The sequence below is a fragment of the Chaetodon trifascialis genome, chromosome 12 (genome assembly GCF_039877785.1).
Source record: "Chaetodon trifascialis isolate fChaTrf1 chromosome 12, fChaTrf1.hap1, whole genome shotgun sequence".
Taxonomy (NCBI): domain Eukaryota; kingdom Metazoa; phylum Chordata; class Actinopteri; order Chaetodontiformes; family Chaetodontidae; genus Chaetodon; species Chaetodon trifascialis.
In genome coordinates, this window is record NC_092067.1 from 14,036,935 (window position 1) to 14,108,808 (window position 71,874).

Here is a 71,874-nt window from a genome sequence, read left to right on the forward strand (position 1 = left end):
GGACGCAGGAAAAACTCATTAGGTTCCCCCTCACCTCCCTCAGTTGTGGTTGAGCTACAGCAGGTTAAGTGTCACTCAGAAATTAGCGTTCTCCTGGTAGAGCAGTGGACGCCACATCAGCTGCTACCATTTTTGTAACTACATTAAACAAACCCTCTGAAGGCCTCAATGATGCATGCAATCTTAATTTTTATTACAGCAATTTATTATACACTCCCCGAGCTTATGACAGCCCCGACTGTCATTAACAGATTAATTATAATTTCCCCCTGCGCTCAGAGTTAAAGAGAAACGTGAACACATACAGGCGGCCCTTAAAAACAATGAGGGTTGTGTAGCGGTGTTTCATCATTCCAGTGGCTTTACCCTTCACCCTTCCTGAAAGTAAATGAAATGAGGGAACCAGGGGTCTGCTCCTGGGGTCCTCCCTGCAGCCACTGCACATAACAAAGTGCTCAAACACAACTTATGCACTTCAGAGAGGAGAATCTCCTCCCACTTCATCAAGTGCCAGGAAACTCTAAGAGGACGAGCGCGAAAGCTGCCTTTTGCTTCCACATCTTTTTGTGCCATTGCCCAGAAAACATGGCGGCTGTATTGAGTACAGTGCCAGTTTCCATAAAGGGACAAACCAATACTCTCTTCAAAAGGCAAGTTGCTTTTTCAAGTAACTCCCTACAATCTGCTGCCTCTCAGCTACACAACAGCCCAGTTGTTTCCCACCAAGGCCGCATCATGCAGAACATATTAGCTTGCATTAAGTTATTATTCATAACTTTAAGTGTGCTCACAAGTCTCAAAAGCGAAACAACCGACAAAATCACTTCTCATTACGCCTCGTTATAGAATCAGCTCCACTTTAGAGAAGAGAGGGAGACACTCACAAATCTATAACTGCATTCCCACTCATCAACAGTCACAGCGACTCTTGTGATGCTTCTTGTTTTGTGAAGATTGCTGCACTTCAAAACCTCTGATATATTACAAAAATAATATTAAAAGAATGAATCGCTTGTTTGTTGTTAGAGGTCAAAAAAACACAACTCGACTGGTCTGATTTTAACTAAATCAAACCTCTCATATACAAACCTCTTTCAACTTGCTTACAAGATACTGAACATAAACAGGATAAATTTATTATGATTACTCTAAAAATGTAACCTGGCAACATCATGTAAGCAACTGGTGACAAAGACCACTGTTTGCATGGAAAATATATCTTTGTGATCGTAGCTGTAAATGTTGAAATCTCCATCACATATTTCCATTTTTTAGCAATAGTATCAGGGTGGCCTTAAACACGTACATCACACTAACCTCTGCAAGGGCTGGAACTGCTTTTCTTCAGTGAGGCGTCTGATGATGATGATGATGATGATGATGATGATGATGATGATGATGATGATGCTTCTCAGAGTTAGTTTCCCAGGTTTGGGTCAGTCATTCTTGAGCACGGACACTTGCTATCACCCAGTTTCCAGGTTTTCCTTCATCTTCATGAATTATTCCAGACAAACAGACACTTTGGAACAAGTTTACTTTGTCTGGTGCTAGCAGCTCCACAGCAGCAGCTTTTTCTTCTTAGCTACTAGCTTACTCACCACAAAACAGGCCTGCATGACTGTCTCTGTCTGTGAAAGCTGCTCGTTGGGCAACCAAACTCCGCGGAGGAGCGCTAACTTTATCCAAGTGCATTTGTCCTCACAGCTCAGTTTAGCATGTCTGTAGCTGAGAGTTTGTTCCCACAAACTAATGTGAACACACCGGCTTGTCTTTCACTTAAAAAACATAATATGTTATCCACTTCTCTTGGAAAGTACGACACACCTCATCTACTTACTTTTCGTTGACATGCGCCATGATGCAGTGACGTGTTTCAACCGCGACGGTTGTGTGGCGTTCATGGACCGCTCGGAAAAACATGACAGCCTCCTATTGACGTTATTAGCGTTATCACTGAAAAGGTAATTGCGTTTTTGTATTTATAAATTACCTCGCAGGCTGGATCAAACGATCTCACGCGCCGTATACCCCTGATTTAAACTTTGCCAAATAAAGCCTAAAATGTCAGATGATTCAGGCAGAAACAAATGCAGAAAAACTGGATGGCAACATCTGGATAGTATGAAATGTAGCTAAAAAGTTTAACTGCTGCACTCATGATGTGTATGAAGTATGAACAAAGGGTACATGATACATACATGTTACAAGCACACAAAGGTGCTGAGAACCAGTTAGCAGTTAACATGAGGCAGTTATTCACTGACGGTCTGTTCCCTGCAAATTAAAGCAAGCACAGCGAGATATTGAGGTCAGGGTAAGTTTAGCTAATTTGTGTTAAAGGCTGTAAGGCAAGGCCATTAAAAGATAGTTGGGAGGAAGGTAATGGCCCAATATTAGACAAAGGTGGGGATTAAACTCATTAGATCACCCTTAATCATCTCTAATGACCTCACCTGTAATTTGCACCTCATAAAAGTTCTTTCACCTTAGAATTCATCATCTTGGGTTACAGTGGTAAGTTTAAGAACACAGTAAGAATGAGAGCAAGTGAGTGTTGGTCTGTAACAAATGTATAACAGGTAAAATAGCTGAATAGGTTCTTTCAAAACATTAAAATGTTATATATTATATTGTGGTCATGGAAAATACTCACTGTAAATGAACAAATGGGAGTTAAAAACATATCGCCATAATGTCATCATAGGTCAAATATGGCCAACATGTTAGAGATAAATTTGTATGTAGCACTCACCTTTCCAAAACTTTTTCCCCTGCATGCCACATGTTGAGAGACACCTGTCGGCTTTTGCTACTGTTGCACAGCACATGCAATTTCAGAGAGAGACTGAGACTGCACAGAGGTAGCTCTACAGGTAGTGAGACATGAACTGTGCTTGTCCCTGATTGTCAGTGGGCAGCACAGGTTAAAAGCACAGAAGGTCCCCACACACAAGTAATGTTTGCATAAAAAGTTAATGTTACCATGTAGGAGTGTCCTGCTGTTTACCATCAAAATATACTAGACATTAGACACTGTAGCTTTTATGTAGATGTCTTAGTCTTAGTCAAAGCCTGATGTTTGTAGTGTGCACAGGAAAAGCTTCACTTCTAACAAACTGTCAATACAGAATGCAAAACACTTTATCAACAGCACAGAATCATGACAAGAGACTTGTTTACGATTTTTCTCTGAAATGTTACAAGCTTAACAACATGATGCATATTCCAACCAAAGCCATAAATCTGCCACCGCTATCAACTGTCACCAAGTCACACACTGAAACTATAAATCTCATGTCAAACTGATCACCAGAGCACTGATCACAGAGCCTGATAAACTTTTGCAATATATATTAAACAACCAAAAACATAAAGTTACACAACCTGACTTACCTTGAAACAGGAGTTCCTTCGCATATTTCTGTGCAAAACCATCCAGCACCTCGTTATAATCCGGTACTCTGAGCAGATCACTGGACGCTGATGTCTATGCACACACTCTGAGCATTGAAATACAGTAACTCATGATAATTAACTAAAATCTTTTAAACTGTCTGTATCCATAACAACAACAATTAATATATCTACTAGTTGCTAATAAAGTAATGAACACCATGAACCTGCACCACACCATGAAATCACACAGGGAAAGTGTGGGTGAGGTCTTAGCTATCAGAGCTAGAGCTGCAGCTCATGTCGGTACAGTTGGTGCATTGGTTGGTTGGGACAAATAAAAAGTCCAGCTTTTGTGTGTTAAGTGTGTCACTCCATATGTCAAGATGAGGATGGCAAATGTTTGGAAAAACAATCTAATATCACTGTTTCTTGCATCTGCCTTTGGTGAGTGTCATTTTCTTATATGTCCTTAACCAAACAAGTCAAAGCGTTAGTTCTGACGTTCTTTTAAGACTGCAGATATTAAAAAGTTGGAACGATGACATTAGCGTAGTGTGTTTGTGGATATCAAGCTCCACTGCCATGCTGGTCTTTTTTTCCCTTCTGAGAGCTCACCAATTTATCGTTGTTTAAGTCGGTTAAGCTCATGAAGAGAATGGTAGATGCTCATCTATCTTAGAATATGGAAAGAGCAGGTGTAATTTCTTCAGAAAGACAGATAAAAGAAATGCACAATGGGAGATTTCAGTGAGTCACAGAAGCTGCTGGAACAGCGGCTCGCCTGAAGGTGAGGTCAGGGCTTTGGCTCAGTGTTGAATTAATGAAGTTAGTCTGTGCCAGTCTGTTCCAGGCTACTTTCTACATAAATTAAATCTTGCAATTGGTCCTCGACCCTCGGCTGCACATTTGAGCCACCGGGAGTGGTTGCTAAAGTCGCAAAGGATATTTGTAAAAATACATAATTCATTACATCCGCAATGCAACACTCCTAAAAACAAACATCCCTCGACTTTAAAAACATCATTAAATGCATCCAGCAGTATTTTCATAAGTAGTGATTGAGCTCTTATATGACTGTACTGTCTTAACTATTTGTTGCAGGGGGCTTAAATAAACAGTGTATGAAGCACTTTGTGAGTAATGCTAAGTACAATGTTTCATTTATGAGCTGCAAAACACAATAGTAAAGAGAGCCACATTTCATTAAATTTTAATTAAGACAAATGATCTGAGAGGGAGCACCATCTCTTGGGTGGCTCTCCCACATCATGTGACAACCAGCTGGACAAAGACCACCGGGGACAGAGAGAGGAGACACTGAGAGAAGGAGGAAATGATGGTGACCAGCGAATGCATGACAATAAATTTGTTATGAGTGACAGACATAGACCTCAAACTAAAACAGCAAAAACGGGGGCTGATGTTAATAGTTTTGTGTGAGGCAACATCCTGCTTGGCAGGTGGTGTGAGTTATGATGGGATGCCTGTAATGAGAAAAGGTTAGCAACATGTCATTAATGAGATTTCACAGTGCCAAATGGCATCCTGCGTTTCTGTTCTGTCGACACTGTAGTCACATTTTTTGTATTCATCATCAATTGCTTGAATAATAACGGTGAAAGACTTTTTGACCACTGGAACACAACGCTGACATATTACCACCTTTTAAGTTAATATTGTCAGAGTCCTGGGTTGTCATTTGTTATTTGTGATTGGTTGCCAAGCTTCAGCAGGGCGGGTCTTATTGAATATGAGCCTGTCAGAGTGCAGATGGCAGAAGGAGAGAAGATCTATGCATATATGAGAGAGTAGCAAGGAGCAACTTTTGTTGAGACCATGAAGAACAATGAGTGATAAGCGTCATCCTTGAGGTGTTTTGGCTTAGCCTCTTTCTCGGTCAGTTTGTTGTTTTTTGGTGCTCAAGAAATGTAATGTTAAACAGCATCATGAGACCAATCCCAACAAGTTCACGGGCTTTCTTGTGCAACCCTCGATCATATGTTGGCTCCCTAAATTGGCACTCAGTCATCATATCTGTGACAAGGTGTCGGTAAACAGATGCTTAGTTTACACACGCAGCAGATACGGAGCAACATTATTATTCATTTGTAGTCGAGTGTCTGTCCACTTGATGTGTGTAAATCCGGTGTTTACTCTCTTTTGAACTCTGGTTTGATCTCCACCAACTCCTGTGGGAAATATCTGGCTTTTTAGCAGCTAAATGTTCCACATTGTTTCGGAACAAGTCACTAACTTTGTCTGTCTTCTTTTTGGTATGAGGAATAAACAAAACCGTTGAGCTAAAACCAAGACGCCTTTCACATTACACATACTCGTTTGATCCATTGTTCACATAAAAATATTCATTATGAGTGCTTGAATGAAATGGTTTTTGCATCACTTTTTGCTGGTGGGGCTTTTTTACTCATATATAAGACGTCAGAAACGAACCCGGTTGGCCTCTCTGGGATTTTTCAGCAGGTCAGATTCAGAGTACATGGAGCGTGATATAGTTACGCTCAATGAGTCAAAATATTATGTGGTGTCGCTCTGTGCACAGATTCACTATGAAGGAGCAGCTCTGAACGTGAGCCACATTAGTAGAACATCGCATTCCTCCAACCCTTGACTAAAGAAGTCTGATGTCAGCACTTCCCAAGAAGAAAATCACGCCATTTATTTTCCTGTCAGTCAGACCTGACTCGAGTGCTGTCAGTCACCGTGAGCAAAAGAGCCATGAACACGCTGCTCTGCTACATACCATTAGGATTGGAAACAGTCACATTTTGGAGAGTTGTCAGCCAGGCTGTCAGCGACACATTTTTCACGAGGGGCCTTTTGGACATAATCCAATCCCAAATATCACAGCTGGAAGAATAAAGAGTTGGAAGAATTAACAGTAAATTAACCTACAACAACATCACTCTTGGAAGAACGTAGTTTAGCATTACTCCTACATTTTGTTTTTTATAGAAGCAGCACAGTTCACCTCAGCAAACATTTTCAGATGGAGAAGATGGTTATGTTATGTATGCAGTCATTAGAGGCACTGTAGAACAGAGGGAGATTGATGGACTCGTGCAGCCCTGTGCGGTCTGTGCTGCCTGGTTATACTAAGGCAGGCTCCTTACAGTGCTCTGCCCAGGGCTAGCGAGACTATTGGTCGAAGTTCAGATATAACTTCATTTTCTATGTGGATGAAATGCACCTTAAGGGCAGAGGCAGTGGGTGGAGGAGGGGAAGGGGTTGGGCAGAGACTGTGTTTCCAGCTCACACAGATGCTCGGTTAGAGTCAGAGGCTAGGGCATAAAAGAAATCCATTGTGGCTGTGGAGCCTGACTGCTGACAGAAATTAAATTGTGTCCATGGACTTTTCATATAACGACCCAAGGTCTATGTCAATAGTGCCAGAGTTTCAGTGGCATTACTGAGCAGGCAAAAAGCCTTTTTGTTTGCGCACCACATGTCAACCTTTCAGTTTATTGTATCTATCTCACACATGAGGAGTTTCTAATAAAGCAAAAACATCACAGTGTCTACTGTGAAACAACAGTTTTTAACAGGGAACAGGAGTTTTTGAGTGGATATGAAACAGTCTCAGTTTAATACTGATGCCTCTATATGACCTACATACAGTAAGCAAAGGAGACCCTCTACAAGTAGACTGGCTTCTTCTATATAATTATAATTAATGCCTGTCGCTGGGTCTGATTCTCGCACGAAATCAGACAAAACAGTTTAGACTGGACGAGCCTGTGTTTACATTGTCCCGGGAAGAAGTATGTTAGCCAGTTAAAAGAAAGCAGGAGGAGATTTGTCTGTAGTGAATTTTACTTTGACGCTGTGGTTATGGCTGATACTGGGTCAGAGGACTAAAAAAGAAAAGAAAAGAAAAGAAAAGAAAAGAAAAGAAAAGAAAAGAAAAGAAAAGAAAAGAAAAGAAAAGAAACAACAAACATAATAAATCTGTTTCATCATGATCTTATCCTCTTTGCTGTGCACCATTGTATGTTTTTGGAATATGTCTTTACAGACTGTGCAGTTAAATCTTGATTCAACAAGACAAGATAGTCACAAAATTCCCAGGTCATTCTTAGTCTCTACTCGATTGAATCTTTGGAGACAGACACAGTGCTCAAACAACTATCAGATTGACAGATTGATACATGAGGATACCGTACGTGTTGATAGTAGCAATCTGTATGAAACACAGGCCAGAGCAGCGAGGAGAAATTACTTATTTTTTTGATGCATGGATCCTGCCGTTGAGCCTAGTTCACGGAAAGTTCAGCTGAGCAGCAGGCTCTGTCGTGATCCATTTGAATGGATTCACTCTCCACTATCTCTCTGGCAGGCCAAGGGTAATGGATGAGGTGCAAGGTTCCACCAAAAAGCACATCTGCATCCACACGATAAAGTGTTTCACAAAGGAGAGGCAGCTTTCTTTGAACAAGGACCCTCTTGGAGTTTCCCCACACATGGTCCTCATAAACAGTTGGAGTGCAAGAGTAACCAAAATGCTACTCTTCTGAGGTAGACTGTTGAAAATGTAGGCAACTACAACTTTAAACAAAATATGCTATCTCTGTTTATGTATAATGAGATTATTTTCCCAGTGAGTTGTAGTGACAAACATAATTGCTGCCTGGATTATGTTTTTTTGAGTGAATGAAGCGTGGCAGTGGTGTGGATGATAGGTGTACAAAGCACTAACCTTAACAGTTAAATAATGCAGTACTCAGTACAAGCAGGTATTTATTTGGGTATTTTGGTGGAAAACATATTCAACATATTTTCAGTGAACATTTTTCTGAAGTATCAACTTTTTTGCGACTTGCCAGTTATGTTAACAACAATTCTTCATAATCTGCCATTAAATTTCCTTCAGAACATGTGTGCTGATGCAAGTCAGTTGTATATAATTGTCATTTTGTAGGAGAAAGGATTACTACCGCATACACATGTGTTCACAAATGACCACAGCACCATACGACATAACATCTGACCAAACATTTTGTAATGATGGTGTGACCATTGGTATAAACTGTTCTGAGTTTCCTCTTTGCCTTCGGTCCATTATTGAGCACATGACATTGTTACGGGCAGACAGTATTGTGTAATTGACTGGCTGGCCCTGAGGCAACTGGAGAAGTTAAGCATCTCTGTGGTCACACCTCAGTGCCTCACAGTTGGCAAGGCTGGGCTTGTAACAAATCACACTCCACTGACAGCCACGCTCGTCTTTCGCTGCTCGCATCCTGTGGAACTGCAGCAACAGCAACAAAAGGGCCTGGAAGCCAAGGACAGCGCATTTAAATATTACTCAGCATCAAAAATCTAGCCCAAGTCTATCTGCAAATAAGGGCCAAAAAGTTCCGATCGGAGAACTGTGAGCACATGGAGGAGGCTTTTACCCTGCCTGTAACCTTAGAAATGGCTGGGAAACCTCTGCTCCAGCAAATGGGAAGGTCTGGCGGGGGGAATGTCTTGTCTGGGCACTCCACAGACAGAGAACAGATGGGGACGTGCTCCGGTTGTTGGGCCAACAGGGCACTTGAACGGGCAGACTGCACATTTACATTTACGCCTCAGAACTGGAGACATTACGAGCTATTGCTTTATACCAAGTCACATGTCACTTCTAACGTATGCAGTCCAGAGCAATCGCAACAGATACACACAGATGTCAGTGCATGAATGTACAGGTTTCCTAATTCAACACAGAACAAATCATAGCTGACATGGTTGTAAAGACATGTGATGGTATTAATCGTTTCTTACAAAGCACATAAACTCAAAATTATCTATTTAAAATCAGTCATTCTGTGTGGGACAGACAAGAGGCAGGGAAGACACAAGCACAAACAATTGCCAACATCGTTCCTGGGGACACAAATGTATTCAGATTATGCCTGGTGGTCAGAGTGCATCCCAAAATCCTCTAGTTTGATTTTATCCCATCTATCATTATTCTCTTTGGCAAACACAATGCCATTTATTCCCAGAAGAATTATAGGGCAGCACTGCAGAAGACAAACAATTTACTGGCACTTTGCCTCACTGAACAGCACTGTCAGCCTGCCAGGAACCATCCATTTTAAACAATACATGTTTTGCTGCACATTTCTTGGACACAATAACTCACAGCATCCACAGAGCTATTCAAGTTAAGCCAACTACTTAAAATAATTGAAGCTATTCAGACACTGGAAATGTGTGCTCTCATTACACAGATTCCATTTTATGCTTAATGAAGTTAGATAAACAAATATCGCATTGATCAAATGAGCAGCCAGGATGTGGTGGAAAAACAGCATCACCTTCCACACCTCCATTCAATATATTGTGCTCTAAACTACCTCACCTTTAAAGAGGGAGAGCAGATAAGATTCTTCTTGGCAGGCTTCTCTGCATTAACTCCCTCTCCTACCAGAGTGTAAATTAAGAGGGGAGCTAGTGCAGCGTGCTGAAGCAGGAATGTGGGCCTGAGGCAGAGCAGAGCAGAGCAGCGGGATGCTCTAGGGGAACCTCAGGCCACATTATGCTGCAGCAGGGCCACAGAGCTCAGTGTCTGACAGCCCTGTGCCCTCAGCGGACACGCCAGGACCACTGCCACCGTATTCTCAGGACATTTACATTATTCAAAGATAAATGCATTGTCAATTTTGTGTCTCCCAACACTAGATATGTGTGCCGCTTCACTCCTCCCGCAGCCAAAGGTGGGCTCACCTCCCCTCGCTGCAAGACACACTACAAATGAAATCAAATGTCTTTCTCACTGGTGCAGAATTACTTAACCCTGCACGCTGCCTCTGTGCTCTTGGATTTTAGATTGTAATGCAGAGGCCTGCGGGTAGGGATGAGCACAGAGGTAGGAAATGTTTCTTGGCATTTGTGTATTTTAGATTAGCACCCTGAGATTTAACACTCAGGATGAGGGTTGTTAGGAGGATAGCACCAAGAGGAAGCTGTTCCTGCATGTTATTCTTGCAAAAATTACCTAAAAACCTTAAATAACTGATTAGATTACCCAAAGTGTCCACTGTTAAGTCACATCAGACAGGGTTAATATGAGTCCTGACAAGGTGCATTTGATGAAAAAACATGATTTAATTTCAAGTTTTTGACTAAATAGTAAAATACTCAATCCTGATCAAAATTTGTAGTAGAAATAACCTCCTCCTTTAAACACTCAAGTGTCAGCTATTTGAAATATGAAACTCAGAGAAGATGTTTCAGAGAGTGTAACACTCCTGAGCTCGATGTCAAAACTAGATCAGGCTTGCTGAAAAACCAAGAAGTCAAAGATAAATTGTTTGGAGCTTTTAAGATTCACATTCTTACTGTATCACCCTGAATACTGAATACTGAGCACTGTAATACAGAGAATATTTATAATGTGTAAGTAACCCAAAACAGAGGCATAGCGACATTCTGAATGTTTTGATATCAACATGAATTACATCTGCCAGATATATTCCTGATATATCTTATTCCTCTGTGTCAGAAACCGTCTTTGTTGTCCAAAAACTATTAAAAACGTATCAGTGATCCGGACTGTTACACTGGATGACATGTTTCTTCATTACCATGAACATGTGCACTGCAGGTTATTTTGAGTCAATCCCACATACACCATCTGGGGACTGTAAACACTTGAGAGAGCACCACATGTATTAATCCACCACAGAAAATAGTCCCAGAGAAATGCGCTGTTTACTGGTGTTTGAATAACATTTGCTAGAATCCACAGTGGCCAGCTGTTTAAGGAAATTATTTAGCCTTTATTAAAGTGAAATTATGTATTTGTCTTGGGTATATAAAGATTTATGTCTTCAGTAGAAACAAATGGGCTTGCGGCTTGAATTATCAAGTTTTAAGAGAGGTACAAACACATCGTTGGTCTTTTCGTGAGATTTACAGCCTTATCCTGTAAATGTGCACTTCTATTGATTTCAAGGTGACACATTCCAATCAGTCCTCATATTCCAGACAATATCTCTTGACAGTGATTTTTCCATGGCTAAGATATTGTTCCCATCCACAGTAAACACCCTGTAAAGATCCTGTGTGTCAGACTGATAGAGATCTACCTTACATCCTCAGCAGAGGTAGACCTCCGACGAAGCAAGATCCAGTTTCTGCGCTGCTGTCTGCTGTGAAGGAAAAGTTACACCGGACACACTGTGGGATCGACGTCGAAACTTCTTTTCATGGATGAATTCTTAACTTTAATACTGAAACTTATGAATATGGTTATTCATTCAACAATCCATCTCTCATATCTAAAAGTCACAGACTATTTTACTGAAATAATGTGTCTGGGATTACAAATGAAAACCACACAGGATCATTCTTTATCCAGCAGACAGACTAAATTCCAAACCCTGTTACTGTAATAGGCACACTTGTAGCTTGCCATGAATTAGAGCTCTAATTATATTAGGTACTATTTTAAACAAAATAACACATTTCTTATGATCCATAGGTGTAATTTATAGCAAAGCCAGGTTCATTTTCCTGGGCAATCAATTTCGTGGTGTAGCAGAAGACTAATATAATTATGTAAAGCGCTGAGAGCTGAGTATCGCAGTCAGCACAGAAGGGCTTTTCGAAGATAAATGAAGATGCAATTTATTCACTCATAATTTCATACAGAAAATGCCGTGAAAGAAATCCATATGAGCATCAGAAAAAGGTAGAGGCACTAATACTTTTTGATATAGACTACCGGAGCATTGTAGTCAAGGCTTGGGTAATGTATGACTTACTTCAGGTTTCCTCACATCAGTGAGCTATCTTTCATACGGGGAAGGAGGAGAAGAGCCTTTTGGCCAAGCCCTCTAAATCATACCCAGAGGAGTGAGTCATTTATTATAGTTACAATTATATCAATATCACTAACACATAAGAGCTGCCATAAATCCACGCACATCAGTTTTATGCGTCAACATGCATGATCAATGTTGGGAGGTTCTTCAGCTGCAGTTTGGTTGCAGGTTTCTCACAGTTTAAAGGATTTATGAATCAGTAAGCCTACATGTGCAACACAGAGCCTCAGGGTATTCATCTATAAGATTGTAGATTCGCTTCTCTTCATGGTTCCTCTCAATATTTTGCATGTTCTTGTTGAAAACACTGACCAATCACCCTGCTGTTATGGCATACTGCGTGTGCAAAACAAAGGACCACCTACACTTCACTGGAAGTCTGTTTCAGTCAGCTGCAGCAGCCAGTTGCAAGAGAGCAGGAGGCAAATAAGAGGCTTGAAATGTAGATCATGAAAAATGGGGAGCAACACCACATCAGTGGATGGCATCCAGTGCTGCTCTGTTATTTCAGGATCTTCACTTGTGTCAAACTGTTTATTTTGGTCAGTTAATGGTCTTTGGTCAGTGTGTTCATGTGTGGGTGAACATTTTTTCCCATGCAATATGTCCACTTTAATAATATATCAACAGAGGGACAGATGTGAACCTTGTGCAACTTATAAACAAATGAGCGTTCACATGGATGTGCTGTAACCCTGCAGTGGCCGTTTGGTGTGTTTCCTTTCAGAAGGAAAATGCAGTGCAGACATTATGAGTTGGCAAACAACACAGATACCCCCACCACGAGCAGAGTGCCTGCCTCCTCTGCTCAGTCACTTCCACAGTGTGTGGGGAATCCTTAATGACAGCAGAGGCCAGAGAACAGGAAGGACTTCTGACAACAGTGTCCTCTAACATTCACATCCTCTGTCAGGATTTACAGATGGTCAGGCTGTGTGATCAGCTCACCTTCCTCCTTGTGCCTGATACCAAAGAAATACCGAACATCAACACAAATGAGGCTCTGTGCAAAGGAAGAAATGATATTATGTCTGTCAGAATTGGGATATAAAACTATTTATATAATTCTTGTATAAAAAATGTGCCCTGTGTGGGTGTGTGAGGAAAAAGATTGGAGGTTTTTGCTTTACTGCCTATTGCGTGAATGGCTGAAGTGAGAAACAGTGAGTGAATGAGCATCAGATGAAAAAACACACCAGTCAGAGGCCAATTAAGTCCTTTATTTGAAAAAGTGTGGGTCTTTCATATATTAATACATTCTCTTTTATCAATAAACATTAAAAAATAAATGAGGTAATTTCATTTAACAACTTTCGCATCACATAAAGGCAACAGTGGGTAGTTCATTTTAACCATATTAATAATAGCACCATGATGTCCTCAGAAACATTTATGAATGAAATTAAACACGAAATTAATTGTTGAGTTAATATTTAAATGGTTTTGTGCTCAGACTGAAAGAGACATTATTGTGAGTAAATAACCAAATAAACAAATGAACTTACACAGGTCCACAGCAGTGGAATCCAGTAACTTACTCAGAGGTGATTCCCATCAGCAAACAAGTGATTTTAAAGCAAATTTCCCTGAAACTGCATCCTGCAAAATGTAAAGCATTAAAGATTTCTGTTGTGCGTTAGGTGTCAACAACAATAATTAGCCCTGCACTTTACTGGAAGTTTCCTCTGATCATTACAGCTGGAACAGCTTCATTATGTTAGAGAGACAGCAGTACAGACGCCACCGACAAAACACAACCCATTGCTCCATTACAGGAAAGAAATGAGTGGAGGGATGCTGTGATAAAACCCGAGCAGACCTCCAGGGCAGGCCCCCCTTTTCTCTCAGCTCCACGCCACTCTGCAGCTCTGAGACCCCTCAAATTGCGGGTCACTCGAGTTTTTTTTGTCAGATTTTTGTTGAGATGAAAATCCTTTGTTCGCTCCCGTTGACTGCTCAGTCCTGATCCGATGATAATCCATAATGACCTCGCTCGGTAAAGCCGGTACAGGACGCGTCTGAGACAAATCAAAGCGCGTTAAAAAAAGTAAAATTCTAAATTCTTCTGCAACGTTTTCACAACTCCTGCTCCCTGTTGTCTCCCGAGCCGGCGCGCGTAAAATAAATATATAAAAACAAGCCCTCATGGGATGGAGATGAAGCTGCTCACACGCGCGGCGGAATCATCGCGATATGTTCCGCCAGCGCCGACGTGCGCACCAACTTTCCTCAGAGGCTGATTAAATAATTGCTTCGCGTTGGTGCGGCGGGTGCGGATATTTCTCCCTGCACTCTGATTGTAAAGAAGTGGAGGAGGCAGCTGTGACTGCACCTCTTTCATTCACCTTAAAAACACTTTGAATGAAAGGCTGGCTCTCTCCCGGTGGTCCAACACATCTACTGCCACAAGCTCCCTGTCCATCATCTCAGACAGCAACAGACATTACAAAAAAAAAAAAAAGTTTTATTTCGAAACCCTCTTGTCTCCTCTTAGGATGTCCTGGGTAAAGATGGCTGTTAGCACCTCTTGTGCTCATTAATAGTTAGCCTACAGTAGGGCTACTTCTCCATATGTAAATATTACCCTCCACTGAGCAGGCGTGGTCTGCTCTGCTTTTATCCAATCAGGGACACAAAATGAGCTGTCCACGCCAGCAAAGCTCCTCTGGGCTTAACTGTGACTTACTTATTCATGGCTATGCTTGACTTGTTACTTGATGCTTTATTACAGATTAAAAACTGAAGCTAAAACTGAGGCTCATTGTCAGATTTTATTCTGTTTACACGCAAAACGGTTCAAACTCATTATAGCAGCAAAAGGCTAAAAGTAAAAAGTGAAGTGACGTGTTTTCATGTTTTCTGACCAGACTCTGTTTTACAAAGTAGAATTTCTTTCCTTTTTCAGGGCAGAGGGAATCAAAGGAACTATGCTGCTGCTATTACCAATAGGGTGAAACTTCCCGTTTGCATGGCAGATTGTTGAATTTGATCTGAGCTACACCCATGTCCGATTACAGAGTCAGGGCCTGATGGCAGGGATAAAAACTGAAGCTGCATTTGCTCCATTTGGTGCTACAGCAGTGAGATTTTGACTGTTATTATTCCCTGTTTTTCCGGTGCATTTGTCCATTGTATGCTTTATTTTCGTCATCAGGCGTAACAGTTTGTACTTTAACAAGATGCTTTATTCTACATGATATTATTTAGCCTCTCTCCGATGCATTTTCATTTGAATGAGCTCATTTTTATGCAAAAATAACAAAGATCACATCAAGCATTTTTATGATTGCATGAAATTATGTTATTAACACTGAGCTTATTTTAGAGGAAAACGGAATGTTTTAGGTGTTTTATGGCAACTCTCTGCAGGGCTCCTTAAACGACTTGTGCGGTGCAGAAAGCTGCAGCGGGGGAGATGAAGAAAGAGCTCACCCAGGGTTAAAATGGCCGCCATCCACTGAATGCTGAGGTGATTTGTAGCCTATTGTGGTAGCTCATAGCCAAAATCCATGAATGAAATAGGATGAAATCAACTTTAAAGCTGCCTTACAGAAGGATTTAGGATAACACTCGCGTGCTGAGTCACATTCAGTTAATTATGGCTGAAACTTTGTGGGACCTCCGTGACTGTGGCACCTGATTTAAAGTCACTGTGACAAGACGTTCATTTGCCTTGATGCGCTCTTAAATCCGAGGATGTATCATCTCAGAAAATGTGAACACAGTAGTGCTTTTTCTTTTCTTTTCTTTTTTTTTCAAACTCTCCCCCACCATTAAAGATTGGGCTGCTCGGTTTGAAATGTGTTACTTGGATTTGGAATGCAAATGCTTTGTTCACGAGGAGGAGGGATCAGCAAGGAGTCTGAAAGCGACGAGTTTTTGATTAATGAGCTTTGAAATGGCTCTCCAGGAGCAATAAAGGATGAACTGCTCTCTCTCTCTCTCTCTCTCTCTCTCTCTCTCTCTCTCTCTCTCTCTCTCTCTCACACACACACACACACGCGCGCGCGCGCGCGCGCACATCCATCGCTGCATCATTTTCAATGTCAATGCGTGTGTGTTTTTTTTTCTTCTTTTGCTTTTATTGTCACCAATCTGCTCCGCCATCACTGAGTGGACACATTTCTTCCAGTTTATGAAAAATGATTTTTAAGACGAGTCTCTGTGTGTACCAATCAATTAGACAGCTAGTGATTAGGCTCTGGTCTAAAGGAAAATGGAGCTGGTGCTCTTGTCCCAGCAGATGGGGAAGCAATCATGTGGCCGGATCTAAAAAAAATAATAAGTGACGTGTGGAGGATGCGATGGGCCCATAGACTCGCTTCCTTCATACCAATAAAACATCAATAATCATCCCCAGAGCCTTTTATACCGCTAAAATGCACTTTGCATTGGAGGCATAGAGCCGTCTGATGAGTTTTAGATATCCTGGTGTCTAATTATTGATTGGCTCTGTACAGTAGAGCTCTGAAGTCAATACGCCTCCTCGGTGCTGTTACTTGTTTCACTCGCAGCAGCGACTGAATGAGGAATTAAAATAATCAGAAACATTGGCTCAGCAGTGCTGCAGGCAGTGCTCTGTGTTGGTTTGTTTGTCAACAAAAATGCAATAATAGAAATACAAGTTTGAGCACTTTATTTACAAAATGTTAAACACAATAAAATATAACATTTCGATATCATTCGGGTTTCATAAATTTATGGATATCCAACTGAATGGAATAACAATGGAAGACAAATAAAAAGTAGCAATGGACTACACGAAATGACATGCTGGTGTGTATAATATTTCATACTTCGATAGTCTACGTTTTGCTTAAGGTTTGACACAAGATTAACCATGGACATATAGTGGTGTTTATACACTATAAAATGCCCCATTTATCCCAGATTTACAATTAGAAATGCTCTTTATCAACAATACACTGCGAGTCATAGCATTTTCCAAACCCTGTTTTGCCAACACTTCCAAGTGCACTGATCTGTCCAATCTTACAAAAAACTCCACACTTATAAGTACTCGCATATAAACGATAAATAATGTGCAATACAAAAGTTATTAAATAATAAATATGCTATATGCTAGTACGAAAGATTATGCAAAATAATAATAAAAATAAATAAATAGGATGCCCGTGAGGAGAATGAGATCCTGACAAACAGACGAAAATTTCCCTAAAAGTCCTTCTCTAAAGATGAGCTTCTACTTTCGTGATCTACAAGACTTACCTTCAAGTAACGGCATGAAATATTCAGTCAGAAATTGCGCATTGCACTTAAGAAAAAAAAAAAAAAAAGAACATCTGACAACCAGGCTAGTCTGCCTCTTGCGCAAGAGAAATGGACAAAGCTGTATTATTTAGAAAATAATTACACAATAGCATTAATAGTAATATCAATAATACTGTAATAATACACACGACTCGCTTGGAGTGTAGTTATTAGACTAGTGAGGTAATAAAAAGAGCGCAACATAATTTGGACACACATACACGCACGCACGCACGCGCACACACACAGGAACCACATATTACAAATGCGTGAGTTTAGGCGCTTCCTGAATCCTTCCCTGAGACGCTTGGTGAGAGGTGAGGTCTGTGTATGTGGGATGGGGATCACAGGGTCCATGATGGTGGTTTCCTGGGATCTGAGCGGCACAGCTGTAGTCCACACTGGTGGATGAGGGGTGGGGAAGATGGCCGAGGTTGAACATGGGGCCCGAGGCTGGCATGGAATCAACAAAATTCCCACCCACGTAAACGGGGCTGCCTTGCAAATTGGCGCTGGCAAAGCTGCCGTTGCTCTGCATGCCGTGGTGTTCGTACTCGGAGCCCGGGTACCTCTTCTGTTGTGGGATGCAGCCACCCAAGGGTGCCGTGTACGCGGCCAAGCCGTACATGTTTTGCTGGGGTTTGGCGAAGGACGGGGGCGAGGGCGCGTCATAGCTGAGGCCGTTTTGGAGCTGGCCAGAGTATCCAATGTGATTTGGGCCACTCAGCGGCGGGCTTCTGTCCGGGGAGTGTCCCAGGGGAGAGTGCGCGAGCCCTTTAGACTTCTGGTCCTTTTTGTATTTCATCCTCCTGTTTTGAAACCAGATCTTTATTTGGCGCTCGGTGAGGTTCAACAGATTTGCCATTTCCACTCTCCGAGGACGACAAAGGTAGCGGTTAAAGTGAAACTCCTTCTCCAGCTCCACAAGTTGTGCGCTGGTGTAAGCAGTTCTGACCCGTTTGGAGGCTGGTCCAGGCGGGCTCTTCTCGTCACTCACCTCGCCACCTGTAAATGAACCACAGCATCATCTTAGAGCCTTTTGAAACTTTTTTTTTTTTTTAAACAAAACCCAAAGCAGGCATAAACTGTAAACACAAGGCCCAGTCCACCTCCACCCACACCCCTCCATACACACACTTGCACACACACACACACACACACACATACACAGGTCTCCATCATGATCTCTACCTGCAGCGGTGCAGTTGTTGCCCTTCTGCTTTGCGTTCTGCCGGGTCTCCTTCATCCAGGGAAATATCTGCTTTGTGAGGGCTGGTGTGGCACTGTTTGAAGCGCTGCTGGATGGAGACTTCTTCTTCTGGGATGCAGAGCTGTTGGAGCTGGGAGAGGATGCGGACAGCGGAGGCGGCTGCTGCTCCCCAATACTCGTGGCTTGGCTGCTGCTGTTGCTTTGACTGCTACTTTGCCGCATGCAGTCACCGTTCAGGTCACTGTCTTTGAGGGTCGGCGGCCGGACAGCGGAGGTCTGGATGGGACACACTGAGCCCTGGTAGTCACTCTCGATGTTAGAAGTAGCGTAGGGCTGATGAGCAGGGCCATAATTGTAAGAGTCTGGTTTTGGGTAGGTGTAGCCTCCAAAAAGTCCAGAGTTATCGTAATATGTTGCTTTCTGCATTTTGTGGATTCAAAGCCAGTAAGCCAGTGCAACTTTATCCAATGGCATGGATGTTGTTTATTCACGTGATTGGTGCTTCCCACCGTTGCTCCAGTCTGTGACCTATAAAGAGAAATCTATCAGACTCATCTTGGCACACACGAATAAGGCCTATGCTCATTATAGCAGCACCCTCTTAAACATTAGTCCACTGACTGAGACTCAGGGTTTAAATAAACCATTTCACATAAACCAGGAGAATCACTCTGCTATAGGCTACAGCAGATATTGAATTAGAAATCACCATCTGCCTCTACAGTGTCTGTAACAGTGACACATCTACCAGCCCCAGATTGGAGCCGTCCGACTCATTTCTGCCACAAAACAGTTAAAGTTTAACTTGCGCTAAAAGGACCCTCTGGGAGGCTTTAGGAGTCCCTCAGAAATAAGCTGAATCAGCATGTCACACACATACACACAATACCCTTTTCACTAATCACAAGGCCTGACAAAGCCCGTCATGCATTGTTCCCTGTAGCAGAAATATAGCCCACCAAGGCCGCGCGGCACATGCGTTTGGATCACATGTTTACGCACGCAAAAAGTCACATATTAATCTCCTCCACTGCTTGTTATTAAAGTTGATATCAGAAATATGGGTGGTAGCGGTGTGTGTGAGTAAGTGTGTATGAGAGAGAGAGAGAGAGAGAGAGAGAGAGAGAGAGAGAGAGAGAGAGAGAGAGAGAGAGAGAGAGAGAGAGAGAGAGAGAGAGAGTTTGTTGGGTGGGGATGGGAGTTAAATATGATATTTCATTAGCCTTTACAGATGCCTCCACCCATATGTTTCGGCTGCTTGCTTGGTTTTCTGCCTCTGACCCATTCATGCAAAATTTAGCTTTAATACAAAACATTTAAACTCCCAGAAAAATTCTCAAATTTTCCATTGCATTTTTTTTAATTGCAGCAACATTTGGTGTAAGAATATAAAAGAGAGCCGTCAGCATTTTAACTGAGCTGAAACAGAAATATCAAAGGGTCCTGGTACTGTATGTTGGTGGCTTGAGGAGGTGCAGCCTGCGTCGTGCATAACAATTGCACCTGTCAGTGTGGACCGCGGCAAAATTTATGACCGCAAATGTTATGGTTGTAAACGGCCTCAGAGAGGAATGAAAAGCAAAACACTCCTCAAGACTCGCAGCCCTCCTCAGAAGTGTAAAACTAAGCGTAGGAGGAAGGCAAGGGAAAGAATTTCATACCCGGCGACTTCTCCCATACACAGGCTGGCTTTATAAATGATGCCTCCATTCTGGCTGAGCGCGAGTCTGCAGCCAAACACCGACGTGAAACACTGGAGATATTTTTCCGGTTAGAAACAGACAGGGAATACTGGCCATGGCGCATCTTGTAACCCGGTTAAAATGCGGAAATCGTGGGATGAACTGGTGAAACTCTTCCTGGTTTTGCGTTTTGCAATTTTCATGTTTTTCCAGTAATGTTTGAGAGCAATGCAAACATGATTAATGTAATTTCTATTCCATTTCTCTTTTGGATAAATTGCATTAAGTGTGCTCTTGGTTATGGGGCTTTAATCCTGCGGCGGACATACTGGAGTGGGACTCCGGCCTGCGCAAATAATTACACGTACAGGCTAAGTTTAAGTCATCCCTCATGTCTGTTTTCGTGATTTAAGCCTCCTGTGAAACACTGTGAGCGCTAATATGGAGGCTAATAACAAATCACCCTTTCACCTTGTTAGCAGTTGGCTGTGCTGTCCGCTCCCTCCATTTAAAGAAATGTTACTCACCGAAATCTGCGCAACTCTGTGTTATATCCTTCACGCATTCATCACTGCTGCCTCCTCGACCTGGAAGAGAAATAAAATTTATCTTTCTTCACATTCAGATTGTCCCCCTTTTTAAATATGGGCTTAAAGATACCAGTGTTTTATATATATATAAAAAAAATACAGATCAGGCCCAATATTCTCCACCATTAAAAATGCAGTAAAAAACATAATAATCTAATTATAAAAACTCAAGTAAAATAAACAAATAAATAAATTCAAATAATTCCTGACCAATTAACTCATTTAGAATTATTACTATTTTAATTATTTGCCTATTTCATTTAGCTAAACTGCAAACATGTCACTGACCACTTCTCTCTGCTTGCAATGCTCGAGAGAGAAAAGTCTTACATGTGCACTTTTGCACAAAGAGCCAGCCAAATATTTAGCAGTCATAAGCTTTTTTAGGTGACCTTTGGGTCGTTCAGCATTAGCTCAAAGTTTAATGAACAACGAGGAGTTTGGCTTCAAGTAGACACAAAGTCTCAAACAAATCCAAAGCAGCCTTTCAGCAGACACTGAAACACAGGAGAAGATGCTCGACCGACGACAAGAAGGCAGAAATTTAAATTTCATTCATTTATTTCTTTTTCCTGCGTGTGAAAACACGCCTGTTTTCCTGCTTATATTTGAGGATAATTACTTAAAATACGATCACGGAGATTTAAGATCCCTTCGATGTGGAATATTTGTTAAAGCCAGTCGATAATGTGCGCCTGGAGTGCTTTTGAGCACACTGGGCTACTAGTCGCAGACATGGTCCTCTTTTCAAACGACAGTGTTTTTCGCCTACGCGCTGTTACGGTAAGTTTGGTTCACACAATGGGCCGGACTCAGAGTCGAGTGTTATTATCACAGTCTCCTGTCCAGCCCTTCAAACTCTGCTCCTATTTCAAGTTAAAAAGCCTCCAGAGGCGTTTTATGATTGTTGGACAATTTGTGTTACATCCGAGGAGTTGCTGCAGTTGATAAAAGTGGAATAATAGTGTCGCTTGTTGTTGCAATAAAATGCAAGATCTGTTTCTCCTGGAGGAAATACGAGCTGCTCACAAAATGCGAAATCACCATTTGCAGCAATCAGGGTTTTAGCAGAAGAAACGCAAGAAATTCCGCAGCCATTCTGCAAAGACGCACAATCCAGAGCATATTGTTCATAAAGATGTGGTGCACAGAGATTAAACTTCTTGAAACAGTTGTAAAAAATGTGAGCAAAATTGAGAATAATCATCTTAAATAAGCTTTAATTGCCTTTGCGAGTCAGGCCTGATTTTTATTCCCAATATCAAGGAAGAAATATTCATATTCACACGGGTTACACTTCAGTAAATACAAGTAAGCCAAAAACGCCACCAAATAGTAGGAAAATCCAAGTATTTGCCTTTATCCCTGTTCACTATCCGGCCCGGTGATCCTTCAAAACATCAAATATGAATTCATGTATAATACAACGTTGCAGGTTAACAAAGCCATATAGTTGAAACCACATAAATCACCGCAAACGCCACTGTGACGATAAGACAACAAATTAATGTGATTTACGATCCAAGAGTCAAAAAGAAAAGTTCCTCTCCCACTCCTTCCTCCGAGCCGGCTTTCATCGAAACGTGAAATCAGCTGAAAAGCGCAGGGCAGCTCAGGCTCAATCTGTCGATAACATTTGAACGCGCTTTCTCCAAAAAACACCCATCTGCATTTGAGGAGGAGGTAGCTGCGGTGGACTCCATGTCCGCACGGTCGCCGGCGAGAGCGACGTTAACGAGCATCGCCTCCTCCGGTGGAATAAATCATATATATTTTCCTTGCATTATATTAACCCGCGGTTAAAGGTTGCTTTCTGCCATGCAACTGCTTACCTGTGAATCAATTCATCATAAACCAGTTCCCCCCTCACTCTCAGCTCCTTTCCACGCAGTCTCTTGAATAAATCCTTCACCCTTTGTCTGTAGACAATGCTGTCCTAAACCTGATCTTGCTGTTTTTCAGACATTTCCATATACCAGTGGAGACAGTATTCCCGAAAGAATGGAAGGACTCGTATTCAACTACCAATAAAAAGCGAACAAGGTATCCTTATTCCAGAAAAAAAAATCCCTGGCAATCAATCACCCATTGAAAAATACAGGAATTCAGAACAGGATAGGCCTGTGCACATTTGGAGCTAACATTAGGAGGTTTTTTTTTCTTTTTTTTTGGTGGTTCGGAAGCTTTGTGATGACAAATAAAGGCGCTGCCTTAAGATAGAAGCATATTTGTTCACGTGATTGTCCTCTTCTTCAAGCAAGCCTTACCTCACCGATACATTTTGATAAAGGGTGGCGTTTATTTCCTCATCTGAACAGTGTGAACATGTTCCACCACCTATTTCTTTTCATCTCCTTCTGAATTTACGAGCTTTGCAACAAGCCTGCACTTCAGTATGTAAACACAGGTATTATGCTGTATACTGAGGTATCAATGATAAAGATCCACACTTCATGCTCTCTCAGGGCAGCAGTTGCAGCATCTATAGTGCAGGGTGCTTGCGGCCGCTGTTGTAACCATTTTCTGTGCATTTGATGTGATGCTGCAGCTTTGAAATTTCCAGCAATTTTGTACATTTTATCCTCGCTTGGTCTTAAAAAAAGAGACTTCTGCAATTTCACAATAAAACGTACAAAGTGGGCCTTGAACGCACCGCAGTTAAGTATTATTGGATAATATTGTTGCACAGTACTGTTATACTTTGTATCGATGCCCTCTTTAGTCGCCCAATGACTGCACTGATGTAGGAAGTTCATTCTGAAAATGATTTATGAAATAAACGACATATGTTTTCTTTTTCTCTCAGCTGGGACTGGATTGTATTCAAATAAAGCACATTATCATCTTTTGTTTATTGTGTCTGTCCTGCCCTAGCAGAGAGTGGGAGAGACATGTCTTCTCCTGCTTTGTTTTCAATATTAACTCTGAGAAGAGGAGGAAAAAAAAGAATGGCACTACTTAATAACCAATGAAGAAATACGCTGGAAAAGACCAAACTGAGTTGGAGGAGGAAGATTTTGGAGCCGCAGAGAGCGTCGGCTGGTTCAGCTCTGGGTTATCTTAGAGCAGAGGAAGGGATGCAGGACTGGTAGCGTCGCAGCATATGTTCAGAGGGTAATAAAAGTGAAAGATTTACAGTTTTCGCCCGGCCCCCCCAAACAGCTTCGCACCCTTTCAGGAATTACTGGGAATGATTTACAAGGAGGTAGAACTGTCAGCCTGTCCAAACTTCCACGACTTCTTGGAAATCAAAATCAAATCATCCCCCACTAACAGTAAAAACAGCAGAAATCGACTGTGTCCTCAAGCAAAAAAAAAAGAAAAAAAGAAAGAAAGAGGAATAAGTTGTCATTTATTTTGTGTTGAAAACTTCGACTATAAATCAAGATCTTTTCATTTCCACTCAGCAAACAAGATGCAACCTTGTGTTTTACTGCTGCGTCTCTTTTTTTAAAAAATATTGAGACTAAATTGGTATAAAAAAAATCTGAAATAGACTGTGAATAAAGAATGAGTGGGCCCTGTGGAAGAGCCACACTGAGTCCGAAAGAGCGTTTATTCAGAGCGAGCGTCCATAAATACATGTCACTGCCCTTTAGTTTTTACCATTTATCCTATCAATCCCTTTCAAGATGCATGCGTAAATCAGCGAGCCCCCCAAAAATCTACCGTTTCTAACACATTTCACCAAAAAGAAGACATGCACACAGCTACTAACCACAGCCTCTACAATCCTGCTCTGAGCGCCCGCGTCAAAGGGAGCAATTTATCAAATATCACGACATTTGATATCGTCATTTCACCAGCTCGGGCAACATGAAAAAATGCTGAAATATTTACCTACCCAAGCATCCATCGGTTCGGATGTGTCGCTAAAGTGCGGGGCTACGGTTGCGCCGGGTATCGGATATTATTTTCTTGGGGGATCTCTTCAGTTTTCAAGTCTGATAGAGTCCTTGCGATTAATGACGACGCCGTGTTTCTAGGGGGACGTGCTGCATTAATTATTTAGACAATCACGTGGTCGAGAATAGAGAGCGGAGTGGTATAGTCTCTGGATTATATCTCTGAATGCAGACAGCGCACTTTAATATATCTTAGGGGGGTTGTCTGGCTCGGAGAGGCTTCTGCGAAAACAGCTGGAAATCAAATATGGCCGGATGGAGAGCGACGACGTCGTATTCCTGCACTGGGTGCAGTGTCATTGAAAATGGCACTGCCTTTGGCTCCCATTTATTGCTGTTCACACATGTAGGTCAGTGTGGCTACACACTGTACGTTGTAGTAGGCTGCTCTGACCTGATAATTGCTGGAGGAAAGTGTGTTATGATATATTTGAGCTCAGTTCATGTTTGAATAGAATAAATCTTACACAATGCAGCCTTGAAACTGAAATGGTTTTCAATTAATGAATTATATAGTACGAGTTACCTTGACAACTAGTATGTATATTAGGTTGTGCAAATGTGCCAATAACACCCCCACCCCACCCCCCACTCCCCTCATCTCCCCCCTCTCTTCCCCCCACCTCTCTCTCATCCTCCCTTCAGCATCTATGTGCAGATCATTTATGGCAGGATGGTGGATCGGTAGCATCACTTTGTCTCAGCTTCTTTCTGTATCTATATGACACACGCTTGTATTTTCTTTGTTTTCTTTTACACACACACAAACACGTAAGCGCCCGTGCACGCCCATAGGCCCACACGTGCTGAGTCGGGGCTCAGACAGTGGTCAGTGGGGATGAAGACGCAGCTGAGTGGCTGCAGATTGTCTTTCCACATGTCTGTTTATGACCACTGTTGTTTGTATCACAACTGACTGTGTTGTGTGGGGGGTCGGAGGTCAGTGCTGCAGAGGATCATTTTCAATAAAGGCATAACTCGTGAAGCACGAGGGGGTTAAACATTAAATCTTTGCCGGCGTTCATTATGTGTGTAAAACAGTTAGTTTTGACTGTGGCGTAATCTGTTTTGGAGCAGGAGCACAACCTCTGAAAGAGTTTTTATTTATCTGTTTGAATCCAACCGGCCAGCGAACTTCGTTTGTGTTTCTACAGCAGAAAAAAAAGCTTGTGTAGCAACTATTCCGCAATAAAGACGGCAGTCAAAGTCTTGTAAGAACCCAAAGGCGGTTTTTATTGAATAAAATCACCATGAAATGCGCCACTAAGAGCCTATGGGGATATTTTTTGAGCAATCATGCCCTCCTTTGGATGGGAGCTATTGAATGAAAATTAAGACACGTCATGGTATAAACTCGTTTTACGTGTTTTTAAAGACGTGTTGCACTTATCGTAGTCTAAAAATATATTTTTGCTCGTAAATGACATGCCTGACAGGAGAAGGGGTTGGATTTGCCCATGCAGCGCACATTTGGCGCATTTGTGGATGTTTTGTGAAAGGGGGCTGTAGGTCCATATGGCTCCACGTGCCTGTCACCACTGAAGGAAAACTCTTTTCCCACCAAAAGTGACCCTTTTGTTAATGGCGCAAAACGAATGACATGAAATCACCAAGGAAAGAAACTGGAGAAATTTTAAAATACCTCACTGCGGCCGGGAAAAGAAATTTTCACACGATGAAAGTATTTCTGGAGCGGAGAGAAAAATCACGACAAAGTGCCCACTGCAGCAATTTAAATGCATAATCAGTAGAAATCTTTATTTTTTCCAATATACTTCTCGCATCTCAATGCACAATACAAGGTAAAAAGCATGTACAAAAATAAAACCAAAAAGATTGCATATTGACGTGAGGAGACAAATGCACAAATCAGAATCTTTTGGGGGCTTCGCCTGCTATAAATAGGCCGACTGTTAAAAGGTGTAAACTACGGAATTCCCGCACTGACTCCTGCTTTGAATGCTTTGGCTTTTTAGGCGTGGAACAGCGCTCCAAAGCAAAGCGAGCAGCGCCTGGGAGAGAAAATGCTGCCTGTCCGGCGGGTCAGGGGTGTCGGGGGTCAGTCCTTGCGGCTGAAATGTGTCCCCTGGATGAACCTGCCACTGCTGCTTTGTCGACCTTCGGTTGAAATACCTTTTCAGGCTTCTCACGGTGAAGACTTCAGAAAGAAGACCTCCTCGTACTGGGAGAGCTTCTGGGCCTTTTTTTTGTCCGAAGACAATGACGGTTTAAAACAAGAAATATCTGTCTTGAAACGTGATGAGAAAGCCCCCCTCGGTCAGCTCGGTGTAAATGAAAAACTCTTAAGATTCCCACATTAACTAAGACTAAAACTTTGCATAAAGCCATGCTAATAATGCACAAGAGTTCAAACATATTTTTAGATTAATAAAAGTCCAACGAATACTTTTAATTAAAATTGTATGTGTGCTATACGAAAATGTACACGTTTTCTTTAAACAAATAAATAATGACGTAGAAATCATATTAAGAAAAATAAACAATTACACTCCTAAATATTCTGGATTTGATTATTTCCGATGAGAAACATCCAATATCAATTTGATGCCATGCAGGAACAAATGAGCTTCATATTAGAGTTTCGGATGGGAGAAGAGAGCCTCTGAACATGTTTACACAGATGTCAGGAGAGATTTATAAGGGCACTCGGAATAGTATGCACACAGGAATGTCTTGCTTATTGGGAATAATATTTAGGCTAAGAAAATCTCAAAGCTTTATTGTACAAAATAAGTTAAAACATACGAGTCACAAAGATCTGAAAGATTCACGGGATTTCTGCAGCTCAGGAGAGTGGGCTGTGTCAGGCGTGCTCTGTGGAAATACTGTTTCCTTCAAGTATATATATTGTGCGTTTAATGTGAAGTTTCAATAGGAGAAAACATAAAATAACATCTGTATGTGTGTGTGTGTATGTGTGTAAGTGTGTGTGTAAGTGTGTGTGTACGTGTGTCTGTGTGTGTGTGTGTGTGTGTGTGTGTGTATGAGTGTGCAATTTGAACGAAGGACTTCCCTGCTCTGGATGAAGTAATTAAATCTTTCAACCAGCGTGAATCCACGTGAGAAGAGCAGAGACACTTTGTTTTAATCCATGAAATCAGCCGAGGTTGCTCATTAAATGTCCTCGGGGATGGAAACTTCAAAAATAAAATAGAATAAAACAAAAATGATAAAAAAAAAAAAAAAATAGAACGAAGTTTGTTGTTTCGATGGTTTTGAGTCTCTGAAGAAAATCAAGCCGGAAAGAGGCTCAACTTTCAAACCTCAAGACAGATTGATTTTCTGTTTCAGCCTTGAGTCAACACTGCTGGGGTCATTTTAGTTAAATAATAATAATAAAAAAAATGGCTAAAAACGACATCAGTCCATGCAAAAGTCAGATGCAACCTTTGTCTTTTTATGTACAGTGAATTTCTAAAGGTGTGACACCTTTCCTGTCTTATAATGACGTGATATCAGTCTGGTTATCCTTCTGGATGCTTTGCAGATGGCTGGAGGCTGGTGCGGATCTGCCCTTGGTGTTGGGTAGTTTGTGGTCTTTCTTCCATTTCATCCGTCTGTTTTGAAACCAGATTTTGATTTGCCTTTCGGAGAGACAAAGAGTGTGGGCAATCTCAATCCGCCGCCGCCTGGTCAGATACCTGTTAAAATGAAACTCCTTTTCCAGCTCCAAAACCTGCTGCCGGGTGTAAGCTGTTCTGGACCGTTTGGGCTCAGGTCCTGTGTAATCCGGGTTCACTGCGAGAAAGAAAACAGGAGAAAAGAATAGTCACCAAATGCAGCCAATGCAGCATGCAGGCAACAACAATACAGCAAGAGGAGTCTTTCTACCCGGGGCGCTCAAACTTTAAGGGAATTCACAAGGAAGCGAGACCGGGAAATAATGAAAGATCTCAACTGAATTTAAGAGGATTTGCAGCAGATTTAAGCCCCATTACAACCGGTCAATATGTGTATTCAGGAGCTTTCAGGCGCTCACCTAGCGGCCTATTTCCTGAGCTATAAAAATTTATGACTTGTGTAATTGGCGAGGCCTTTCAAAGACTGCCATAAATATTACACTGAATGATTTGTAAAGGAACAGGTCTCAGCTGGTCCAGAAGAGAAGGAGAAAAGTGGAAATCTTACCAGTAGTTACGTGGACTTTCTTCATCCAGGGGTAAACTACTGCAGGCTGCTTGGCTTGTATCCCATTTTGGCTCTTTGTGTTTTGCTGCTGTCCACAAGTCCGGGGTCCGGCCACTTGGACCGGGGGCCCCTGCTCAGTCTGTGCGCTAAAAGGGTGCGAGTGGCTGGATCTCTCGTGCACATGACCCCGTGGCTGCACTGTGGAGTCCTGCACAGTGTTGCAGCTGAAGGGCTGCTCCGTGTAGTTTGACCGTGGGTAGATCCCTGGATGCTGAAAGTCTGTGTCCTGCGATGGACTGTAGAAGTCCGAGCTCTGCTCAGGTATATAGTTATTTTGTGAATATTCCTCGCAGGGAGGAAATTTGGGATCCACATACTTAGAGTTCACCATATACGAACTCATGGCCATTAATTTCTGAAGGTAGAAAATACTAATTTTTCTCGAGTTGTCTTTTTTTCCTCCCTCCATAAAGCCCTCCTACTTGGTGTCAACTGAATAAAGTTAGCGAACCATGTGACCAGACCGGCCAATAGAGGTGATGCTGGTCCATAAACGGGTAAACATAAAACTAAAAGCAATTTCATCTAAGTTAAGATAAACCAAAATTAGACCCTGGTGGAAACAAACAAACAAATATTGACCTGAAACATCTGCGTGCACATTTGGATAATAAAACGGCACGCTGGAAAAAATAAGAAAGACGCACAGAGCGCCATTACTTCAACATTTTAAAATGATCAAAACAAATAAACAGGAAATACAAACGCTAACCGTGCGCAGGGTGTGTTATCCAAGCAGATATTAAATATATCAGTTTTTAAGGTCTAACTTTAAGGCATAGTGCTCAACAGAGAAACCAACAAAAGATACAAAAAGCCCCGCGGCATAAAAGCAGCGAATAATGACTGGGGACAATTGATGGACACTGTCTTTGTCAAGAAGGGGTCATCCAAAAGTTACACGAGTCTCATCACTTCATCTGCTCCCATCCCTTTGAAAAAAAAAAAAAAAAAAACTGTCTCAGGAGCCTATTGGCCAGCAGCAGCCTCTGGGAATCAATAATGTAGGGACACAAACGACTCGCAGGAGGGAAAGGCTACAGCTGGAGTGTGCTGTGGCTTCGTTTCTTTGGCTAAATCCATTCTGCTGTTTCGCTCCAGCACGCTGCGCCAAACAGAAACGCAAGCTCCTTCTTAATTCTGGTCATTCTCACATGAAACATCGTGCAGGTCCCCTTTAAGCCTATAGAGTTTCAACGTGCCCCTGAGCTCCTCTTATGAAGTGTGTGGCGTTGTCAGATTTACTCTCATTCTTAAACCAACAGTGTCGGTGCAGCGTCTGACAGCACGTGAGGCACCAAAGGACAGCGATAAGCCAATAAATCGAAGTTTTTTCATCGACCATATACTCCCCTAGAATCGAATCTGTGACTGTGGTTTTATCACACAAATTCGGTTCTACAGGGTATATATAGACGACGGCAAGCGACACAGCCCACTTTCAGCCCCATAACCACAGCACTTAAGTTGTGGAGCGCGTCAGCCAGACAACATTTGCATAGTGTTTGACAGTCAGGATAAACAGAAGCATCACAGAAGGTTATTTAAGGAAATGAGAGGCACGCATCTCAGATGGGCTAAAACAGCTCCTGTTTTATGCTTTAATAAAGACTTATTCTTTTCAGTGTCTGCTTTTCACACATCTTCTCTCGTTGAAGCAGCCTTTCCTTTCGTTTTGATGACCTCGATTTCACATATTTCTCCAGTACAAGCGCATCATCTGGCTGAAGGTTTTACGATCTTTGTGTTGTTGGTTTGAACCAAAAACTGGTCACACAGCTGCTCCAAAAACTCGTGTCAGTCGCTGCTTCTCTCAAAAGAAAACCAAGCCAGGAGGCTGCCTCTGTGCAGAGCATTCCTGTCAATCCCAGCAGCAAGTGACGAGCAAAGGCAGTGAACGAAAATATCTCAGGTCAACGCAGGTTTCTGTGCAGGCCAGTCTTTCCTACACCATTGTCCAAGTTCACAATAAGAAAAAAATCATGTTCTTTAAATAATATAAATAACTTTTCACTTCATTTCACCTCATAATCAAAGATAAGCATATGTCAAACATCGCAGTAAGGCTATAAAGTCATGCACAGATAACTTGCAGGCTAATATGGAGGATCTTATCAGCACTGGCCTGAAGATGAGGCTACAGGCCACGGAGGTCAACCCAAATCATTTACAAACTTATCAAAAAGTTCAATTATTTTCTGGCCGGTGACAGCTCAAAGGGTGCAAAAGTTTACCAATTCCTCGTCAGCCATTAACCAAACCACCATGACGGCCACTGCACCTCCCTCTGAAACATCCTCTCAAATCAATTAAAGCTGAGAATGCTTAGACCCAGCTCGTTATTCCCCGAAACGACCAGGGCAAGCAGAATATCTGATTTTCAAGCAAATCAACGTCATAATTATATATTTCCATTCATATAAGAGTTTCTGACAAATTCTCTCAGGACCGACATGAAGCTCTGAGTCAGAAAATGACTGACTGAGAGACTCAAATCATCATCTTTAATGGAACATTTGTTTTGAAGCACATTTAGCCAAATGTGACACTGGGTTCACATCACAGGCCTGGAAAAAAATATCCAAATAGAGTTTGAGCCAAACATACAGCTCATGCTTTCTAATAAGAAATGAGGCATTCAGGGCCATTTTTTACTAGCTGTTTATTTTCTGGATGATGCATTAAATCGTTTAGTTTCATATAACCTTTTGGCTTCAGTTACATTTTCAGCTTCATGTTGCCAAGCTGAACGTCCTGATGATAGATAACAAGAGTCATAAATGAAACAGGGAGGATCAAATTAAGAGAAGTCGTCCTGCACGCAGATGCCGGCTTTTATCTCGATTCTGCAAATTTCCATTCAAGATTTAAAATAAATAAATTAAAAAAAACCATAAAAGATTCGTTTCGAGCAGTTAAAATATAAATGGTAGCATCTGCAAAAATTCGTTCTTGCACTTCACATTTCAATATTTGTTAGACAGCCTGACCTGTCTTTCACCTTGCCCTGCTCGTCCTTCAGACGGGTCAAAGCCGAGATTCACAACAAAAGAATGATAAAGTCAGCGTTTCCTGGCAGCTTGTGTTAAACGAAAGGCCAACTAGTTCAGCTTGGCTCTTTTTCATCACAGTTACAGGCTTTTACAATCCAAAAACTCTGGCTGAGCGTATGAGACCAACAGAAAATACGAGGACTATTTAATCTCATTGTCGGGAAAGGGAAGACAGCATTTTTTGATTGTTAATAATAAAATATAAAGCTTAAATATCAGAAAACTTTGCTTTAAATTTTATTTAGACATTGTCAGAGTGAACTTCAAACAATGAGTGAGGAAATGAATCACTGAAAGGCCTGCAGAAGAAACGCATTGGGCCTGCTGTGAATGAAGCAGCAGCCACAAAACGTGAGAAGGAAAAAGAAAAAAGATTTTATTGTTGTAACATCAATGCTATTTTTAGATGCTTATAGATTTAAATTAGGTTAAATCAGAAGCTCATACCGTCATACAAAAATCGTTATTTTTGAAACTGCAGCAGAGGATGAGTTGCAGATTAGTCATGACACATACATTTATTTTAATTAGGCCTTTCAAGTATTTTTAATTCTTAAGAAAACCTCCAAAAACACGAGTTTGGAGACAACAGGTTGCTTTCTCCAAGCAAACAAGAATCCCAATGCAATGAAGTCACTAAATCATGGAGCGCTGAGGCAGACCAGCAAAGCATCCAACAAAGCATCGACTGACTCTGAGAAGGTTTAAACCCAAACCGAGCTCGGTAATACGGTTAGTCAGAGCGCATCATAGCCATCTCTGTTTGTCTGATCTCGCTCTGTGGTCGCTTTTAGAGGCAGGAAACAGTATAGCCTGAGCACGATGCGTGTGACATCACACGCCCATAGCACGAGCATAATGCTAAAACACAGCTTACCACAGAGACCGCAACGCATGGCGCACCGTGGAGCGAACACATCCATGCCGAAGGGAAAGAGCCTGGTACCGCTCGCTGCCAATTGAAGCTCTATTCCAACCCATCTGGACGGCCTTACTAATACACAATGAGAATTATATTTTGGCTTGTCAAGTCCCGGGCCATAAAACAAAGTTTAATGGCATCACGTGTTTCCTCACGACCAGTCACAACACCGCGCAGGCCCATAAATAATCCTCAAAGTTGCACTTACTCAATAACGCCGATTACGCTGATGTGCACAGAGGAAAAGTCGTAGAAACGAGGAGGCTGGGAGGCTGTTAGTGAATTTATAGAAAAAGGGAAGAGAAGTAGACTGGGATGAATTATGAACTGTTTTATTTTGTAGTTCTTTGCATATCACGCTTAGAAATTACAACAAACAGCGAAGTCTGGTACTCTGATAAGTGGATCTCTGATCATTAATATTAATAATCTTATGAATTCATAACCTGCCCCGGTTATTTTATTTAAGATTTTCCCTTTTTTTTCTTTTAATTGGTCAGACCTGATTATGTCATTTTCCTGAAGCCTGTCGACCTCTAAAGTGTTAACCACAACACCAAACATGCATATTTGTCTGTTCAGATACATTTTTCTCCACAGTGAACCTGACTCAGTCAGACTGATGTCATTCATTCATCCGGGCCAATCACCGAGCGCAGAGCGCTTTTTGCCCCTCCTCTGCTTTCCTGTGCAGACTAGTGAGGGCTGGTGATGTTGAGGTTTGGTTGGCTGCCACTGTGGGGCAGGTATGATAAATGAAGGGGCATCAAATCAGAGGCTTGTCACTTTTTACATGCATGTCCTCATAAAAAATGATTTCCCCAGAGATAACATGAGGCTAAAAGCCCTGGATGGCCCCCTGGGTGTTTGAGAAACAGTAGTATGTTCACAGTGGTTTAATGGCTTGCATGCAGTTTGATGCCTTTAAATGCAGTCTTTCAGCTCCATCAAGTGTCTTCAAGATCTTTATCATCAGGATCTCATACACACTGTTCTGACTCTCAAGAATATGTGAAAATGTTCGAACAGTTGATGTCAGTGAAGCTCCAGTTTGCTCGGCATCTTCAGCTGAAGTGACATCTGGTCACAAAGTATCCTCTGTACTGTCCATGCAAGATTAATCCAACAACTGCTTGCCTTTTTTTTTTTTTTTTTTTTTCTTTTGCTGTTCTACAATTAAAGGGTTTGTAGGGCACATAAAAAGCCCACACAGCCCCAAATGCATCAAAGATAAGCAGAGCAGATGATCTCATTTGTTCACATATGCTAAACATGCAGAATTCTTACACACATTCCTCCAAAACGGCTTTCAAAAGTGAACCACGTCACATGACCACGTGTCTCAGCCAATCACTGCGCTCAGGAACCTGCTGGTCAAGGACCGTGAGTGGGAGCAGAGAGGCTGACTGTTGGCCAACAGCGCCTTCTGCTGGCATTTTAACGGCGTCCCCCTCTTCCACTGCAAAAAATGTCCATCTGCACTAACAGCTAATGTGACCTAATCACGAGTCTTATGAAACAGTTACAGATGTGCAAGAAGGAAGAAGAAGCTGCACTTTTTCCGAATGCAAATTAGTTTATTTCAATATTAGTTGAATGAGGTGGAGGACTCTTAAAGCAGGTGTGCAGATGAATCCCGATGCAAGGAGCTGGTTTAATTAAGCTCTTAAAATGAACGAAACTGCAGTTGACTCCAGAAGAGCCATTCAGCTCTTCAACAAAACCACTTCGTTGATTGATTAAAGTAAATATTTGGACTGAATATGAAACAGAGCCATGCGAGTGTGGGCATGTTTTCGCAGTGTAGATGTTATCACGTGTAAGCAGATATGGCAAAATAAGCTTGTTGTTCATGTGATGGTGATAGTTACACAGAAAATGATCAGTGAATAAATCCTTTTATCTAACTGGAAAACAAGGAAAAAAACATGAATAACAGCCAGCTATTGTACGTTTTAGGTTTTATATAACTAAATAGAAAGAAGCATTTGTTTATCAAAGCTCTAACTATCTCACTCAATAATCCAAAACAGTGTAATAGTGGACTAGGGTCCAGTTCTGGGGGCTTTAAAAAAGGGCGGAAAGGAGAAACCACATCCATTCACGGAAACTGCTATCTGCTCAAACATGTGCAGGGCCTGTGGTCAGACATGGCTCTACATAAGAAGATGTAACGATCACATCCAGAGATGCTGTGAGATGTGAACATTGTCAGGTCAGGCGACACAAAGTGAGCCCTCTCTAATTTTCTCGGGCTTTCACTTGTGCCTGTCTTGCAGGGTCCCATTTTGCCGCATTGCAGTAAGGCTGTAAATACTTTCGCAGCTGCCTGTCAGGCCACAGTGAAATACTGTCTTTGTTCAGTTGGCCCCATCTCCAGGCAGCTGAAGACAGCTATGAAAACTGAACTTCTTCTGCCAGCCGTGCAGTATGTGGAATATAGCAAGGCAGATTTGCTCTGAGACGATTATTGTGCAGCATTTTAGCGAGTGAACAGGCTGTGGCAATATAGTGGCTTCGACAGATCAATGCACATTTTCCGGTAAGACATGCAAAATGATATAACTTTGGGTTCACTGCGGAATCTGATGATCTGCAGATTATTAAAAGGCTTGTCAACATGCAATAAGCTGCTTTAAAGTGGAAGTCGAAAATGAGGAATGATTGGTTCAATACAAGGAGCTCTCTTCTTATTTGTGCGGAAATTGATGCATCAAAAATACTGCTCAGACACCAGCATCACCGACTCCAAACACAAGCTATGTTTCTGAAGAAAAATCCTAAAACAGACAGTGTGAGCCACAGTTGATACATTTCCAAGAAACGTGAAAGCATTTGATCACCCGGTCGATTATTTCTTGAAATATTTTTTTATGATTCTTGCAGCAAAACAGCAAAAAAGTCACATTTTCATTCATACTAAGATCATTACCCACCTTTTTCTGCGTTTAAAGTGTAAACAATTTATTTCAATACCCCCAGCAACATGTGAAATTACCCGAGAGCCATTACCCTGCAGCTAATTTACATGACTAATGAACAGGAAGCTGTCAAACTTCACATGCGGACACACAAGCGTAAATAAAGCACATTATCACACAGAAAGCTTACCTATAGCTGGGAGATAATCCATGTTCATTCTCTGAGGTTTACCTATGCAGAGCATTTTGATAAAGCCGTGCGGAGCCAGCGTTGCTGTGTGGATGAAGGGGTCAGATGTGTGGTTTAAGTTGAAAAGCTCCTCTTGCCATCCGGGAGAATGCGCAGCGCGGTGCAGCCAATATGTGCCGATCAGACGTTTATGACAAGAATGCAATTTTTAAGAAAGCCGACCGTGGCGTATCGGTTTGAACGCCATAGACTCAGAATGCAGTGGGAAAAAAATCGCCTGGGAAATCAGGAAAAGAGCCATGAAGACGTTTGCCTCTCACACATGACCAGTGGCATCCAATGACAGGCGATGGAGGCACATAAAAAGGTCTATTACCAAGTTGTAAATTGTCCTCTCACAAAAAGGAATTTGGACTGCAGCAATTCTGCCCATCTCTGCGCATAATGGCTGAAGCCCCTCCATGTCCCCCTGTACCCCCCCTGCTTTTTTTCAGTCAACCATAAAAATTTGTATCTTAACGCACAAAGGAACACTTTGACTGTAGCCTTAAAATATTTCAGCTTCAGCACAGTGCAAGTTCTTTAGCACACCACAGAATGTAGAAGGTTTTAGAAAATTAAATTTACGCCCTTTTTTTTGGACATATGGCAAAATCCCGATGACGCAATGTTTGCTTTGCTCAAAGTGAAAGGCGACATATTTATGTTTAACATTTATTAAAAAGGGAAAAAAACAGAAGAGTTCATTAGAAAATATGTCTGATGATTTTTGCGTCGGACAGAAGCTTTTAGCACCAATGAAAGAGACGAAATGTGGTGCTTTTCTTTTCTTTTTGCTGTTTTTCAATGAGCGGCCTCCAACTCTTCATAAAAAGCCACATGATTAAAAAAAGACTTCGCTGGAACTCGTACTGCTGTGGAAATGAAGACAAAACATAAAATAAAATGAATCAGAAAAAAAATGTCTACCATTGTGAGACAGGCCTTGTCCCTGCTGTTCGAGGCGATAAACATAGTTTTTAATCGATCTCTCCTGCTTCTGTATGTGAACGTCTCCTTCTCCACACGCTCGCACTGGCCCGCTCTGCTACTCATACATATGCATCCGAAATTAGGAAGAGATAAATTAATGGCCTGAATGTTTCACACTAGATTGACCCTGGAGATTTAAAGGCTAAACATCGCAAACGCAGTCCCCTCCGTGTGTACATTTCTGCTGCAAAGAGGAATTTCATTCTCGTTCATCTGGTGGCATGCCAGAGTCAGCACGATGCGATTTATAGTCAGGCTGTGGCTCGCTCTCTGGTTTCCTGTGTTATAGCTCCGTGTGTGTGTGTTTGCGTGCGTGTGTGTTGCAAGAGATCAGGATTTGTTGCATTACACAACTATGACTTTATTGTAACTCTAGTCCAGCATTGGGAAAAGGCATTTCCATTGGAGGGGGGGAGTCTGGATTACGGTCGCTTTAGTCTGGGTGCAGAGAGATAATGATGCAGCAGTGTTTGTCTGCACAGTCTTCTTACATGATGTCCTCGTCCTGTACTTGAGGTCACTGGTGGTAAGAAAGCCGCCACGTTGCACTGGACAGTGGATATTAGTGCGCCATGGTGGTGGACCAGTGCGCATAAACGAATGATGGCGAAACAAATGGGTCGTGGTCTGCTAAAAAAATAAGAGCCGCAGAAATGATGTGGCTAAACTATGCACTTCAGCGACTTTTAAAGCACAAAATGCAATATAAATAAACACCAAAAAAAGTTAAATATGTGTCTTTGTGTTATTAGGGGGGGAACTGGGCGTGGACAGCGTTTACTTCCACTGCTTTTAGTTTGAAATTCCTGATATCGACAACAAATACATACATACAGATGTTGTGGGGTCGGTGGGTGAGGGTGGCAGGCCACACACACACACACACACACACACACACACACACACACACACACACACACACACACACACACACACACACACACACACACACACACACACACACACACATACAGAGAGAGAGAGAGCTGCAACACTGTCAGACAGACACCTAGGACTAATAAAGATGAGGCAGCCACCAGGACAGCGCGCCTCACAGGCCAGCAGGTCTCCATGTTTGCATATTAATTCATAATCACTCTGGTGGGCTTTTTCTGTCTTCTTCTTCACAGTATTTCAAATAATGTTGGTTGAAGAACATAAAGCCAAATCAGCACAGGAAGTGAGCTGCTGTTTGCGCGCATTATTATTATTTAAAATAAAAACTGAATAAGAACAACGAATTGATATTAGACGTCTTAAGAAGAGAGGTGCCTAACAGGAAAGCTTATGGTGATGTGACATGATCAACTGAGGCTAAAAGGAGATGGTCAATCCGTCCTGCACGGCCTGTTTACGGATTATATGGCTGGGTTTTTAAAAATCAACCTATTTATTCATTTTACACCATGTTTGTTGCTCTGATCATTTTAGTGCCGTGTGCGTATTTTTCTTGAACTTGGAACCATAAATCTGTTGCCAAGCAAACAAAGATGACACGACTGATGAAAGACATCATTTACATGCAGACCAGCAGTGGTGCCTTCATTTCCGAGCAGACCGCTGATGAGTTCTGAACTGGTTATTCTACGGCTGGTCATCCAGATCCACTCCAGGCTCTCCACCTATAGACCCCATGTAATCCAGAGCGACGCTACATTGTTGCATTAACACCGTTTCACTCGGTGTTCCTCCTCGGTCTCTGTCTGCAGTGGGAACACGGTGAAGAAGCTTCTTCAGAATGTGGGGCGTCACAGTTCAGTCTGGATCCACACAGATAGAATACCTGCTGTAAGGCAAAGGCGTCACAGGCCTCAGCTGTTTCACTGACACTGGGCTTTTTCGTTATTAACGAAACGAAAAGCAGACTAATGGATTTTATTTTATTTTATTTTTTAAGGAAACGCATGATAGGGTTAAAATCTCCCATTGAAGTCTATACAGGCTTGGCTAAAGGGATAGCTGAAGTAAGTTTTCCAGAAATAGACTAAATTCAAAACCTCTCTCTCTCTCTCTCTCTCTCTCTCTATCACACACACACACACACACACACACACACACACACACACACACACACACACACACACACAACACACACACACACACACACACACACACACACACACACACACACACACACACACACACACACACACACACACACACACACACACACAGAGAGGAAAGTCTGCAAGTTGTTTGTTCCAAATCGATGACGCGTGATTTTCACAGCTATTACCGTGACATGCGTGCAGCCTCCACAGAAACAACACTGGGTCTGCGTAAAGTGCGTGGATGTGGAGCAAACACAGCAAACATATCACAGCAAACATAGAGATCCACACGGTGCAATGTGACTAATGGCGAGAGTGACTTGCCGAGCTCACTCAGGGCCTGTGAGGGAAGAGGCACATGACGATGACGGTGCAGTGAGGATGACTGCGTGGAAATTGACATGTTGACTGAATTCCGCCAAAGAAGAAATCCGATTAATGTGCGAGTGCAATCACGTGGTCAAACATTTTTTAATAAAGGAGCTGAACGTCGTCATCCTGGGGTCAAGTTTTCAGCCGTGACAGCCTCCGTATGGCCTCTATTCCACTGTACTTAGCACGCATGTAGCTCAGTACATCAAGTCGTCAGATCAAGACGCAAATAATCAATTCAACGTTTTCTCTAATTGCTTCAATATTTCGTATCCCTCTTGTGCTCTCTTGGCGCTGCCATTGGCCGTCAGTGTTTGGACGCTTTTAACAACTGGGAACCTCATAACAAGCATCACTTTCAGTGGCGATGACTGAAGTAATGTTCGGTTTAACTCCTCGGGACACAGCAGCAGACACCGAGGGAGGCGCCTCTTATCCTTCCTCTGCAGACCGAATTAAGAAAAGCAGGCTACACCGCTGACTTCTCAGCTAATGCGCCAAAAAAGCGAAGATTAAAGCTCTTAAAATCTTTTTAAGATGCGAGTCAGCAACGATAAATGTACATCAAACGCCTCAACCCTGAAGCTTGAGTGCTTTATATCAATAGACATGGGTCCCTTCACTGTAGCCTGGTTTTAATTATCCTCATTCAATTCTTTGATCTTTTTAGTTTTAATAGCTAAAAATTCTTTGTCCTATAGTTATTTTTTACGTTTTGTTACATTGAATAGGCTATAGCATAAGACAAATAAATAAATTACCTGGACTATTGTTCCTCCAAAGGCCCAGTATGACACTGTTGAGTCAGCGATTCAAGCAGAAATACACGCGCTGCGAGCCTGCTTGAAATATGAAAGTTGCATTTGAGAATAATGGGTTAAAAAAAACAACACATCACAGAGTAACTGTCATGTTTGGTCGCTCCAGAATGGCTGCTGAGTTGACATAAAATATGAATCTGTCATCAATATTTTCATTACCTCACTTTACACTCCAGGCAGTAAAAAGCAGCTACAATACTGAATGAGTTTGGCAAAGTTTAGAGGAGGATATATGGCCTCTGAAGGGATCATTTAGAGGAATGTATTTCTGAAAGTTGACTCTAATTGTTTCTGTGTTTCCTTCTGTAAAAGGATGATGGGCTGAGGGCCACTCCTGGCCTCAGTGAGCCTTTTTTCTATCCGTTAAAACTGGCTGCTCTTTTGCGCAAATGTGTGAAACGCTGTCTGGAAATTAGCAAAAGATTTTTTTTAAATGTGCACATTAATAAATGCAATATGAAATTACACGAATTGATTGTTTCAGCCGTTGAAGAAGCCTGCTGTTTTGTTTTTGCTTTATGTTTTTTTCCTCAAGAACAACAGCTTTAGGTTTTGTTCGGGAAATTGCATTATTATTATTATTTTTAAATACTGTAAAATCGATCCTCTTACAAACTAGGGACTTTTGAGATCTTCAAAATGCTCCAGTTTTATAAAAGATATAAGACATAAACAGTATATTTTGTTTAAAAAAACAAAAACAAAACACCCCTCCTCATAGAAATCAGTGAATCCATGGGCGCATGTTGAATGGTATAGTCCTTCATGTGTTGCCTTCACGTTCCAGCTGTGAATGAATTGCAGTAACTGAAACTAAAAGAACAATATCGCCCTCTAGCGCTCTCATTACTTCTCCCGTGAGGCTCCAGCAGAGATAAACAGACTGCATCCCATTTTGCAAAATTCAGGGTTTTCCCATTTGATTCGACTCGTGCAGTTAAAAACGTTATTCCCTCATTTGCATAATTTCAAGAACCGTTAAAAATCCTATTTCCCACCTTTATCATATTTAATTGAAGCCTGTTCAGTGTCATCTGATTTCGCCTTGTTTTCTGTGTCAAAATAAAATAAATTCACGGGACACCAGTCAAAGTGAAGTGGTTTTTTTTTCCCCCATCGGTGGGAAGTGCAGTTGATGAATAAACGTGACCATTAAGGTGGGGGGTGATTTCCTCTGAAACAATTCATCGACCAGACACCCTGTGGAAAAGTGTCCACATTCTGTTTGTCAGCGACAGACGCAAACGCCCAAGAAAAAGGGGGTTTCAAAGGAGAGTGTAATTACTGGCCGGGACCATAAAGTCATTTAGGCCAGACGTCTAGCCATTTCTATAGCTTTATTGGAGCGCGTTTCTTCCTGCTTTAAAGTAATTATTCGTACAAGTTGGACAATAAATTGGAAATCCGCCGCAACACCTCTCCCACTCGTAAACACTTTATTACTCGTTCTTCCACTTTTCAAACCCATGATTTTTAAGCGAAATTTAACATATAATATGCAACCATGTTTAGGATTAAAGAGGGATTTCAATTCATTTAAGCTCAATTGTTGGTTGCAAATAAGGAAATTCACTGTCAAACGCAGACTCGCTTTCTGGTCTTGTTGTTAAAAAAGGCCTCAATTATTTATCTGTTTGTACTTACAGATGTAATGGCTCAAATGAAATAACGCAACAGTTCGGCCGAAACATGCAGAGGAAGTTGTCAAATGTGTTTAAGGAAAAATATCAGCGTAAATATTCATATTTAAGCTAAAACGGATAATTTCCTTTCCTCAAATATACCCTCAAGTCTCTGGTCTATGAACACAGGGCTACTTCTCAATCACACACATCTCATGGTCAACAATGTTTTACCAAGTCAAGAAAATGGGTCAATGACGCAGTGTCTCCGTGTGTGTGTGTGTGTGTGTGTGTGTGTGTGTGTGTGTGTGTGTGTGTGTGTGTGTGTGTGTGTGTGTGTGTGTGTTGCGACACAGACAGCAGTCCAAGTAGCTCGAGCTGTGAAAATGTTTTATATGCAACTCCACATTCTTAACATCTATAAAAGCATTACACGCATAGGCACGTTTCCCACTGAGGGGGATGCTGAACAAATCTGAGACACTGCTTTCTCTTACATCCCAGTGTGTGTGTGTGTGTGTGTGTGTGTGTGTGTGTGTGTGTGTGTGTGTGTGTGTGTACGTGTCAAACAGAGAGGATTTCTGATGCCTCGCGACAGCACTTGGCAGATGTGTGTCTGTGTTGTCTGTGTGTCAAGATGAATTCCTGCACATGTGATTTTGGTGCATATTCGGCCCACGTGTTATGACAATGACACGCAACACGCTACCTGAAAAAATAAAATAAAATGGCTACCGAGGCTCCTACCAAAAAGGAATAATAATAATATTAATAATAATAATAAATGCAATTGTTCAGATGGCTTCCTTGGTACAAACATGAAATGTGGAAACTGCAGCAGCGGTGATTTCATAAGTGCTCCTTGCCGCTCCTCTCTCTGTTCATCTTCTTCATTTTCATCCTCCTGTTCTGGAACCAGATCTTCACTTGTCTCTCGGTTAAACTGAGTATGCGGGCCACCTCATAGCGTCGGTCTCTCGTCAAGTACATGTTGTAGAGGAACTCCTTCTCCAGCTCTAAAGTCTGATATTTGGTGTACGGGCAACGCTTCTTTCTCGTGGAGCGCGCGTGAATCCAGTTCGCTGCCGGGTTGTCTGCAACACAGAGGGAGATAACGTGTGAGGGTAAAGGCACATGTGAGGAGCGTGCTTTTGATTTTAAACTTCAGTGACTTCACAAAAAAACAGGTTGCCAAAGTGGGGCTGGGGACCTGTGAGGACACTGGTGTGGTTGCAGGAGGGTGGAAAGTGAAATGAGAGACAGTTTGATTTGACAGAGAATGCGCAACAAAAGACTGTTTTCCTGTTTTTACTGATGGGTCTCCACAAAAAGAAGCGTATAAACCAGGCTTGTATCTCTGCGTAACGTCCACCTCGGGTAAAATCTCATCAGCACGGAGGAATGTGTATCTATTTTGGGTGTCTTGTGACATGAAAACTTTAGGATACCCTGTAATAACCGGCGCAGGGCGGGTTTTTCCCCTTCCCGAGCCGCGGTATACTACGAGACACTTTTATAGGTTAGTAAAACCTCCAGTTTTACACACCCAGCTCTTACAGTTCTTCGGGTTGTAAATCAGGACCGGCTATTTCGTTTACTTACTCGGGTCAAGTTGTTGTTGTTTCTCCTCTTTGGGCTCGCTGTGGCTCGAAAGCTCACTTCCACTGTGCTCTTTGGTCGCTTTTTCTGGACACTCCGACACTCCACACGCGAATTCCCCGGCGAGCGGCCGAGCCTCTGCCTCCAGCGCGTCGCACTCCGGAGCTTTCGCAGGCAACACCTCTGGCTTTGTCCCGTACGGCCGACTGGTGGAGTGAAATCCGGCAAACGAAACGTGGTTGGAGATGGGGTCCATCCAGGAGCGGACGCCTACATATCTGCCGTCCGACGCGGGGAGATGAGACTGGTGGTGGTGGTGGTGGTGCACGTACGGGTGATAAATCCCCTGCGGATGAACAGAGGACCAGGACGACGAGAAAACGGCGGACTTTGGTGCAAAATTGCAAGAGGAGAAGTCTGCGTTGTCCCCAGCACCTGACGGCCTCGGGGTCACCATGTGTGGAGCCTGAATAAAGCGAGCACCGTACACATCCTCCGGCTCCTGCCCCATTATAGCGTCCACATAGCAGTTACTGAGAGTGCCACTGGAAGACATTTTTGATCTCTTCCTACTCATATAATAAGGGTTGCACTGTTACGGGAAGCTTCCCTCTATGAACAATCATAGTATTTTTGCTGGCCTGCATCTACAGGGATTGGTTACATGGATCACGTGGTCATATTTACCAATACAGCGAGTAAATCAATCCTGCCCTCTTTTTTTTCGTCAGGTTTAAATTAGCTTTTCATTTCACAAATAATAAAAAGGCCCATAAGATGTGACTGGAGGGAGAAAACAATGGCTCAAATGAACGCAACTTTTTTTTTTTTTTTTTTTTTTTTTTTTTAGTTTCTCATGCGCTGGTGGCTGCAGGACGTTGCAACAATAGGAGCAAGAAAAGGAATAAGACGCTTTTCCCCCACACGCAGTCCACCAACACGGCTTCTCTGTATCTTAATGTTTGAGAAAACTCTTATAATATCGTCCTGATACCCTCAATGCTAGTAAAATGGTTTATAGACTTAGGGAGTCCTCGTAAAATAGATGTAATAACATGTTGTAAAATAACAGACGCCATTTCCGTTCACAATGCGGCGAATCCATTGTTAATATTCGGCGAGGAAACATATTTTCTGGCTTGGTTTAATTTTTAAAGCTAAGCCGGAAACGCAGTTGTGAAATTATTGTATTCATTCAAAGGAGAGCAATAATGTCTTTATGTATCAATAAATGTTTTATGAGGTGCGTGTGATTATACATGCCGTCAATAAAATGGGAAAAAAGACGCGGAGTAAAAAAGTCCATCTGTGTGTTCCTAAATTTAAATATAATATACATCTTACCCTTTTTAAAAAAAAATATTTTAAATGAACTTTAATTTGTTGCCTGTTTTGGAGCCTTTGTTGACCTTCAGCGAAGACCAAAACAGGCACTGTTTGCAGAGGAATGGTCAGGATAAAAGTCAGATCTGCAAACTGGATCAGGCAGATACTTCCATGTCATTTTATACCATAATTAAAGAAATATGAAGTTATTCTGCACCGTGAGAGGAAGCGCGACGTGGCTGAGAGGCCTGCGTCGCTCGGAAGGAAGGAAGGGCTGATTGCTGCCTGTGCATTTGTGCTTGGACATAACTTTCCCCGTCTTAGTCCTTATAGAAGATTAGTTTAGGCACAAACAGGCCTGAAGATAAAAGCATCAGCGTGTTTATTAGATTACAGCACCCCCGCCTCTCTTTGCGTCTCCGCTGCACACTTCGCACAAACAGAAATAAACCATTGGTAGAAAACGGCGCAGGAGACTGGAACATTTTGTCATTATCGACTGTTTTTTTGTGCTTAATTTCACTAATATCAGTCTGTGGGTTTCAATTTGTCTTCCCCGAGCTGGATCATATCTAAATGCATGTAATCATAGTTGAAGATTTGTTTCCTGACAGCAAAAAGCCGCATATGTTACAACTGCCGGTAGGATATAATATTTTCAAGTTTTTGAGCTTGTGGGCTCGTCAGACGAGTTTAGAGCATAACTGTAGATTTAGTGGAATTAGAAACACATGTTAGGATCATCTTTGGAATACCGTTTCTTCTCTTGCAGTAAATTGCAATAGGCTCGTTTATAACCTTTACTTCTTTGCTTTTTTCCTCCTCCTCGGAACAAAATAGTGCCTGCGTCAACACGGCAAACTTAGATATGAGATAGATGTAACAATGAGGCTGCTGATAGCTGTGATATTTGCAGACGAGACTGACAAACAAATACAAAACAATTTTTTTTTTTTTTTTGGACAATTTATTGCAAGATACATGCCACAAACATGCAATAAATCCACAGATTGACATTGTTTCCCGTCGCTTTAAAGGCTCATAGAAATGTTTCACTATTGAGCGAATGGCTTGCGCTTACTGTAAAATAATTGCTGCACTACACGACAATAAATGTGCTTTCATGACTGAAACAGAGCAACTCTTCCCGAACAGCTCACCATCGACACCCAACAGAATATCCATGTCTACTGGCAGAAGGAAGAAAGCTACTTCTCCAATAATTTAAGACCAAAATGTGTCACCCTGTGATAAAATAAAACAAATTACAAGACGCCACACAAAGTACTAAAATTGGCATATATAGTCACAGTTTCGTTGAAATTGAAGATAAACGTCCAATGCCACTAAAGCACCAAACTGAGTATGAGAGATAGAGGGGGAAAAGACAGCTAACCACAAATACATGCACGCTCACGAAAAGGTGAGATTTGAGGTCAGTTCACGGATGCGGTTTTCCCTGCTCATTTTCTTCAGTTTCATCCTGCGGTTCTGAAACCAGATCTTGACCTGCCTGTCGGTCAGGTTGACGCTCCGGCTGATCTCTAGGCGGCGCTCTCGGGTCAGATACATATTGAACAGAAACTCCTTTTCCAACTCCAAGGTCTGGTGCTTTGTGTAGGGGCATCTTTTCTTTCTCCCACTTTTTGCAGTCAACCAGTTGCTTGTTGCCGGGTCACTCTTGCAGTCTGGAAAGATTCAGATCAGAGACACACACACTGTTTAAGCGCTGCTGCGGTGCGATTCAGCTCGAGGAAAGGCTCACCTGCTGATTTGGATTTCACCACTGGGAAATAACAAGCAATATAAATGTTTTCCCAGGATAGATGAAGATGCAGGGGATGTTATTAGTCACGTACATGCCACCGCTAATGAAATAGAAATGAAATGAAACCCCAGCTGATCAAACCGCACACCATGAACACATCTTTACACAGCTTAAAGCACTGCCTCACAAAAATCTATTAATTTCATAAGAGTTGAAAATGCTTCTAACATCCAACCTTTGATTAAATTACTAAAATGATCAACTTGACTTACTTAACTTTAATTGAACTTTAAATACAATGATTTTGTCATGTTGCATTGTTCTAGGTAACAGCTGCAAATGCACCAAAATGTGAAGATCCTTGAGTGGTTAAATTTTGCATTTATGCAGCATTTGTGGCAACCATACTGGCTGCCCACGTTCAATTTTAAATGTCAGAAAACCAAAATACCAAACCCAAATATAAAGCAACAGACTGGGAATATATTTTTCTAACATTGCATATTATTTGAGTTGAAATACCTGATTGCAGAGAATGACACAGTCTGCGTGCAGCATGCTAAAACCATTCTCTGTTGCCTATTACTGCAACCTGAGAAAGACTCTCATTAAACATTACGACTTTCGGGTTGTTTGTGTTTTATACTTGGTTTTATGATGCTGGAGCCTTCTCAGCACTGCAGAGCCGCGAGATAAAAGCTTTCATTGTAGCCAACCCACCTTTCCCTTCCTTCTGTAGCAGCTCAGGACTGGACACAGAGGCTTCCATGGGGCAGTTTTTCTCCACGGAGCTGGACTTGGGATCCGGGCTTTCCACGGGGACCGGTGTCCTTGAGGTCTCGGGTTTTTGCGGGACGTCCTCACTTTTCTTTTCCACCTCTGCGAAATTAGAAGGCGCCGAGGAGGACTGCGGTTTCGGGGTGACCCGGCTGAGTTGCATCAGCGTTGGGTTTGGACTCGGCGGCTCATGGCAGTAGTTTTCCTGATGTTTCCCATTCGCATAAGTTTGGCTCAGTCTGAAATAGCCCGGAACCGGGATCTCGGGACCATCGACGGGACAAGACTCGGGAATAACGTTAGAATATGCGGGGACCTCTGGCGAGCTGACTTTTTGTACTCTCTTGTCGGAGTACATGCAGCAGTTACTCTCCTCCTTTATGCTCTGTGAAAATGTACAGTTTGACATCTGACTGGACGACTCTATTCTGCAGGGTCTGCTCGGATCAGTCCAGTTATCTAATTGAGGTATGTACGAGTGGACATTCATGCCCATATTTTGGTGGTTGACCTCCCCTCTTTTGCCGAAAGACGGCAGGAGTCCACAGGTTTGCATTCCGTAAGTTCCCATTTCTGAACCAGACGGCATGTACATGTTGCTGTTGGAGTAAAAGCTGTCCGTCCTGCAAGCACCAATTAAAGAGTCCACTAAAAATGTGTTTGCCGCAGGAGAGCTAGTGGGAAAGGACATTTTGGGGGCTTAAGTTCTTTAGAGGAGAGAGATGTCCTTTGTAAGCTGACATATCTAGGAAAAACAATCCCCGTGTAAGTCAGGATGCCTCCCGACCACATGACAAGCCCACCAATGAGATTTGAAAATGGCCTTGAGACGCAGCCTCCTCAGCGCCTTGCACGCGCTCCTACTGCGGGCGCAGACGTGGTCAACAGCGACACCTACAACACGGACTTGAAATTGGTTCACAGGCTCGTGCAGGCAAAACAGGGGCATCGCGAGAGGCTGCGCAACCAAACTGAAGCGACCACACTTAAAAAAAAATAATAATAAAGATTAAAAAATGACGATTTGAGTGAGTCCGCCTCCATTTGCATCCACACAGAAGCGGCGCGCAACGTTTTCAGGATGTGAAATGATAAATGATAAACGTGTCTATGTGGGAGAGACAGACTGAAGTGTGTGTGTGTGTGTGTGTGTGTGTGTGTGTGTGTGTGTGTGTGTGTGTGTGTGTGTGTGTGTGTGTGTGTGTGTGTGTGTGTGTGTGTGCCTACATGGCGCATAGGCGACAACTGCAGACTGCCCTGTTTGAAAGAATGTAACCACCTCCACTGAATTTTACGTTTTTTTGTTTCCACTCACATTACTCCAAGCCCACCGAGGACAGAGCTCACACTAGCTGTATTTGCCCTTATTTTACTGTGTCGAATAAGTTTGTATTAAAATCTGAATGCAAAACAATAGATAAATAAAGGTGTTAAATTGTAATTATGCTCTTTGCTCTGTCAATGTTTCATTTATTCCGGGTTTGTAGTTTTATTTGGCTTTTATGCATCTCATTTTGTAATGACGCTGCACCAGATCAATCAATATAAAGACAGCGGCCTCTGAGATTTCCTGCTTGACGTCAGCATGCGAATAAGGAATCTATAAGATAAGATGTGGCTCCACCGTTCACACTTTAAATTTAGCTACTGGAAGCTCCGTGTGCATGAAGGTCAACATTGTAGTCCTGCAAGCCTTTGTCAGGTTTTACTTTTCAAATAAGTCCACTCAAGACGGATAGAAAATTCTTTATTATTTGCACAGATTATTAAGCACAACATCTTTGCTGCCATTTCGCCGCATTTCCGATGTTCAAATGCAAAGTTGAAAATAAAACTCCCTGCGGGAGGTGGCGGTGTGCACAGTCTGGGGATTATTTTGCTCAGAGCTCCATTGTTTTTGTCTGCAAGTGTGCGCGAGATGGACAGTGTGCCTGTTCAGATGAAGGGAAAAAATAAAAACACTGCAACTGAAAATAGACATCGACCAAAAATCAGAAGTCAGGCCGCAATAATTGCAATGATCCTGGAGGTCTTTAAAATAAAGAACAAATAATTCTATCTTTGGTATTTACGCACCAAGCTTTAAATAATCATTCAACTTATTTGAGAGGATGTGTAAACGTCGTCCGCCCTTGTCTTCAAGGCTCTGAGATATTTACAGTTGGCTGTAAATAAGAATTTGTAGCATACAAACATTCCTCGTCACACAAAATTCGGATATTATAAAGACAGAAAAAATAACATTTAAGTGAGAGACGTGACAGCACGGAGTCATTTCTGTTTTAATGATCACAATAATGACAGCCGCTCAAAGAAAACATAAAAGCTATTTCTAATATCCTGTGAGGCACTGAACTCAAACAACAAAAAAAATAATAATGTGAGAGTATATTCTTCAGGTATAATCAACAGTTCACACGCGCACAAAATATACACAAGTACCGTAAAAGTGGAAAAACAAATTGGACCTTGGATTAAGTAATAATAATAATCATCATCATAATAAATATTTAAAGCAAATACCAGGAGACTCGCTGATATTTTAAACATACAGGATATAAAAATGGAACATACAGAGGCAGACTTACAAAAAAAAACAAAAAAAAAACAAAAATAACGAACAGACATTGTTGTAGTTTCTCTCAAAACCGAAAGCTTGAAACTACAACACCTCTGTCGAGTAACGTCACACTTTCATTATTATTATAGCCAGACGCAGATGAAGCATAAATTAGTAAAAGTTACAAAGCTGCAAAATGAAATTAAAATTTAAATGATAGGGAATTTTTAGCAATAATTGATCGCGCACGGTGGCATAATATTTGCAGTCTGCAGAGAGACATTTCAGCGGCCTTCGGGTAAAGATCGAAAAGTGTGTTTTAGAAGTTCGGGTGACAAAAACCCGAACTGGAATAGAAATGATTTTTGTTTGACTCGTCTTTTCAAAACACTTGAACATGACTTGTAGACGTGACTGCCGTCTCTTTGACGCAGGATGTGCATCAGTTCAACTGGACACTGAGTGAGAGAAATCATGTTCAGTCTGAGATTCACTGTGATTAACTTCTTACTTTCTCCAGAGAAACGGTAGCCTACTTTTGCTAGTATATATAAAAAACAACAGGAACAAAAGGTAATTTTGAAAAGGAAAAGGAAAGGAAAAGTAAAAACAAAATAAAACAAACAAACAAAAAAAGAAAATACATTCTGTTGTAAACACAACATAATTCAGGCTACCGGATGCAGTGAGACTTAAAATAAGAATGTGAACTTAACCTGCGTTGAACGGGTTCTTCCTCCACGCATTGCTTTTCATGCAGGGTACATGTTAAATTTGGCTGAACTGTGCATTTCCACCGGCAGCCAGAAGCTGCAAGTCTGCCCTCATGTGGATGCACCGAGAAGCAAAGTGAAACACCCCACACAGTTGGTAATGTAATTTCACTAGAGGACATGATGACAACCCAATTAAACGCTTAATGAAACCTCAGTTTTCTAATCGCCTTTTTGGGAAATAACTGTACATGTCATACATCACAAATGAAATAAACATTAATCCCTCTCCAAACTGCAATTTTTTTTCATAAAGCACGCTGATATAATGGGTCTAATTGTTGCTGCAAGATAAAATAATCACCCACTGGCATCACATGAATTATCAATAAAGCGACTGAGTGGGACCAATGCATTCATTTACTCCGTCCCCTTCAATGGTTACAAAAATAGCACAAAGATGAATCCTACATGAGGTAATGTGTAGTACCCAGAAGATTTCACTCCTTGTAGAGTTTCTAGTGGAGCTGCGCAAAGATGGAAACGTTTCACCTGCTTTAATTAAAGATGGAAACGCGCTTTTTTCGACAACAACTGGAGCTCCTTGTCATTTGCAGCAGATCAAGAGGCGTCCACGCCACATTTGGCTCACTGGGAACACCAGAAAAGCAGATAAACTTGAAAAATTACCTATTCCTTCATATGGCGGTCCTTCTTAGAATATGGCCCAAGATGTCAGAGGGAGCTATATGGAGGAGACACGCAGAAATCTCATGAATTCTCCGAACATTTGTAGCCTGGAGTGAAACTACTTCGAGGCAGGAAGAAGAATCAGTCCTCTTGTGGTCTGGGGGTTGGGACAAAAAGTCCAATAGCCCCCTATTTAGACATTTACGGCTACGTTTATTGTACTGTCTAGACGGTTCAAGGTTTGGTAAACAACTCGGCGTTTGAAAGCAAAAGGAATAAAGAGACTATACAGGCTTGCAAGCGCCACATTCTCCAATGACGAACGTTGAGAAAATCCCCCTGATGTTGTGCTATTTTTGCAGGACGTCATTAAGTTCATGTGACAAATTTCGTGACTATGATACAACATTTGTCGTGTCTACTTTGTTTCACACCACAGCGTGCACTACATGCGTCTTATAAATGGACATTACACAAGGAAGAAGCCTACATACAGTTCATTTAAATAATTTCAAAGCACAGCTCGCCCTCTGCTGAAATATTTGTTGCCGATGAAGCGAAATGTGTGAAGACACATAAATAAATGCGGAAAATGTTTGCAAAAATATGGCAGCGTGGTTGGTTTAATAGATGCCGTATTTTTGTAAAATAAACTGCTTAAGCAGGATGATGAGGGGTCAAATATGCAGAGGGAACCAGTCTTAAAAACAAATGTGTGTGTGTGGCTGCTATTTTACTCGTGTGTGTGTGTGTGTGTGTGTGTGTGTGTGTGTGTGTGTGTGTGTGTGTGTGTGTGTGTGTGTGTGTGTGTGTGTGCACACTATGTCAGGTATCAGAATAAAGGATTCCCGGTGAAATACTGTAGGCGGTCACGGTTCAGCTTTTTCTCTTTCATTCTCCTGTTCTGAAACCAAATCTTCACCTGCCGATCGGACAGGTTTAACATCCGGGACAGCTGAAGCCGCTTCTCTTTGTTAATGTACACGTTGAAGAAAAACTCTCGTTCAAGTTCTCGGATCTGGTATTTGGTGTAAGGACACCTCTTCTTCCTGGACTTGGTCGATGAACCTGCGCAAAAAAAGAAAAGAAAAGAAAACGTGAACATTTGACGATTTTACAAGTCAGAAAATCTGGAGGGTACCACAGCCAACATGTTGACGAAGGCATTTATTTATTTATATCTGCACAAAGGCCCCGCTCACTGTCACACACACACACACACACACACACACACACACACACACACACACACACACACACACACACACACACACACACACACACACACACACACACACACCGACAGAGACAAATGAGGAATTAGCATTGAAATGAACTTAAACTGCACTGTTCTGAGTATGAGTTGGTGTATGCAGGACTGTTCCATAAAACTGTGATCACAGCCATACCAGCACAACGTTCTCTATCAAATAAACTTTAATAAAAATGATTCTAACTTTCTTGAATTCCTCGGCAATGCAAATAAATTCCAACAACGACATATTGTTATTAGACACAAGGCAACCTTTAAAGTATGGTTACTTAACCGTTTCCCATTGTAAATACCTTTACAACCGTAAAGTAAATCTTATTGGGATATAAAAGCTTTTGCATGCTTATAAAGAGGCACATCACCCTGGACGGCCACGGTGATGGACACAGCGCAGTCCACACACTCTATTGTCTAAAAGGCTCACCTTATATCGCAGACAAAGAAGAAAATAGCGACTTACTCTGTTGGTTGCTCTTGTCGCCGCAGTTGGAGGACGAGTCCTCGTCGACGCTCCCGCACTGGTCAGCTCTGTGCTGTTCTAGTTTGGTTAAAGCCTGGTTGGTATTCGCAGCGTCTCCGGGGACAGCAGAGTCTGCCCTTTGTTTGGGGGGCTCCGCGTTGGGCTTGTCCGAGTTAGGATTGTCCAGAAACTGGTCGAAGCCCTGGGGAAGGACCCCAGTTCGGCCGACGCCGGTCAGGAAATTGCACGGCGAGCTCGTCCCCCCGTGATGGCCGTACAAGGACTCGTTTTTGAATATCACATCCGACCTGCTGCTGGAGGACTGAATGAAGTCCCGGTGCATTATCTCGTCCGTTGAGTAGTAAGACGCGTAATTGCCCCTGTAGTGCCATTTGCTGGGGTGGTCCAGTCCATAATCCCTGAAAGCGACTTCTCGAACAGGTTGGACTTGGGCTATGTTGGGAGAATAGGGGAAATTAATCTGACACGAAGTAGTCTGCGGTAAAAAGGAGGAGACTGATGTAAAGTCGGGCGTCGAAACGTAATAAGTGCAGCTCGGTAAATACATATTTGACGCACAGCTGCGATCATCGTATTCCGTCATATCTCTTCTTCCCTTTTCCTCTTTGCAACATGCAGAGGAAAGGAATTGGCAGCTTGACTGTGTTCAACTTTGTCCATCTATAGCACCACGGGCGTGTGGAAAGACCCCGCCAGGGAGAAAAAAATCGGAAACGTAGGCAGACCTGCAATACATCTTGATCGATTCTTGAGGTAATTGTGTCATGTGATCCAGCCAAGAAATTACCATACATCAATATCAGTCATTAAAAACTGTCCGAAGAAACTCATGTGAGCTCATGCAAGAGACTTCATTGGCTGCCTGGCTGCAGAGGAAACTCCTCTCCAGCCTTCTTGCCCTATAGCTCACAGAAAAAAGACATTTGTGAACCACCGCTGGAATATTTAATTGAAAGCTTTACAGCAACATCATCTTCATCGCCTAATGGCATGTAATGACAGCCACACGCGCTCATCCGTCAATAAATTTGGGCGCTTTGGGGCGATCATCGCCGCTGTTTAGTAGCAACAGTTAGGTTGGAAAGATTGGAGTTGACCCCCGCGTTTAATGCAAAGCTTGAGGAGGACGGCACCAAGGCCACCGTGCCTGCACTTCCGCTGCACAGTTAAACCAGAAGCCTGCAGAATCACATGTGATCCACAAGCTGCTCATTAAGGCCGTTTTTATGCGGATAAATGAGGGTTCATTGCGCATAATCACTGAGCCGCATGATGGCCCGAGGACATTTAAGTACATGCAAACAAACGCAGCGGGAAAATATTTGAATTCATTATTAGGCACAATGGTTTTCGCCTGCAGCATGGTGCGAAAGGCAAAGCTCAGGCGGCACAAGAGAAATAATAAAACACCACAAAACTACTCTACTATAACAATCATTTTAGAAATTCTATTGCTAAGCACGTGAACGAGCCCAAGTGTGCCTCAGCTTTAAAATCACTCTGTAGTTGAATATTAAAACACCCTTTGCTGCTTGTGTTTTTGTTTTTTTCCTCCCACTTGTTACACCCTTAATAATAAATACAGATGAACGCGCGTGGAGCCTGCCAAGCAATACAGCCCACGGTCTGTTAGTGGAAATGCAGAAAAGTTGATGTTGGATGCCACAAAAAACATAAGCTAACTCAATCGCAAGTATGAAATCGCAAAGCATATCATTCAGCATGGCCAAGTCCAAAACAACTGGCTTTGACCGTCTGTGGTCTAGGTGATGTCCACCGAGCGTTCACCAGCAAGCCTCTGCGCCCAAATCATTTTATTGCGCGGAGGCAGCCATGCCTGCAGTGTTTAGGCCCTCTTCTCGGTGGGGAAAACGGGAGTTTAAACACTGGTGAACGGATACCACATGCGTTCAAGCCTCAACCAATATTTTTTTGTTTGCCTTCTGTGAGTATGGCTTTTATGTTTATCGCTCGTGAGAAAGTAGAAAAGGAAAGACATGCGTGTAAAGGAAATCTTGATAGTTTTTGCAGGCCTGATGCTGGACATTGAGCTCAAAACTATCACGCAAACTGTGCACATCCAGTAGGAAAGCCGCCCTGATTTGAAGGCCGGTGTTGTAGTCAAAGGGCGAGCAGATTCTTCACCGCTTTGAGTCTGAAGGTCACATTGTAATTTGGAAGTAGCTTTAAAGAGGCCGGGTTTATTGTTATTGGGGGTAAAATCAGCTCTGTGGCCGGGCTCTCTGTGTTCAACGTTGGCTACACTTCATGCTGAAACCTCTCCCGCAGTTAACAGCAGGCAGAACAAAATGTGAGTTTATTTAAAAAAAAGAAAAGAAAGAAAAACAAAAAAAAACCCTGGACATTTCTTTGAAAATTAATCCATCCCGACGCAGAACTTAAAGAGTGCAGAAAACACAACTTTGCCCATCAACAACCATCAGCAGTACTGCAATTAAATGTTAGAGAATACAGTGATCGTTTAAGACTAAAGTGCTATAAATTCTCAAACAAATGGACGAAGTTAAGGCGACCTGTTGCTTGTTTGTTTCATTTAGGATGTGACTTTTATTGTCTCAGCCACGCAGTTGAAATTTGACATCTTTATTATCATGATCATCATTATCATTTAAGTAGGTTCGCACTTTTGCAATAACTAATTATGTAATGTTTAATGCAAATAATAATGGATACATAAACTAAACTTTATTTGTGCAGCACATTTCAAATCAGCGTTACAAAGTGATCTGCGTGGTTTGAAATGGAAATAAACTATTTAAAAATGCACGTTGTCCGCTCAAACGGAGACATTCATAAATGCGCTCAGCAAAAACAAAACAATTTTCTTACATGTTCACTTTCATATAACATTTCATATTTCAGATAACTCTGCAGGAGAGAAGTTCCGAGGAATCAAACTTGAATTCATCTTCAGTTGTCGTGTTGCTGAGCCGGATTTTTTGTGCGTAAAATTAACTTTAATATCACAGTTTTACCATATATGAGCGGCTACTCCAGAACAGGTTATATCGGTCAGAGAAATAGACACTTAATGAAACTACTTTCTATATCCGCATAAACAAGTAGTTTAGTGCTGATATTGGGCCAAGTAGCAATGCACGGCCTACTAACTTGACCTTAACTTTGTTTTGGCGCCCCCACTATCTTACGCAGCCTGAGCTGTCTGGCTGCATTTGGCAGTAAAGCAATAAAGCAACAAATAGTGAAACAAAACGCTGCATATCGTACGCATAAAAACTCAGTGTTGCCGTTCAAAACAGTCTGAGCAATAAAAGCTAAAAGTAGGTGAAACATGTTGTGCGGGAAGGATTTTAAACTGAGAGAAAAACAGACTGACCTCCAGCTGGAATACAACAGGCCCGCAGCATAAGAGCGCATGTGTTTGCAGATTGTGTGCAAAATGATAGAAACAGAGCAAAGATCGCGCCAATAAAAATGACACATTTAGCCCCAATAGCTCTACAAAAAGACCAAATGTGGGAAACGACGGAGGTCTAAAACTCACTAATGGAAAAACCATCTCCTCGCGTTTCATTACAAATTGCTGGGTTTGAAATGTTTCTCTGACTTTGGTGAACCTTTAATGTGACTGCAGTGTCATGCTCTGCAGAGAAACATAGATGCAGTGATGATGACGTGACGATGATGTAACGGGAGGGTCCATTAATAGATTCACTGTCTGATGGTCTGTTGGTGGTTTGTTATTCTTCGATAGCTGCAGCTTGAGCCTCTGCCTTTAGAGTCAGACTTGTGACCTGCAGCCTTTAACTTTTCTCAATGCTCAATCACAATGTGGAGACAGCAACACACACACACACACACACACACACACACACACACACACACACACACACACACACACCAACAAAATCGCATCTAATACGCTCAGAGGAACCTGCTTTCGGCGTATTAAATTCATAAAATCTGAGAGAGAAATTAAAGGATGCGTTATGACTTCTGAATTACACCAGATCCATTTGGCCGCACTCACCTCCCACTGACAAGTGAAGGTTTTTCGCTGCTGGTGTGAGCTGCTGCTGCGTTTTATAGTTACTGTGAGCAGGAATCACGCTTCTGCGCCGAGGAGGAAAGCTATATAGCAGACACAAGAGAACACGCGTATAACATTGAAGAAAATACGCAAATATACATTTAAAAATGATAGCTCACTCGTAATACTTTGATGAAAATCCAGTGAGGGTCAATGAATGTAGGCTACAAGTAAAAGTAAAGGCCTATAATTCTGACAGAATATCGCTAAAGCAGTCTTTGACTTAGTAAAAGATATTAAAAATACATGAATTCTCTTTCTGAAATTACATGACAGAGATAAAAACAGACCTTTACTGCAGGGATAGCTGGATGCACGCTGCAAGACATTTCATATTAGAATGAGTCGCGGGTTGCCTCTCGGAAAGATGTGATTAAAAGTATCTGTATATAAAGGCAACAGATACTTCCACATACAGACGATTAATTCGTAAAATGAGGATTATTCTGTTTATCTTACGTAAAAGGCAACAACGGTTTCTTACGCCGCCTTTCCACCGCTGTGAGTAAGAACTCCCTACTTTTAAAATCATGTGTCAAATATTGTTGGATAAGGTGCAGACTATTCACCTTTTGCACATCCATACAGATAATAGTCATCTAGTGAGCGACGAATTCAGTGATCGTGAATACGACGACACTGTCCAGACTCAAACTAGGTTTAATCCCGCCATACTGTTAAAAATACACAATGACTCACATGATGCACATAAACTTGTGTACAGGTCATTTAAAAAATCTTTATTTACAGATTTATCAATGTACAGGTTGCAACCGTTTTTACAAAATCTCTCGTCCATGCGTAAAAGGGCGGCTGCGTCCTAATACCAACAGCATGCTATCCAGAAAGATTCATAAACCCGTTCAATTCAAAGTGAAATATTCTTTCATTAATTATGTATTTATGAAAACTGGACCTACAGAGCACGAGTGATGCATCTGATCTGTGACTGCAGTATAGCATCCACGTTTGCATTGAAACACAGAACCAGGTCCGACAAAACAAAACCCCACGTTTATTTCATACAGTTATAACGCAGTTTGAACGAACACCATCAGAATGTTTCACATCCACAGACTCACTTTTTCATTCTTCTTTTTTCTTTTTTTTTCCTCCAGACATTTAAGTAAACACCGTCTAGCACTAAATGCGGCGCAAATCTGTTGCTCCGCAGACCGACTTGGACTATGGACGCGGCCATGTAGAACAAAAGCAATGTCACTTTTCTTATTTCATCAGATTAACAATCATTTTGGGGGGAAATCAGGCATTTAAGTGAACAAGAGCAATCAGGAAACAGACATGCAATCATAATATATTTTGACTTCGGTTGATTTATCCGTCCGTAAACGTGAACTTGACTGTTTGCTTCCACGTTATAGGCCTACGCTACACGCGCAAGCCATCATACAAAACACACAAACACATATAGAACCATATTACTGTTTAAACAGGTCTGAAATTTGAGTATGATCAGAATCATTTAGGCTTAAAGATTTAGGTTTATCCGGCGGCTAAAGGCCAACCAGGAGCGAGGGCCCAGTGCGCATTTGGAGACCAGCTGAGTAGAATCTACAACCTGCAACGCGTTTCTTTATTAACATTAATATCAGTGAAGTTCTTGGGACTGGATAAAAATGTAGCCTATTGTGTGACAGTAAAATAAACATTTGATACATATTTATAAATACAAGTCCATGGCACCGACCGAAAGGCCCGTGTGATGCGCTGCAACATTCATAGTGCAACACAGCATATTTTCTGTGCGCTGCTGGTCACGATCAAGTCCAAAGGTCATCAGTAAGCAGAAAAAGCCTGTTCGCGCATCATCAGTCGTTTCTTCTTCATCCTCCGGTTCTGAAACCATATTTTCACTTGCTGGTCGCTCAGGTCCAGTCTGTCTGACAGCTCCTTTCGTTTCTGCCTGTTGATGAATTCATTCATCATAAATTCATTCTCAAGTTCAGCCAGCTGTGGCTTCGAGTAAGGCTTTCTCTTCTTTCTGGTTTTCACATGTGACGAGCACCAAGGGGCACCTGGAGGAAGCAGAGGTAGAAACAAGTTTTATACTTTAAATTAACACCAACTTCAGCTACAGAGATATAAACTAAAGGGAATTAACTGCTCCCGGTGGCACTGCGTATTAGTGCTGCTCATTTCTTACAAATATAAAAAAGGTTTAATAACAGTAAATAGTTGAAGTCAGGCCTCCTGCATTTCTAGGACAATAGGGCTGCTATTACCACGAACACCAGGCACGGTAGCCTCTATGAGCATATTATGGGAATATTAAAATAATAATGACGCCACAGGACATATTAACTGATCATAAAATAGTCACAGACAGTCATATGAACTCATTACATGATGTCACACACAAAATACAACATAGGGGAATGGAAATGTAGTAGTCTTTTGTAATGAGGTGACAGAAGAGAAGCTTGGAATGAGAAAACTAAAAAGAAGCACAGCTATTAATAGCAGATTGTTGTGTTATCATAGTGGATGTGAAAAGGCAAAAAAAAAAAAAAAAAAAAACGAGCTGACAACAGGACAGTGATGTAAAATAAGAAGCTTAACCATCTGCAAAAGTCGTCCTGGAGCATGTGTGACTCGATGATAGGTGAACGGGATTCTGCTCCTGTTTGGCGCCGTTCACATGCATTGGACCTGCCGAATCCGGATCGAGCTGGGCCGCAGAGCCGTGAGACCGGCTGTCCAGATCCGAGTAACCGCGGTCACTAGCGGGCCCATGCTCCGCGGCGTAAGCTTCACCCGGCCTGCCAGTCTCCTCTGCCTTGTGGCTTGTGGTCTGAAAGCACCGAGCCGACTCCTCCAAATGCGCCTTGACATGGCCGCTGGAGGTGTTCGGATTTATGGACACCGAGTTGGACAGAAACGGCGGACAGTAGCCTCCGAAGGCGCGGCTCTGTGGTGGTGCTGCTGGTCCAGACGTGCACGAACTTGAGGAAGTCCACGGGAGCGTGCACACCTCTCTCCTGTTGTAAGGGAGCTGATGCAGCCCGGGTATGTGGGCTCCATTACCCCGTAAGTTGGAGAAATAGAGCGACTCAGGGGGCGCAAAATTCAACAGAGAACCAACATAGCCGGGATTTAAAGGATTCCGCTCACACATCTCCATGGAGCTTTCCTCCAACGCTTCTTGCGAACCTTTTAGCAACTCCTGAAGAATAAAGGGTAGGTAATTGTTGATTTGTTAATACGGCGTCACGTGATATGCAAAATATGTTGTTCCGCCCCACCCTTGCTCTCAATACTGCAAAGCAAAATACTCCATGAGGAAATATTTTGGTATTGGGTGGGTGGGGGGTGAAATTCTAACCGTCTTTTCAGTCAGGAGTATCTTTGGAGTGTTTGGCTTGTGTCAATTTCAGAGTCAGGAGCTCTTATGTGAAAGCGCATGCACGGATTTCATTTGTGCTGTGACACGAAGAATAACAAGGTGACTTTATGGACAGACCCATACAGTATAAGGGCATATGCAGGGCCATGAATGCACCACGGGAGACCCGAGGCAATGCACGCCCGCATCCATGGCCTTCATGAAGTACTTTCAGCGCACAATTCTAATTATTATAAAGAACAGTGATAGATAGATAGATAGATAGATAGATAGATAGATAGATAGATAGATAGATAGATAGATAGATAGATAGATAGATAGATAGATAGATAGATAGATAGATAGATAGATAGATAGATAGATAGATAGATAATCAAAAATCACCCTTTTCACATGTAACCTCGACAACAATGAACCATTATAAGACCACACACACACACATGGTAACATTATATTACAAACAGTAATATAACAGTAAACAGTGTTGCTTCCCTTGTAAACAATGTCGCCTTTATTCGTGTCGGCCTGGGCTGAAAACCACATCAGAAACGTCGTGAAATATATCCGTATCTCCAAGATTTGTAGCTATCGACTTTTAAAGAAACGTCCTGGACTTAGTCTTCATCTTCCTCTGCTGCTTTATCTGAATGTACTTCACCGTACCTCACCATGCTGCATACTATTGGCCGCCTTGAATTAGTTTGAAAGCGGCCTGTTTACCACCTGCAGGTTTCTATATAACCTAGTTTTCTTATAATTTCAAGTCATATCTGAACGACCTACTGGTGCAGTTTACGTTGATGTTATCTATAAGGAGTGGAGAAATGGACCATTATTCTCTGTGCAGACCTTTAAACGCTTCTGTATGGAACCCCTACTGTACCGTTATGACTATGAATCAAATGTTAGAACCTGGAAATGAACCGCGAAATGTTTACACAACACTTTACATTTAAGACCGCATCAAATTTGAAGTAGAAAAGTCAAATGATGCTAAAATGTTGTAATCCAAGTCCAAGTGCATTTTACCAGGAGTATTTAGTTTATCATTAAATACCGTCAGAGCTGTCATACGGAAATATATTCACACACTCCTCCTCTGTGGTGACTTAATATGTGTATTTGGTGAAGTGTGTATCACTATAATATTTCTGTAATATGTCCATTATGCAACACTGTGTGTGTGTGTGTGTGTGTGTGTGTGTGTGTGTGTGTGTGTGTGTGTGTGTGTGTGTGTGTGTGTGTGTGTGTGCGTGTGTGTGTGTGTGTGTGTGTGTGTGAGTTGGGGGTGGGGAATTCAGAAATCCGCTACCTAAAAATCTGGAACAGTTGCTTTTTCAGGGTTCTTCAGCACAAACGATCTGACAGTGATGAGGTGTGTTTGGGGATTTTGATCGCTTCAAAGAAAACCAAGTAATTGTACCAGAAACCTGCAGACTATGACTATGATCCAAGGCCAGACAAGCTCACTCACTGATTTGCATGAAACCCATCAGCTTAAAGAAGCTGCATATTTGAGAGGTTTAAACCTAAATTTCTCAAAATCACTTTTAGTATGCAACCTAATTTGAGTATTTGCAGCTGTCGTCCAATAGGTGGCAGTACAAGTTCATATATGGCCTTCATCCTGCCGCGCTGCCCTTGTTCTTTTCATTGTTTGTCAGTGGCTTAATTCCGCAATTAAACATCAGCAGCAGTTTCAGCCATCACCCGAGCTGTGCACATTTACTGCTAAACGTAAAATAAAACAACCAAAGGGGGAAAAACGGTAAGTATGAAAATTACATCTGTTGCAAATCATTCCTCTGAGTAACAACACATAAAACATCTGGCAAAACGATAGGATATAGTGATACAGCTACACTTATTTTAGAAACGGAAAAAAATGAAATAATACCGACGCAGTAAGAGTTTAAATGAGAAATATTTAAACATGACAGACAGAAATGTGAATACTTGTACAAAAGACAGCGAAAGACAGCCATATACACAAATAACTGTACTGTCTTTAACGTGAAAGTCAAAGAAAGCAAATCTCAAAATCCCTCTTTCATCCGCACCGTCCAATTTGCTTAGAAAGCTGTGAAAGCTTTTACATGTTTAGGTGATAATAATAACAGTTAATACAACATGTTTTCAGTATTCAGCACACACATGAAAACATGTCTAAATCGCACGTGGTCATTCTGTAGCCCCTATAAAGCAACAGAAAAAACAATAAAACAAAACACGAGCTGTTTAAACTGAATAAAAAGTGTTTATCACATTAGAAAATCTGCAAACAGACTAATTCTGACTAAAAGAGATGAAATCACAACCATCGTTTCACTGTCCAGTGTGCGTCGTTTTAACCTGTCTAGCTTTTCTTTCTCCAAACGTGTTGTTTAATCACAAAACGTGCAGAGCTCCCATCGACCAAACGGACACTAAACTACTACTACTAATTAATACGAGCAAAACAAAACATTTGGCTTTAAAAACATTAAAATCCAGAAGTTTGTATCTGGGACATGCAGGCTTAAAGATTGAAATTAAGCGCACAGGCGACAAACATACGGCCTTATGTGACAAAGGTAGACGCTCCCACAATTACGAAATCAGGAGAAGTTTTAGTGTTGGGTTTTAGTGTCATTTACTGCTCTTCGTCCTTCATGTTTAGGGTGCCAGGAGCCAAATTGAGGCGCTTCAGTCTGCTTGTTTTCCAGGGCCTTTGAGGGAAGCCATCCGCCGTCTATTGTCCTTGGTAATAAACTTGCTGCTTCCCTCGTTCAAGTTCTCTGGGCTGAGAAACGTTGCCTTCAGGGTCCCAAAGTGCTGTAATCTCAGAAGTGTTTCAAGTCAAAGCGGTTCGTTTATTTAATCCGTCTGATGTCACTGATACAGAATGAGGCTCCACTTTGCTAAAATGTAAAATAAGCGTTGAGGTTACAGCGAGCGGCTGTCAGTTTGTGCGTGCATGGGAAACGATATTAAACTCACTTTCCGTCTCCTAATTATGCCCATTCGGAACATTTGAAACGCCTGCATGTATTTGACTTATTCAAAAGTAATAAACTCAGAGGCCTTTAGAGGATTTTGTAGACTTGGTTTACAAATGTGTGGAATATTTTCCGGATCGCCTGTTTATCGACTGTCAGTGAAGTTCTCTGTCCTACAGGCATGTTTGGTTGTTTGGTTGAGGACAGGAGGACAAGAAAGTACCGAAACGGAATTATCTAAAATAGATAAGTAAATGAATACAGAGGTGTTTTATTTTACCTGGAGAAATTTGGGCCCATTGCATAAATCACACCGTTTGAATATTTCGCATGAGGTGAGTGAGTGAGTTTTCAAAGCAAAGATCCAGATGAAACTGCGGAGCCATCTGATCACACAAAGTTACTCTACCCTGTAAATTTACAGAACAAATTCAAACCAGCGTAACCAGAGGCTGCACTGGCGTTTCATCCAGCTACGAATTTGCAACGAAACCATTATCACTGAGGTTAAGTTGAATTAATAATCGATATTCGGAAAAATGATGACAATGTTTAGATTTAACAATATTATACAAGATGTTTTGTTTAGGTACCAAGAAGCGGAACAAACCTGAATGAATCAACAAGTAGCTCTGAAATAAGTCTGATCATAATAAATAGACTTCGAGGTTATACCATTACTAAAATAGTGATAGGTGTAAAAAGACCACTTCATAACGAATAGCTCCTGTTGCGCAAAGCGAATTCTCCACATTTATTTACACACTATTTATATTAGATCAGTCACTATTAATATAGCGCTATGATACATTGTACTGAGTATTTTCTATTTGTTATGGTCACCTCATAATTAGTCTCATAAAGCACAATTAAACCAAAATTACAAGCAGCTATTGAGCGTTTAGTTTCTAAAACCGAAGAAGCAGGAAATCGATCAACGATGTTTGATCCGTTAAATATAAAGAAACGTGAGTGATTGTTGCTGCTAACTGTTTTTTTGTTTTTGTTTTTGTTTTTTTGGCCAAGATGCTGTCGCCGTTTTCTGTGAGACAGGACGTGTATATTGAACGAACAGCTGTTCTGAGCATATTACAGCCATGTGTAATGTGAGTCATTGCTGACATACACGCAGTTTATTTCACCATTCACGATGATGGACATGAGAAAATGTATTGTGTGTCTACCAGTGATGAAAAAGAAAAAGGCTAGACCTCCAGTCATCTATGACCTTATTTTAACTGTTCGTTTGAAAAGGGCTCTCAGTCAGTGTTACAGTAATCAAATGTAATCTTTCCTCGTTCATATTTGATTGAAGAATGAATGCGATTTTCAGATTAGGGCAGTCATTATTTTGGTCTCTGTCCTGTTTCTTTTTTTGTTTTGTTTTCTTTTTTGCATTCACAAGAAGTCACCACTAGATGGCGCTCTCACTTAAGGAAAGAAGTGCGCTTCCGAGCCAAGGCCTCATTGAGCATTCAGCACTGAAACATGATACTGATGTGGAGGCTCACCTCTCTGCTCTGTGGGGTTGAGATCTGAATCAGAGGTGTATTTGATGGAAAAACCAAATCCACAGAAGTTTCTCTTCAACGCAGTTTAAAGAGAAGGAGGAAAATATGCTTCAGCATCCCATATTACTAAAACAGCCTTCACCAATTAGCAGCAGCCTTCTGCTAATGTGCTTCAATGATGTTGTCATATTGCATAATTTGATATTAAAAAAATACTGTTATAAACATTCAGTCAGTTCTTAGTGCTGACAGGCTCCAGTTCTAGCGGTATTGTTAAGCAGGTGGTCAGACTCTCATTCCTCCTGACAGCAGCGGACAGATATGCTATGCATCCTGTAATGACTGTATGGGATTATGAAGCATGTCTGTGCTGTGAAAAAGAAAAGAAAATTGATGTGAGATGAATGCAGAATGGGGAATTATTTTGCAGCCACATGCTGTGTATTCAACAGTTGCACATAGTTTTACATGCTGATTTGAACCACGGCTTATTAGACACACATGTAAAGTAAGATGCAAATTGTGGCTCTTTGGTTATTTGGCTCTAATTTTGGAGGATAGAGTTCATGGTGTTGTTTAAGTGACTGATCTCCATATCTCCTTTATTCAGTTATTGTCCTGTCGACATGTACGGTGTCTTGATGCCTTTTGTTTGGACTGCAGATCAGCAATTAGCCAGTGGCCACTGTTTAAAGTAAAGACATGCAAAGGGACACAAACTCCAGTGATAACTTCAGCACATGGAATTTATGCAGAAACCTTCATCAAACTCAACTGCATAGTTACTTTAAAGTGTTGAAACACCATTCAGAAAACATAAACAGACCATCGTTCGGCTTTATTAAAGTAAGACACCCACAGCATAATGATTAATGCGTCTCTTCCCCACTGCCTGACTGAAGTGGATTAAAGCTAACAGGGTCTAATCAGGAAAGTCTCACACCTGATTTTCCTGCTCAAGGCTACTTCATAGAAAGATAAAGTCAAAAAAATATCTTATGTGCAATAGCTTCATTTTTCCAACAATCTATTAAAAGACTTTTAACAAAACTTCATTTTGTATGTAAATTTTTTGGGCTTAAGCAGTGACATCATTAGATGCATCTGGATGTGGTTTGGAGAGCTGGTAAGTAAAGGGATTAAACCAGACATTCACTCAGAGCCAGTTCAGGTTTTATGTTTTTCAGTTCAGCCTGTTCCTGACTGGGCACATGGTGAGCGCAGTCTTACAACACTTCAGGTGATTAACAATTAAAGAAAAAATATACCCTTACTTGTTTCTACTGATTTCCTGAACATGAGATATGTCTTACAAAAGCCTGACACAGTAACCAGCATCTCTTATATACTGCCGGTGTCATCCGCCATATTAAACATTAATAGACGAAAACAAAACCAAAGTCAACCAAACCTTAAAGGAACGTTTGGAATGTGCTTTTAGGTGCAGGCGACCAGTTTTTTTAGCACACACCTTCACGGCGTCATCACATGAACACATTGTTTTAATTATGAAGAGATGATGGACAGAATCTCTCTGAGTGCACCAAAACGCTCTAATATACTATACTATACTATACTATACTATACTATACTATACTATACTATACTATAATATAATATAATATAATATATATAGTTATACAAACACCTTCTTCATCAGAGTTGAGACTGATCTCATCCAGTATCAATATTAGGTGCCGACAACAACAAAATTTATTAATTATTGTATATCAGACTGGTCACCCACCCAGATTCAATAGTCTGCTTGTAGTTAACTTATTTGAGGTGGACTTTTATTTCAAATATTCACCCTGAAAACCTGAAAAGTTGTCATTTTCTCATTGTGCTCTTCAGCTGAGAGCTGCCAATGGCTGCACTCCTACAGCTGTTTGTATGTGAGGCCTACTTAACCTCCGCTTCAAATAAACTACTTTGGTATATATTTAACTTTAATGCATTTTAAAATGCTTTTTGCTCTTGTAATAACAAGTGCTGCTTGCTTTACTATAGCCTTTAACCATATACATGATAACAATAACACAAAGAAGATGAAGAATAAGAAGAATCAAGATAATTGTCAGCTATCCAAAGTCAAGTATCAGAATCGGTGCATCGCTATGCTTCATATGGGCTTTTTGAAGTCTTTTTATGTAAAGTGGTCACATGACAGCCAAACTGAAATCCCTCCAATGTTACTCCAGATAACATGCACTTTTTCCCCATTCTAGCTACAGGTGATGCATCACCTCTGTGTATTGTGTGATTATCATTTTGCTCTCTCACATCTCATTTTGCCTAACGGCTGCACTTTGTCAAGGCTGTGAAGAGATTATTTCTACTTAGCTGCTGTTATCAAGTCAAGTTTAAAGAGTCAAAACTTACAACTGCTTTAACACAAGCCAATACTGCAGCTTCTATAAAAATGAAAACAGATGGTCACTGTGATGGATTTCTGCAACTCTGAGTTTCAAATCTCAGCCTGTTGAATTATAAATGTAGTTGTGGTCACATTGATGATTGTGGCCTTAAGCTCACTGGCAGCCTTGATGGCTGAAAGATGAAGCCATTGTGAGTGCTGTTGCTGTTGCAGTTCCTCTAATGGCCACTCGATGGCGAACCCAACAAGACCAACTGTATTGAGGTGGCTGAGAATGTTTTGTTGTTGTTGTTGTTGTTGCTGTTGTTGCTGTTGCTCTAAATATTAAAAAGCCCTGTACAGCCTTGATAAACACACAGATTTGGATTATTGTGGTGACATGTTGAGGCTGAGTTTGACTGGCATCTCCAAGACAACTTAGATCTTCATTGTTCTGACAGTTAGATTAAATTCAAAGACGTCAAGTAAGCTCCATCATGGTTTGCCCACCTTCAACCTGAGCAGAGGTCTAATCAGCAGAGTAGAAATCTCTGGGTGTGCAGGGTTCTTACGCGTTATATGACCAGTGGTTTTATTGGCATCTAGTGGTGAGGTTGCAGATTGCAACCAACCGAATACCCATGCCTCACCTCTCTTGTTCCAAGCATGTAGGAGAACCTACAGGGCCAGTGAAACATGCAAAAAAAAAAAGAAGAAAAAAAAAGAGCAAGTGTTTGGTTTGTCCATTCTGGGCTACTGTAGCAACATGGCGGTGCATCCTGGCAGACTCCATGGAAGAGGACCTGCACTGTAGATATAAAGAGCTCATTCTAAGGTAACGAAAACACAACAATTCTTATTTTCAGGTGATTATACATGAATGAAAACATACTTATGAATATTACGTTCCATGTCTGCCATATTCTAGATCCTGCAAATCTTACACCCTGGTCCTTTAAAGGTGAACATTGAATGTGTGTTCTGAGTTTTTTCTCTAGTATGTGACAACAGCTCCTTTAAGCTCAGTTGTGTGACGAGTAGCATTTGCAGTGTCTGCTTGGGGGATTGGCTAGTGAACTTTTATGCTGATTTCCCATGGCTTTACAATAATAGATAATCAATCAAGTCTCTCTCCCCAAGACTGTGACTTTTACTCAAATTCAACTGAACTGTTTTGGTATTCGGTAAATCTGATCATATTCTTCATTTTTGTCTTATTGCTAACTGCTGCAGGCTTCTGTGCGCAAAATGTGGTTATTAACAGAAGCCTATTGCTTGTCTGTGGACAAATACACTGAACAGTGGATGTTATTGCTATATTATCATCTCGTTGTTTTCTACTTCCTGTTTGGAGAAGGCTTGTTTTGTTGTCATCTGACATCTGGCCGAAGGACTGCAGCTGAAATGTACAGAAATGCTGATTAATGTGCATTGTCCTTAGAAATCAATACATCAAATAAATTAAATACATGGCCATTCTTTTTAATTTGCATGCCCTTGTGAAATCTAGCCAGCTCAAGGATTTACACCTGTCTGATGACTCATATTCACTTTTATACATGTCTGAGGACATTTGAAAAGAATGAATGTATGTTTCATGCATAGGGAACAATTTCCCATTAGCACTGATCATTATGCCCAGAACTGGTTCTTTGAGACATGACTTTGAATACGATTCATATCAGTTTGCCTTGTGCTTAATTCATGACAGATTTTACAGAAGAACCAATTAAATAGTAAAATATAACAAGTCATGCTCACAAAACTGTTGTTCTTTCCTCGCCTCTCCATCTTGGAAGCTTCATCTGTGGTCTTGATCACCCACAGAATGGATTGTGAGTAGGCCGTCATTTGAAAGTGCCCCCAGAAAATGTCCACACAACCCTGCTGAACCCAAATTCTCAGCATGTTTTTTTTAACATTTGACACGAAACTTTGCACACTGGTGGCTCCAGACAGGAGGTAACTGTGAAGAAAATGATCAGTTTAAATGCTTAGAAACGTTGTAACCTCTGCAATGTTCAGTACTGCTGTCCACTCGGATTTAGGCTGATTCTTTATAGATTCACAGACATCAGATTCAAATCAATAGACCCCAGATATTCTTAAAATATGTACAAGCATAGATTTCCAGAGTGTGCTGTTGGACATCAGAGTAAAACTTCAACTGAAAAACATAAACACTCTGCATCTGTGCCATGAATCAGCCCCTGAAGGAAACCTTGAGAGCGACTTCAAGTCATCCGCAGGGCTTTAGGAACTCAATTATCTGTTTATTTTGACCCAATATTCAGAAGGGATCATGCTAATCCCGTTGAGATCACAGTGACATGTGAACACATGATTTTAAGAATACCACTCTTTAATCAAACAATGCAACCAATCAAAGGCAAGATTTAAAGTTTGTTTTTTAGCTGGCCAATAGAAAGTCTGAGCAGAATACTGTAGATTTTGGCTATTATGCTCAACAATGGTTTAGCGTGAACCTCAAAAATACAAGATTATAGGATTAGAAAATTCAAAGGAGTCTGTAATGTGAAAATAAATCTTAAGGTAAAACTCTCTTCATAGAAAGATTCATCAGCTCCACAATTACTCCAGTACATGTATGCAAATTACCTTATTATATTAAATGTAAATTCCCAAAGCTCTTAGAGGGGACTGCTTACCAGTGTCTTGTACAATGTCCTTTTCTCTCATTCATAAATAAAAGAGCATATTGCGTGTGCTAACAAAGTGATGGGTGCATTTAACTTCAGTATCATTTAACAAACAGTGTATTAGTTGGTCTAATCCTGCAAGTTGTAAAATGTGATTCTCATAAATACAATCAGAAAATGAGCTGACGTGAACACAGTTTTTGACCAAATGGCTAAATGAAATATATTTAAATTGGCTGCATTAATAAGTGATATTCAAACTTCAGTAGGTCCTTATCCTGGTTCTGAAGCCTTATATTTGTCAGTGTTCAGTCTCATATTCTGTGTTTTCTCAGAGGGTAAGGCAGACAGTAGATTTTGTTCTGATTTGAATCTCATTATATTGCTCACTAGTAAAATATGGGCAGAAGGTCAGGTTAGGGATGTGGCTCTCCAGCAGCTTCCAGCCTCTTTAAATGGCTTAGCAGTAGCCAGATTAAAATAACAATTTATATTATCTATTTTTTCATTGCCATATACTCTAATCTGGACTGGACAGACACAAACCAGGACATCAGGTAAGATACAGCCCACACCTCCCATTCAACACCTAATATCAAAGACAGCAATTAATAGGAAAGCCTGCAGGAGGCGCCAGAGGACGCGCATAGGATAATCTGATGGCGCCTTTATAGTCATTTCACATCCAGAAACCGGGAGTCTATGCATGGGTGTTATGTCTTTACATATCGAGTCTCCGTTAGAGATAATATGAAGCATACATGTGACCAGTTGTTTTCCCAGAAATACCTCAACTACCATGCAGATGATAAAGGTTTCGACGCATAGACAGACGGAAATTGAGAGGAGGTGACTTGAAACAGATAAGAGATGCGGTTAAAAACGAAATTATTCTAATGCAAGCTCTTAAACGGGAGTAATTCGTTTAAAGTCAACATAAAAGCCAACAAAAATGAACAAAGGAAGTATGAAGAATTAGCCGCAACGAAATATTATTGATAATAAGCGACTGCTAATGGTTGAATTAGAAAAGATTGATGACACATTTTAGTTATTTTGAAAATACAAATACAGGCTACTTCTCTATATATTCATTACTAAGCACACGTGTCGGTGAAGGTGTAATAATGCAAGCATCATCACCACATCAAAATGTGTCTTTGACGAATAAAGAAGTGCGTGCAACAAAATCTCCCCCAAAAAGAGAAGAAAACATAAACAGCACTGAAAGAAAATGAGCAAGGTCTTAAAAACCAGAGGAAAAAACACCCTTAATATCTCATGACAAACTCTCACCTTAATCCTAATGCATTTCACATACTGATTAAGTCGCAGAAATGGTACAAAAAAAGAGAAAGAAATAAGGAGAATAAATAAAAAGAACAACGATTAGAGAGAGGGAGGGCGAGCAGAGAGGAGGGAAACAATAGAGAATCAAAGCATAATAATATTCCTAAATGAAGAGGGAAATGTTGCACCGCTCATTTTATTAATCAGACTGTCAATTTCACCCAAGAGGCCAAACCCAAGAGCAATCTAAAACAGACTCAGAGATCAGCCCAGGGACACGCATCTCGCTCCTCACTCCTCTCTTCCTCTCCACTTGGATATTATTCGTCTGACCGAAGGCCGCCTCCATCATCAAGTGACAACCCTCTCCTATTT

The 71,874-nt window shown here is 41.5% G+C and overlaps 6 protein-coding genes across 6 annotated transcripts; all 6 read right to left on the reverse strand.

The window, feature by feature from the left end:
- Positions 1–17,760: 17,760 nt before the first annotated feature.
- On the reverse strand, positions 17,761–24,886 carry hoxd3a (homeobox D3a). The gene is made up of 4 exons (XM_070975709.1): positions 24,828–24,886; positions 20,921–20,980; positions 18,693–19,239; positions 17,761–18,506 (listed from the first exon to the last, which is right to left on the reverse strand). The coding sequence occupies exons 3-4, from the start codon at positions 19,135–19,137 to the stop codon at positions 17,761–17,763; spliced, it is 1,191 nt and encodes a 396-aa protein (XP_070831810.1). The 5' UTR covers positions 19,138–19,239; positions 20,921–20,980; positions 24,828–24,886.
- Positions 24,887–28,271: 3,385 nt separating this feature from the next.
- hoxd4a (homeobox D4a) lies at positions 28,272–29,506 on the reverse strand. The gene is made up of 2 exons (XM_070975710.1): positions 29,038–29,506; positions 28,272–28,647 (listed from the first exon to the last, which is right to left on the reverse strand). The coding sequence occupies exons 1-2, from the start codon at positions 29,504–29,506 to the stop codon at positions 28,349–28,351; spliced, it is 768 nt and encodes a 255-aa protein (XP_070831811.1). The 3' UTR covers positions 28,272–28,348.
- Positions 29,507–42,930: 13,424 nt separating this feature from the next.
- On the reverse strand, positions 42,931–44,257 carry hoxd9a (homeobox D9a). The gene is made up of 2 exons (XM_070976134.1): positions 43,684–44,257; positions 42,931–43,175 (listed from the first exon to the last, which is right to left on the reverse strand). Exons 1-2 carry the CDS (start codon positions 44,255–44,257, stop codon positions 42,931–42,933), a joined length of 819 nt encoding a protein of 272 aa, XP_070832235.1.
- A 2,162-nt stretch (positions 44,258–46,419) lies between these two features.
- Positions 46,420–48,242, reverse strand: hoxd10a (homeobox D10a). Its single transcript, XM_070976252.1, has 2 exons — positions 47,495–48,242; positions 46,420–46,694 (listed from the first exon to the last, which is right to left on the reverse strand). The coding sequence occupies exons 1-2, from the start codon at positions 48,240–48,242 to the stop codon at positions 46,420–46,422; spliced, it is 1,023 nt and encodes a 340-aa protein (XP_070832353.1).
- A 4,104-nt stretch (positions 48,243–52,346) lies between these two features.
- Positions 52,347–54,062, reverse strand: hoxd11a (homeobox D11a). The gene is given in 3 exon segments (XM_070976197.1): positions 52,347–52,582; positions 53,248–53,974; positions 53,976–54,062. Coding segments are annotated over 3 exon segments (1,050 nt in total).
- A 5,075-nt stretch (positions 54,063–59,137) lies between these two features.
- hoxd12a (homeobox D12a) lies at positions 59,138–60,482 on the reverse strand. The gene is made up of 2 exons (XM_070976277.1): positions 59,921–60,482; positions 59,138–59,376 (listed from the first exon to the last, which is right to left on the reverse strand). Exons 1-2 carry the CDS (start codon positions 60,480–60,482, stop codon positions 59,138–59,140), a joined length of 801 nt encoding a protein of 266 aa, XP_070832378.1.
- Positions 60,483–71,874: the final 11,392 nt, after the last annotated feature.

Bases quoted from the DNA above. Each gene is read 5' to 3' on its own strand.
- hoxd3a (XM_070975709.1), bottom strand. From the start codon at position 19,137: ATGCAGAAAGCAACATATTACGATAACTCTGGACTTTTTGGAGGCTAC. The intron at 18,507-18,692 runs GTAGAGATCATG...GTTCATTTACAG, and splicing joins CAACAACTGCACCGCTGCAG to GTGGCGAGGTGAGTGACGAG.
- hoxd4a (XM_070975710.1), bottom strand. From the start codon at position 29,506: ATGGAGGGAGGAAAAAAAGACAACTCGAGAAAAATTAGTATTTTCTAC. The intron at 28,648-29,037 runs GTAAGATTTCCA...TCTTTCTCGCAG, and splicing joins GAAAGTCCACGTAACTACTG to TGAACCCGGATTACACAGGA.
- hoxd9a (XM_070976134.1), bottom strand. From the start codon at position 44,257: ATGAGTAGGAAGAGATCAAAAATGTCTTCCAGTGGCACTCTCAGTAAC. The intron at 43,176-43,683 runs GTAAGTAAACGA...TCTGTGTTGCAG, and splicing joins ACAACAACAACTTGACCCGA to ACAACCCGGCAGCGAACTGG.
- hoxd10a (XM_070976252.1), bottom strand. From the start codon at position 48,242: ATGTCCTTTCCCACTAGCTCTCCTGCGGCAAACACATTTTTAGTGGAC. The intron at 46,695-47,494 runs GTGGGTTGGCTA...GAATCTTTCCAG, and splicing joins GCTACAGAAGGAAGGGAAAG to ACTGCAAGAGTGACCCGGCA.
- hoxd12a (XM_070976277.1), bottom strand. From the start codon at position 60,482: ATGGAGATGTGTGAGCGGAATCCTTTAAATCCCGGCTATGTTGGTTCT. The intron at 59,377-59,920 runs GTTAAGCTTCTT...TGCTTCCTCCAG, and splicing joins CAGGACGACTTTTGCAGATG to GTGCCCCTTGGTGCTCGTCA.